The sequence below is a fragment of the Taudactylus pleione genome, unplaced genomic scaffold (assembly GCF_031769625.1).
Source record: "Taudactylus pleione unplaced genomic scaffold, aTauple2 ptg000021l, whole genome shotgun sequence".
NCBI lineage: Eukaryota > Metazoa > Chordata > Amphibia > Anura > Myobatrachidae > Taudactylus > Taudactylus pleione.
The window spans coordinates 18,198,204-18,270,292 of NW_028284423.1; the positions used below are offsets into that span (position 1 = coordinate 18,198,204).

At 41.3% G+C, this 72,089-nt stretch overlaps 1 protein-coding gene and 1 long non-coding RNA gene across 3 annotated transcripts; both read left to right on the plus strand.

The window, feature by feature from the left end:
* Positions 1 to 3,518: 3,518 nt before the first annotated feature.
* LOC148540262 (uncharacterized) lies at positions 3,519 to 40,103 on the plus strand. 2 transcript variants are annotated; one of them, XR_015869888.1, is made up of 4 exons: positions 3,519 to 3,659; positions 38,945 to 39,051; positions 39,197 to 39,315; positions 39,590 to 40,103. It is a non-coding gene; the product is annotated as an uncharacterized LOC148540262 (long non-coding RNA). The 2 variants fall into 2 exon arrangements; XR_015869887.1 differs by having other exon boundaries at positions 39,197 to 40,103.
* Positions 40,104 to 62,634: 22,531 nt separating this feature from the next.
* On the plus strand, positions 62,635 to 65,772 carry LOC148540263 (uncharacterized). The gene is made up of 2 exons (XM_088448188.1): positions 62,635 to 64,489; positions 64,710 to 65,772. Exons 1-2 carry the CDS (start codon positions 64,183 to 64,185, stop codon positions 64,877 to 64,879), a joined length of 477 nt encoding a protein of 158 aa, XP_088304314.1. The 5' UTR covers positions 62,635 to 64,182; the 3' UTR covers positions 64,880 to 65,772.
* Positions 65,773 to 72,089: the final 6,317 nt, after the last annotated feature.

The window sequence follows — 72,089 nt, forward strand, 5'->3', positions numbered from 1 at the left end:
ATCGGTAGCTGGCCGACCAAGGGGAGGAAGCTGTCAGAATTAAAAAAAATATGCCCCCTTCTCGAACGCATTGCACGTCATCTCCGGCCATATAAGGATTAATCAAGACCATCGGGAACCATCGGAACTGGTCGTAGAGCTTAAGGTTGACCATACCCTCTCTTAAGGACTACGATCATGTCATTGTAAAAACCTCCCATGTCACATGTGCCATGACGCTACTTTGTTAATTATGCACTCCCATAAAACATTATGCACTCCCATAAAATGCCGTTCGCATAATTAGGCACGCCTGCGTTCGGCTCTCCACTCCCCCATTTTCAAGCACCTTCCCCTGTTACCACCCACAAACGCCTCATTCTGTCACTCAAACTACCGACCTGGCTGTGTTCTAGGAGAGAGAAATTTCTGATCGTAGCGGCTAGTTGGCGCACGCGCATTGCGAACTTTACGCATGCGCAGTATAGCGAACATCGGTGGCGTACGACCGTGTGGCCGCAACGACCGACTCTGAATGAGGTCCTCAGTCCTCAGGACCCCACACAGGTTATGTTTTGCAGGTCACTCAGCAGGTGCACAGGTGCACTCATTACTCACTGACACATTTTAAAAGATCCACAGATGGAGCAAATTTTTTCACTTGTGATTATGTGAGGAGACCTGGGAAAAAAGGCACTGTTTGGGGTCCTGAGGACCGAGTTTGAGAACCTGTGAACTAACCAATCCATGATACCTTCTACCCTGTACATGAAGCAGATACAGATACCCTTTCTAGCGAAACATCCCCAAACCATGACATAGCACCCTCCATATTTCACACGTGGGTACTTGGTACATTGGGTCTGATTCAGTATGGATCGCAATTGCGATAACAGCTGCAAAATCGCAGGCAACACAATTGCGAAAATATGCTAATGCTTGCCAAAGCAGCACCGACACCTACTGCTGTTTTCTCACATCCATCCACTTTTGCTCTTCTGTGTAGACATGGGTGCTATCGACGCACATCGACCACTCACCTGCCATAGACACTGCAAGTCTCTACGCAGGCAGTGGGTTCTCAAGCTGCGTATGCAATCGCAATGGCTAATTTATGCATGTCCAAGCAAAGGTGTTCAAAAGAACAGGCATGCTGGCGTTATTCCGACCACTCCCCCGTCACCACCCGCAAATGCTCACAGCCCGTCACTCTGCAATGGATTCCTCCATGTGTTTGTAATCGCAGTGCGATCACAGTGCATGTGCAGTGAGGTTTATATGCATGCTCAGTGGCTAACAATCGCTCGATCTGTGAACGTAGCTGCATATGTTATTACTGCTGAATCGGGCCCATTGTATTGTATCTTTGATCCTTACGGTGATGGACATACTTTATTCCATCAGAGGACACCAGATTAAATTTGGTCTTGTCACTCCATAACACCTTGGACCAGTCAGTTGCCATCTAGTTGAAGTGCTCTTTGGCAAAATCAACCCTTGCTTTGCTTTTTCTTGGCACTAATGGAGGACTTTAAGCAACCTTTCCAAAATAGCAAAAATCACGTTTCTCTATGAAGGTGTTCACAAAATAATCTGTACTTGAAAATGATAATGCTTTTTTATTTTTGATAGTTTTCTATGTCTTAAACATATAAAATGTAAAGGAATAATATGTATAGGAATAATATGGTTGTCCAGGCCCAAGGTTTTTTAGTTTGAAAATGTCACTTAGCAACAATTTCACTTCAGCCTTCTGGCACTCTGTCCAGCCAGCAATAAGTCATCCACATACACAACTATGATAAATAAGTTTTTTTCCTTCCACTTGTAGTATAAGCAGTGATCAGTTTTCGAACATACATAGTCAATTTCTAACACTACACTTTCAATTATGATGAACCAGCAGAGCCCACTTTGCGTTAGCTCATACAATGATTTTTTTGTTCTATAACTGTAACACGACAGGAGACATCTACTGCATAATCTGCACCTGTAGATAGAAATATGTAGGCATGTCCACTAGAGCTCTTAAGGTGAGGGTATTAGAGCATGTTAACAATATTAAAAATGCGAGGTCGGATACTGCCAAAATGAAAAAACTAACCTCAGTATCTAGACACTTTCTACTTAAGCATAATTGTGTCCCGGATGAGTTACGAGTAACCTGCTTAGAAAGAGTTAAAATGGGCATTAGAGGAGGGGATTTGAGCTCAGCCCTACTTCAGAAAGAAACAGAATGGATTTTTAATTTGGATACATTAACACCAAGAGGCATGAATGAGTAAAATAGTTACAGTCCCTTTCTGTAAGCTTTCTGTGGCTTTGGAGGACTTGTTCGATCCTAATTCTGATGTGGCACAATTAATAGTTGATCTATTATCCTGGCACTCTTATATTCACCTTTTTACATTCACTTTTTTTTCACTTTGGAGATTCAGGGGTCACTCATTTGTTGGCATGATCGCCAACAACTTTTGGCACGCCTAATATACATTCATAGTATTATTAACGTGCCCTTCAGCACGTACTTACACCCCAACAGGTGTATGTACAATGATAGGTGTGCACGGCACTTATTTACTGGATCACCACCTTCGCTGCGTGTTTTTGCATTCAAATTTTGCATAGGTGTGTGTTTATATTTTTTTACACTATACATACACCTTTCTTTTATAGTTTTGTTACTCACCTTTATACACCATTTACGCCATTATATTTTTTGTCATCTATTTTTTATCATCTATTTTACTTTTCACTACACCTTGAGGACCAGGTATATTTAATTATTACAATCAATCTTTTTACACATACACAGTATTCTTAACAGTATCAATTTATCACTTATTCAACATAGCTATGTGTTTTTAATTTATTATCCGTGTCCCCCTTTTCTTTAAATATTAAAAATTTTAAAAAAAAATTAATTAATTTTATTTTTATATATATAATTATAACACTTATGATATGGCATCTCTCACTTCCTTCACTATATATTCATCACCATTTATGAATTTTTTTAACGAAAATAGTAATTAGTTGAAACCGACATCTAGAGTATGATGTATTTGTATGTTATTAATAAGTGGGTTAATAACTAAGTAGTGGGATTGCAAATTATCATCTTTACGGATAGGTGCTATATATCTATAAATAATTTATAAAGAGCATCGTAAGAAATCTAAATATAGAATAGATATGGTTAACAAGTAAGAAAGGAATATTCTTTGTTTATCAGTTTAAAGCATTTAATTATGGGATTAAACCAATGTCAGTTTCTATGTGTGGCAGGTTGTTTTGTCACACATTGGAGATTTAGCATCTATGTTTACCCTTGAGAACACAGTGATAATGGAGGCTATTTATCCATTGGTCTGATACGCTGGCAATCAAACATAACAATGATGTTATTGGCCACCTGCCGATTGGCTAGAGGCCATGTCAATCACGAGGCATAGAGATGCGATTGGACAGTGCAGAGCATAACTATGCTAACTTACCTGGGACTGCCATGCAGTAGCTGCTTCCTCCGTGAACAAGCCTTTCCGGCGAAATGCGCGTCGGCGGGAGGGTGTCTGCGCTGGCGCCTCGCAGGACACCCCATCTACCAGTCAGTATACTTGCTGCATTTTTGTTTGCTGCTGCTCCTTGTTGGTGACTCATATCCCATGTGCATTGACATGGTGAGTCGCTGTGCGGCGATCGCCCCGTTCAGATATGGGGGATGTTAGTGATTGCCACAGGTGGAGCATTCACGTTTAACAACTTGGACCATTTATACCTATAGGCAACGTGTCTTTGTATAATATTGTTAGGCATGCAGAATGTAAGATCATTTTGTAGTGGGTGAGGATCAGGACACTGTTCCATATATGATGTTACCATTTTTTACAGGTAGTATGTTTATTACACTCTGTGTGCATACATATATATACTGGAATAACAATACCCTTTATAATTAGGATATCACTCTCCATTTTTCTGCTGCAATTAATGCCACACTCCTTTAGTACGCTGGTAACACAATTCAGCTGGTTACTATGTGTCAGGGAACCTAAATACAGAGAAACTGCTCTATTTTATGCATTATCTTTATATATATTGTATTCTATGTTGCATCATCATTATTATTATGACTTGGTTAACCTTATGAAGGTAAAACGTTGCTTCAAATTACCAAGCCTTTAATTAAAAGGCAGTTAATGCTATTCCTTTGAAAAATTGGATATGTGTATATTATACATGATTAACACCAGTATATAAAAAAGATCCTTTTTATCATTTTCATTAGTCCAAGTTCACTAGAAGCAAACAATTTTGCATATCTAAGTGTCAGCAATTTTCTGCATCAAGCTATCCTTATTTATGAATTATCAGTCCGGGTCTACTATTAATAACAAGGCATTTCATATTGATTTTTATCCATGCTTCCAATATACTCTGCTTGTGAAAGGCCTTGTTATTAAAGAATTCAATTTACCAATTTATCACCCTTGAATTAACTCGAGACCTTTTTTGCACATATTTCAGGACGAGACCTTTTTTTTGTATTACCATCATAGCAACCGTGGTCATGGTTCAATAGTATTTAAATCTATGACAGGTTACTCACCTGTTTGACTATCTACTCTATTAACTGATGACAATCTCATTTAGAGTAACTCTCTCATTAAGGGTCCAATGCATTTTGTAAGACCCTTAACAGCAGAAGTGAAATAGTGAGTAACGTTGCGGTTACACTGTTAATTCTAAGGGTAATACTACCACCAGATGATCTCTCACCCCGCATTGATGGCCTCTGCTAAGTGAGGGGAAGTAGAATTATAGGTGGATTAATCTTCACCCTGACCGTCCTATTGCTTTATTCTTATTAGGTAGCATGTTATACGGACTGGTGTGATTTCTAAAGGACCAATGAGGTATTATGTGTCTATTATGCTGCTTTAGATGTTCGCCGCTTGTTTGATGAACAATATCTTTAAAGTATGTGATTATACTTTCTATTTACCACCCGTTGTATCAAATGTCGATTTAAGGGGTCGTTTATGAGACAGGACGCTTTACTAATTAGCATATATCCTTAGACCACCTTACTGACTAATTTTCGGGTGTATATATGTTCTATGTTTTTTGTCTAGTCTTTTGTTATAGATTTATTAGTCAGTATTATTAAAGGTTATGTTTTAATTATTTCATTTTTCAATAAGAGTGCTCACAAAATAGAGTTTCTTTTCTTCTTCTTCTTCTTTCTACCAAGTTTTTACTCTAGTGAGCACCTCCACTACCCGATATGCTATATTCCAAATATGAATAGGGAACAGTGGTTATATGTCTGAATAACTACATTTTCATTAATATTGGTCAGTGCATCGATTTTCCCTTTCCCCTTTCCCTTTCTTTTGACTCTGTCCAGCCAGCAATAAGTCATCCACATACACAACTATGATAAATAAGCTTTTTTCCTTCCACTTGTAGTATAAGCAGTGATCAGTTTTCGAACATACATAGTCAATTTCTAACACTACACTTTCAATTATGATGAACCAGCAGAGCCCACTTTGCGTTAGCTCATACAATGATTTTTCTTGAAATTTAAGAACATTATAGTGTTCTTTTAGCTCCATGTAAATTTCTTCAGCTAGCTCAAGACTGAATCAAAGTTAGAATCAAAGTCTAGTTGTTATAGAAGTATATCAGCAGATATACCAATGACCATACGTAAAGTACTGTACCTTGCAACAGGCGAGTAGATCTCCTCATAGTCAATATCTTGATTTCTGTGTAAAACCTTTGGCAACAAGTCAGGCTTTGTTAATTTCTTGTAGAAGACCCATGTTTTTACTGTTTTGTGGTTGCTCACTCTGTCCATAATGGTTCATGTGCCATTGTTGTCCAAAGCTGTAAGCTCTTTATCTATGGCTGATTTCCACCTGTACTAGTCACTGATTGACTTTCTTCTTCTATAGATTGAGGTTCACAGCAGACAAAGTTAGCAAATTCCTTGCTGTATCTTCTAGGTGGTTTTCCTTTGTTGCTCCTCATAGAGCTCCTGCTCTGTAGATGATCACTTGTGACTGTGGTTTAAATTTTTGGCATGCTTCCATCTGCTGGAATATCCAGTATCACAAGTTTTGGTGGTGTTGTAGTGTTTCATGAAACAGCTTCAAATAAAGACATCTCGACTTCACAGGCTTTTGATTGTCAATGTCGCATAATCTGTAGCCTTTCTTGAAAATATCCAGGCATAATACATGAGATGGACAGCAGATCTAAGTTTGTGTTTATTCTCCTTAGGGATACAGGCATATGCTTTGCATCCAAAAGCAGAGATGATTGATACTCTTTATAGGACCGTGTATCCAATGTGGTTTTATCTTTAACTGCCAATCTTGAAGTACACTGCAGTTAGGACTGCCTCTGACCAGATTCTCTCATTCTGACCTGCATCACTTAGCATAGTCCATGCTCTTTAAAAAATTGTTCTCACTGTCATGTCATTCTGCTCAGGTGTATAGGCAATTGTCAGTTGGTGTTGTATGACAATGCTCTTCAGAGAGATAGAAATATCTCATATTGCCTACTGTTGTCAGACCTAATCACTTTTATTTTTAGGTCTGTTTGAGTTTTTTTAGTGCTGTAATGACTGCTTTCAGTCAAGGCTATAAAAGGCCTAGCTGGGTGTGACTCACAAGTCAACCCTTATCTAAAAGTTGCCATCTGTACCTGAGAGGGGAGTGCATTTAACTGCAATTTAATGGTATGTTGTGCGTACTATTATTGACTTGCAGAGCATTGGAGGTCCCTTGACAGTGGGCTGCAAGATTAAATGTTTTGATCAAAACATGAACAAAATCACCATACTTTTATTCACTAGGTTCACACAGATTTGCAGTATATTATATTTAGCACCGATAACAAAATACTTTCTGTTTTGTATACATATATGGCAATAATACTTCCACACAGCTGGTACTATGTACAATATGGGTAAATCAAAGCATGGGAATATTTATTTTTCTGTTCTGATTTTCTACTAAATTCATTATATTCTGCAATCTTACTTGTTAAGTCATTCTTGGCTTTTCGGAAGTAGGCAGTTCGTGTGTCATTCTTGAAGCATCACGTACTGTATGAGCATCATCAAGTTGCGGTTACGAATTATTGACTCCACCTCCATCTGTACAAACATGTGGTATTCTTGCTCTGGACACTGACTCTGGAAAGGGGGAACTTGTTTCTTTACCCTTCACACAAGTTTCACAATCTGGTCTTTTTGGGGTTTTCACTGACATCCCTGTCACCATCTTGAAGTTTATGTAAGTATCCTAGGTCACCCAGTCTCTTATGCCACAGCACCATAGACTGCTTGGAATCTCTAGCCACTATTGTACAACACTCTTCAATGTCTAGGATATACAGTTGTTGGCATCCGGTTGCCATTGCAATTATTTTTCCCTAATGTACACAGATGCGTCCCTCTGCACATTGGACCTTATATTTTTTCTTTTACAGTACACTGATGGTATTCAGATTTGTTCTTAGAAACACTACATCTGCTATATATGTGACAACTGTTTCACACTTGATCCTCTAACATTTACAGGATCACATGACTATAATGACTTGAATAAACTTTCATTACAGCTGAAGTGCTACATTTAATGCTGACTCACTCTTTCTGTAACACTTGCATGATGAAGTACCACTTGACTCACTTGCTCTACATTCTAAGGCCTTATGCCCTTTTTTGAAACACTTGTAATAGGGCTTCTTGGGTTCTGTGCCTATTGACAGTAGAATAGAATTCTCAGCATTGGTATGCACTCTTGTAATTGCAGTAGTTTGGTCTGTACAATCTCCATTGATAGCTTTGCAATGGATGACTCTAAACTCAATACTAGAATACTATTATACTATTATATACTTGCATAAAGTTTTGCAGCATCACCATTGGAACCTCCTCCTTCATCTACTTGGAAGCCTACTGATGTTATTTGGTGAGATATAAACAACATCCTATCTATATATTCATTCATATTCTTGCACCCACTTAGCTTAGTGCAACACAGAGTGAGCCTAAGGTTGATTTGTCTAATTAAGCCTTTGTCTTTATAGGATATCTGTGATGCAACCCACATTTGTGTGCCGTCACCTTCCCATAAATAATGGTATACATGTGCTGCACCATAGCTAGACTTATAGTTCCCATGGCCTTTTCCATATCATCAGGGTTGGGGTTTTCACTGGGATTACTAGCAGTGGCCCGTGAGTAGACTCAGTGCTGGCCCCCTCCTTTCTCTTGTGGTGCCACCATGGGTTGTGCGGCAGTCGATTCTAGCTTAGTGCCAGAATCTACTGTGCATGCGTGGGTCCTTGGGAACATGTGACCGCACAGTTTTCCTGGGGACAGCAGTACTGCGCATGTGCGAGTCACAGGGAAATGGCTGCCGCCATTTTCCCAGTGGCTTTTGCTGCTCTGCAGCACCGGTCTGGCACTGCAGAGCAGCACTACTGGAGACAACAGACAGGTAAGTATAAAGAGTTAATGGGTGCAGGGTGTGCAGTGTGCTCCCCCCCTGGACCCAGGGGCCCATATGCACCACACACTCTGCACCCATTATAGATATGCCCCAGATTACTTTCCACATCTGCATTTTGAATTTCCCTGTAGTGTAATTCTCTGAACCCAGTAGCTTGGAGAACCAATACTTGCATTTGTACTCTACAATTTCACCCATAGTATGGATATTCTGTACTCACTCAGATCCTTATTTTCCATGTTGTTAAAGCTGCATTATTGGCATCATCCTGCTCATGCTGGTAGCCTGGGACCGCAACCTATTGGTAGAACCTATGATGATGGGTGTCAGTGGTGTGTGATGGAGATCATTACACAAGATGAATAGCTTAAACAGGGATTGGTTTATTAACCAGGTAGAACAGCAGGATGTGAGACAACACAGGGTTTATGAAGCACTATGCAGGAACATGCAATATGAGACCAATTCTGCTGGAGCGGTATAATGCAGTGTTTGTAGTGTGCAACTGCAGATGAATGCAGTGCTGTCAGAGGGACTTGTAGTGCAGCCAGCAGTGTGACACTGTGGTGTGTGGTGCACCACGTCCTTACTGTCTGGAAGACGGAGGAGGAAGTTGCTTGGTAATGGTGTGCATGGCTAGTAGGAGCATTGTGTGAGGTCGCACAGTAGCGCACCTCCATTGCTATGGGGTCACTTTCACACCAAGGAGACAGCACAGAGTGCATTCCTCAACATAGACTACCTATAAATACAAAGTAATATTTTGAAATGGATTCAAAATAAAAAAAGACAAATCTTACTTTCCTACTGCCTTTTGTTATTCTACGTCTGTGCATAACACTATGACAGTCGCCTGGAAAAATTAAATTCCAATTTTACTCTTGAGATGTAGTCTTATATAGAAAAACTGAATTGAAATTTTGTTACTTTGTAGTAAATATTTATTTGTTTAAATAATTTATGATATGGTGGCTCATTTGTGTTACATACTGCCTATTTAGGAATGAAAGTAAGCAAACAATGAGACATGTTCCTAGCCTGACTCTATGGGATTCATTTACCATGCAGCGCTTTTCAAAGCTGACACATTTTCGGTGGTTTCGGAGCTGGATTCAATGTGACAATCATTTTACATTCAAAATCAGGTGAATTTTGTGTATAAAATTTTTGCCCCAGCGGCCAAAGATGTAGCAGCTTTAAAAACCACTGCATAGTAAATGTACTCCTATTTGTGCTGATAATGATACTAAGATATATGTGCTTTTACATTATACTGCTTAACTGTGTGCTCCTTCCTGGCACTGAATACATTTCGTTATTTTAATCCCTATGCTGAAGACATTACATTAAGGCCACATACTGTAAACTCCAGAGGGAAAACATCAAATTATAGCAGAAAGCTTTAAAGAATTGTTATGATCAGTTAAGGCATGAAAGCTGGATACAAACACCACTCATTCCTAGGAATCCATTTATTGCTAAAGAAAAGTGTGTTATAATCCAGGGATTTTCACTTACTGCCATCTGATTCTGTAAAGTTCCCTGTACTCATGTTGTATTGCAGCTTAAGCACCGCTGTCCTTCTCATGTACTGTATATGCTGCATCTGATTGCTTATTGCACCCAGGTTTTTTATTGAGTGTTCTTTCTACCTACAATATTTTTATAGTTCATGCAGCAATCATTAGTGTAGGTAAGGCTCGATTGAGTCCTCCACTGTATATGAGACAATATACTCCCTACATTAAGTTATATGAAAACTAAAAGTCACAGAAGAGTGTCTGTGGCCATACAAAAGCATGAGACTGGGTCAAATGTAATAGGGTGCAAGTTTTTTATGCGGGACAAACTTGGACCTTCTCGTACACTTGGAAGGTGCAAGTTTGTTTCGAAATACACAAATGTCATAAGGTGCAAGCTTCGGTGTCCCATATTGATTCGCATGTGAGAGCATGCAAGTTAAAACTGCAGATAAACTCACACCTTGCACCTTTCATTACAAGGTGCAAGTTACAAAGAGGTATGCACAGATCAGTGAGATCCATGCATGCTTCTGTGTTAAAATAAGCTATTAAAATGTTAAAATAAAAAAAATTATGTGGGGTCTCCACCTAACAGCACTACCAGCACAGGGCTTATGGAGAAAATTCTGGTTGTGAAAATATGGGGGAAATAAGATGTAGAGTTCCCCCATACTTTCATTAACCTGCACCAGGCTCAGTGAGCTAGTCCTGGTTGTGGAAATATGGGGGACAAGTAGCACCGGAAATTTTGCAGTGGAGTGTAATGCCACAGCCGTGGGACCTGGTTCACGGGGCACTCCCTGCAAAAGCATTATCACCCCACGCTAGTCAGCCCAGGGTCGGGATCTTAGTGTGCTCCATATTTTTGATACTTGAATATACTTCAATGATCATGGTTTATAAACTCACATGGTTTACATATTAGCAACTGCGTTCCTTGCTGAATCAGGCCCAATATTGCCAATTATGTTTGTGGTATTATTATTATTAGATCTGATTAGTGTCCTGTTTACTTTCTCAATAATAGTTAATAAAAGTTAAAACTTTTAAACATTTTAAAATATAAAATGGAGAGGAGCTTTAATTTTAATAAATTATATATTTTACTCAAATGCAATATTTTTGAAAGATGCGTGTCATAAAGCTGACCAAAAGACCCATAAAAAAATGACATATTACCACATTAATTGTATATATATATAGGGTAATTTGACTGAATTGTGCCATTGTCGCTGAGTCATTAAGCTGACATGGGAGACATTTAATTAGTGCACTGCAATTTAATAGTCATTTTTCACCGAAAACACATGTCATATTAGGGTCACAGATACTATGAGGCCATTTGAGGAAAACGTTGTTTCTATCTATGAACAGTGATCCAGTGCCTGGGATAGTTTACAGTCTACGCAATAAAAAGTAGTCAAACATTGTGTATCAGAAACCAGAGTACACCAGATCTTTACTATATTTCAGAAGTTACTTGATTCATGTGGTTCAAACGAAGGTCATTGGGTGAGCCAGTGTAAAAATAACTGTTCTGTGTAGTCAACATCAATGAGATCTTACAACTGTACATACAGATACTCTGAACTCCTTGGTTATTTGCCAATTTTATAATCAGATTATAGTTTTCATTATTAATGTACATTCAGTGCATTCATATAATTGTGACAAATATTCCATTTTACTATCTACAAAAGTACTCACTGATATAATTCTAAGCACAAAACATACAATCAAAAATGGAAAACTATTTTCTCATAAAGAAAACTTAAATCATTTTGGTATATTTTTTTAAAGGCATTTTAAGGGTAATTTACAAACCAAATGATAAGTGGATATGCAATTTGTTTGATGCACCGAGCTTAAGGATGGAGAGGTACATACTCATATAGACCAAATACAGTAAGGGCGTGTTCATGCAAATGCAGCACATGTACACCAGCAGTTTAGTGTATACAGTATATACCAGAACAGCTTCAGACCAGAGGCCAGTTTACAAGGAGGATGATAATTTTTTGTACTTTTATTTACACACACATTTGTGTATGCATGTGTTTCATTAGCAAAGTAAATGGTGCAATAATACTGCACGTATAAGAGTGACTATCATTTTTGGAGATCCTATTGGCACATATTTATTTATATAACACAGCACAGATTTACCATTGAAGTTTTGACTTTCGCATGTATGCCCCTTAATAGATTTCATAATTGTAATCATGTGATGTGATCTTATATTAACGGAGCATGCCTACTGGTCACATACGAACGAGACTGGGATGCGAGATGCAGAGGTTGCCAGCTTATGTCATCATGTACACTCTACAGATTGTACAGACTAACCAAGAGCCTATGATCAGCATTTGTCCAGCAATACCCCAGATGACCAAATTGTTAGCCATTTTAAAGTTTAGTTCATATGGGTCTTTCCAAGCTACAGTGGCTATGGTAGCAGGAATGTGCCAGGCTGCTATCAGATGGACTATGGACATACTTATCAAGCATCAACTAGTTTATTCAACAGCCATTCAATAAGGTATCACATCTGCCAATAACACAGCAATTTCAACAAATTCTTGTTTGTAGTACAAATGATAGGGGAATAAATGGTACTCCTGTTGCTCTGGTAATATAGGGAACAAATTAAGGAATAAATTATTCTCTTTTACGGATTAGAAAACATTTCCATTTGTTCAATGTCCAGGCCAATTATATGATTCATCTCTTTTCAACAGGAGCATTGTTAACAAACTCCCCGGAAGTGGCGATGAAGTGCAGAAATTCATTTTCTAGATGTTAAGATCAAATTTTTGGAAGAGCACACTGAGACAATAGTCTTTCCCAAACACGGCTGTAAGGACGGATGTGTAAATAATGCCGGAACCCTGGGAGGTATCATCACTGAACCAGTGGCAACCTGCAGACTGGGGAAGCTATCTGGCTGCTCACAACCCATCCCCTTCTGCATGACATTACATAATCACATGTTCACTCTTGCACGCAAAAGTTTGATTGGTCACACGTCACAAGCGATACACGTCACAGGGGCAGGTCCGTGCAACAAGCCCCCGTTTCTAGGCACTCTGAGGGCATACATATGTATAGAAAAGAAATCCATAATGATTAATATTATATATATTAGGGATGAGCGGGGTTCGGATTTCTGAGCCCCTCCCCCTATCCGAGTAGGGAACCGAGTCAGGCTCGGGTTTTCCCGCCTGACTCGGACCTGAAATCGAGGCAAAACATCATCATCCCGCTGTCGGATCTCGGGGGTTTTGGATTCTATAAAAGGTCCCCGCGTCGGCGCCATTTTTCTCTCCGGCTGTGGACAGTGAAGAGGGAAGGTGGGAGTTGTGCTGCTGTTGTCCATAGGGGCTGTGTCCACTCCAAAGTCCTTAGGGGCCGGCTGGGCTGTGTTGTGCAGTGTCCCATAAAGGCTGTAGTTCTAAAGGGGTGCTGTAGTGTTGTCCAAGGGGTGCTCTGTCCATCAGGGGTGCTCCCCCCAAGTGCAAAAAAACCCATTGTTTTTTTTATGTTTGTGTTCGCTGTAGCTGCACGTGCATCAGCAAAGTAGCAGCGCCAATCGTGCGCCTGTGTCATAAGTCAAGGGCCGGCTGGCTCGTCTGTTGAAGGGTGGTTGAACCCCAAAGTGCTCCAAAAATGAAAAATATTTTTCTTCTGTGTTTGTGACTTGTGTGCACATTAGCCGCACGTGCATCAAAAAAGTAGCAGCACCAAGAGTGCGCCTGTGTCATAAATCAAGGGCCGGCTGGCTCACCTGTTGAAGGGTGGTGTAACTCCCAAAGTGCCGGAAAAAAAAATAAAAAATATATTTTTTTCTGTGTTTGTGACTTGTGTGCAGTGTCCCATAAAGGCTGTAGTCCTAAAGAGGTGCTGTAGTGTTGTCCAGGGGGTGCTCTGTCCATCAGGGGTGCTCCCCCCTAAGTGCAAAAAAACATTTGGCTTGACCATTAAAGGGTGCTATAACCCCCAAAGTACACTCCAAACAAAATAAAAAATTATTTTCTGTGTTTGTGAATTGTGTGCACTGTGGCTGCACGTGCATCAACAAAGTAGCAGCGCCAAGCGTGCGCCTGTGTCCCACAAGTAAAGGGCCGGCTGGCTCACCTCTTAAAGGGTGGTGTAACCCCCAAATTGTACTCCAACAAAAATAAAAAAATATTTTCTGTGTTTGTGACTTGTGTGCACTGCAGTTGCATGTGCATCAGCAAAGTAGCAGCGCCAAGCGTGCTCCTGTATCATAAATCAAGGGCCGGCTGGATCGTCTGTTGAAGGGTGGTGTAACCCCCAAAGTTCCTGAAAAAAAAAAAAATCTCTTTCTGTGTTTGTGTGCACCATAGCCATTTGCGACACGGAGTGGCAAGGAACGGCTAAGATCCTCCCCTATGTTCATGACTAGTGCTTCAGCTTCACATGACAATGGAAGCCCTCCTCCCGCTACAAAAATCAAATAAGTTAAGCTGGCAAAAGCACAGCAAAGAACTGTGCTTTCTAATTCTAAGAAGATATCACAAATCCCCATGGAGAATCCAAGTGTGGCGACGGTTGTGATGCCTGCCCTTCCCAACACTGGAAGGGAAGAGGTGGCTTCTTCCACCATTTGCACGCCCTCTGCAAGTGCTGGAAGGAGCACCCACAGTCCACTTGCTTATATTCAAATTGAAGATGTCACTGTTGAAGTACAACAGGATGAGCATATTGGTGTAACTGGCGCTGAGCAGGAAGTTAACGAGGAGTATTCTGATGGTGAGGTGGTTTTTTTAAATCAGGCACCAGGGGAGACAGTTGAAGTCCGTGGGATGAAAAAGCCCATCATGGTCATGCCTGGGCAGAAGACCAAACATTCTACCTCTTTAGTCTGGAAATATTTCTATCCAAATCTGGACAACAACTGTCTTGCCATATGTACCATATGTAAAGGTGGAATAAGTAGGGGTAGGGACAGTGCATTTATAAAAGTTACTGTCAAGTTCAGAAACTGTGGCTGACCGTAAGCAGTCCAGGGACACCTAAATCCCTTTTTCCTGTTGTATCCAACCGCCTGCAAACCACACCGTCAACTCCCTCCTCGTCAATTTCCTCCTCAGTCAGGATCGGTAGTAGTCATGCAGGCCATGTCACTGGCATGAATGACTCTCCTATCCGGGATTCCACAGGAGGATCCTGCATTGCTACGCCAACTACTGCTGTTGCTGCTGGAAGTCGTTCATCATCCCAGATAGGAAGTAGGAACACCACTAGTTATTTTACTAAGCAATTGACCCCCCAACAGTCCTTAGCAAGGAGGATGAAGTACGACAGCAGTCATCCTGAAGCAAAGTGGGTAACTGAGGCCTTGACTGCTATGTTGGTGTTAGACGCGCATCTGGTATCCGCCATTAGTGCAGTGGGATTTAGACAATTGATGGAGGTAGTGTGTCACGGGTACCAAGTCCCATCTAGATTCCACTTCACTAGGTAGGCGATACCGAGAATGTACAGAGACGTCAGAAAAAGTGTCCTATTAAATGCAGTTGTACCCAATGTCCACTTAACCACGGACATGTGAACAAGTGGAACAGGGCAGACTAAGGACTATATGACTGTAACAGCCCACTGGGTAGATGTATCGCCTTATGCAGCAGCAACAGCAGCATCACCAGTAGCAGCATCTCAGAAATTCCAGCTCGTTCCAAGGCCGGCTACACTGTGTATCACTGGTTTCAGTAAGAGGCACACCACTGACAACCTCTTAGAGAAACTGAGGGAAATCATCACCCAATGGCTTACCCCACTTAGACTCTCCTGGGGATTTGTGATATCTGACAATGCCACCAATATTGTGCGGGCATTTCATCTGGGCAAATTCCAGCACATCCCATGTTTTGCTCAAATAAATAAATTTGGTGGTGCAGAATTTTCTGAAAAACGACAGGGGCATGCAGGAGATGCTTTGGGTGGCCCGAAAAATTTCTGTCCACTTGCCATTCAGCGACTGCATGCCGAGGACTGGAGCACCAGCAAGCACTCTTGAACCTACCCTGCCATCACCTGAAGCAAGAGGTTGTGACACGGTGGAACTCCTATATATGCTTCAGAGGATGGAAGAGCAGCAAAAGGCTATTCAAGCCTATACATCCACCTATGACATAGGCAAAGGAGGGGGTATGCACCTGAATCAAGCACAGTGGAGATTGATTTCTGAGTTGTGCAAGGTTCTCCAGCCCTTTGAACTTGCCACACATGAAGTCAGTTCAGACACAGCCAGCTTGAGTCAGGTCATTCCCCTCATCAGGCTTTTACAAAAGCAGCTGGAGAAAGTGAAGGAGGAGCTAAGATGGAGCGATTCTGCTCAGCATGTGGGACTTGCGGATGAAGCCCTTCATTCGCTTTGCCAGGATTCCAGGGTGGTCAATCAGTTGAAATCAGACCACAACATTTTGGCCACCGTGCTCGATCCTAGGTTTAAAGCCTATGTTGTGTCTCTCTTTCAGGCTGACACAAGCCTGCAGAGGTGCAAAGACCTGCCGGTGAAAACACTGTCAGTTGAAGTGGAATGTGACACATCAACAGCTCCTTCTTCATTTTCTCCCGCAACTGGGGCTGCCAGGAAACAACTTAGGTACCCGCTGGCAGTGATGCAGGGCAGGCAGGACCAAGTTTGGACATATGGTCTGGACTGAAGGACCTGGCAACAATTTCTGACATGTCTACTGTCACTGCATATGATATTGTCACCATTGACAGAATGGTGGAGGATTACATCGGTGACAGCATCCAAGTAGGCATGTCAGACAGTCCGTACCTATGCTGGCAGGAAAAAGAGGCAATTTGGAGGCCCCTGTACAAACTGACTCTATTTTACCTGAGTTGCCCCCTCTCCAGTGTGTACTCCAAAAGAGTGTTTAGTGCAGCCGGGAACCTTGTCAGCAAAAGGCTTAGGAGGTTGCTTCCACAAAATGTGGAGAAGATGATGTTCATAAAAATTAATTATCAACTCTTCCAGGTAGACCAGCCTCCGGAACGTACAGAGGGACCTGTGGTGGTGGATTCCAGTGGGGATGAATTAATACTCTGTGAGGATGAGGATGTACACAACACTGAAGAGGGTGAAGGAATCGGTGGATGAGGAGGATGAGGACGACATCTTGACTCCGTAGAGCCAGTTTGTGCAGGGACAGATTAATTGCCAGCTTGCTTTGTGGGGGCCCAAACGAACCAATCATTTCAGCCACAGTCGTGTGGCAGACCCTGGCGCTGAAATGATTGGTTTGTTAAAGTGTGCATGTCCTGTTTATATAACATAAGGGTGGGTGGGAGGGCCCAAGGACAATTCCATCTTGCACCTCTTTTTTTTCTTTGCATTATGTACTGTTTGGGGCCTAGTTTTTCAAACTGCCTTCCTGTCTGCCACTGCAGTGTCACTCCTAGATGGGCCAAGTGTTTGTGCCGCCCACTCATGTCGCTTAGCATAGTCATCCAGCTACCTCGGTGCAACCTTTTGGACATAAAAACACTATTGTGAGGTATTCAGAATAGACTGGAAATGAGTGGAAATTAAGGTTAATGAGGTTAATAATAGCATAGGAGCAGAAAAATCCACAAATACTGTGATGTTAGCTGTTTTAATGCTTTTTTTAAAAAAAAATACAGATCCAAAACACAGAACCCAAAACACGGAAGGGTGGTTTTGGCAAAACCAATCAAGATCCAAAACACAAAGAAAGATCCAGATCCAAAATACAAAAACACAAAAAGTGGCCAGTGCACACCCCTAATATATATATATATGTATGTGTATATATATATATATATATATATATATATATATATATATACAGTCAGGTCCATAAATATTGGGACATTGACAGAATTTTCAGATTTTGGCCTCTATTCACCACCACAATGGTTTTGAAATGAAACAAACAAGATGTGCTTTAACTGCAGACTTTCAGATTTAATTTGAGGGTAATTACATCCAAATCGGGTGAACGGTGTAGGAATTACAACAGTTTCAATATGTGCCTCCCACTTTTTAAGGGGCCAAAAGTAATAGGACTATCAACTCAAAAGCTATTTCATGGACAGGTGTGGGCTATTCCCTCGTTATTTAATTATCAATTAAGCAGGTAAAAGGTCTGGAGATGATTCTAGGTGTGACATTTGCATTTGGAATCAGTTGCTGTTGACTCTCAATAAGAGATCCAAAGAGCTGTCACTATCAGTGAAGCAAGCCATCATTAGGCTGAAAAATCAAAACAAACCCATCAGAGAGATAGCAAAAACATTAGGTGTGGCCAAATCAACTGTTTGGAACATTCTTAAAAAAGAATGCACCGGAGAGCTCAGCAACACCAAAAGACCCAGAAGACCATGGAAAACAACTGTGGTGGATGACAAAAGAATTATTTCTCTGGTGAAGAAAAACCCCTTCACGACAGTTGGCCAAATCAAGAACACTCTCCAGGAGGTAGATGTATATGTGTCAAGGTCAACAATGAAGAGAAGAGTTCACAAGAATGAATATAGAGAGTTCACCACGAGATGCAAACCATTGGTGAGCCACAAAAGCAGGAAGACCAGATTAGAGTTTGCCAAACAACATCTAAAAAAGCCATTACAGTTCTGGAACAACATCCTATGGACAGAAGAGACAAAGATCAACTTGTACAAGAGTGATGGGAAGAGAAGAGAAGGAAAGGAACTGCTCATGATCCAAAACATACCACCTCATCAGTGAAGCATGGTGGTGGTAGTGTCATGGCGTGGGCATGTATGGCTGCCAATGGAAGTGGTTCCCTTGTATTTATTGATGATGTGACTGCTGACAAAAGCAGCAGAATGAATTCTGAAGTGTTTTGGGCAATATTATATGCTCATATTCAGTCAAATGCTTCAGAACTCATTGGACGGCGCTTCACAGTGCAGATGGACAATGACCCGAAGGATACTGCAAAAGCAACCAAAGAGTTTTTTAAGGCTAAAAAGTGGAATGTTATGCAATGGCCAAGTCAATCCCCTGACCTGAATCCGATTGAGCATGCATTTCACTTGATGAAGACAAAACTGAAGGGAAAATGCCCCAAGAACAAGCAGGAACTGAAGACATTTGCAGCAGAGGCCTGGCAGAGCATCACCAGGGATGAAACCCAGCGTCTGGTGATGTCTATGCGTTCCAGACTTCAGGCTGTAATTGCCTGCAAAGGATTTGCAACAAAGTATTAAAAAGTGAATGTTAGATTTAGGATTGTTTAGTTTGTCCCATTACTTTTGGCCCCTTAAAAAGTGGGAGGCACATATAGAAACCGTTGTAAGTCCTACACCGTTCACCTGATTTGGAATTACCCTCAAATTAAATCTGAAAGTCTGCAGTTAAATCACATCTTGTTTCATTTCAAAGCCATTGTGGTGGTGAATAGAGGCCAAAATCTGAAAATTCTGTCAATGTCCCAATATTTATGGACCTGACTGTGTGTGTATATATATATATATATATATATATATATATATATATATATATATATATATATATATATATATATTAGGGATGTGCAGGCTCGGATAGGTTCGAATTTGCACGCCGAGTTCGGATTTTTCCCTCCAAAAATTGGGTCTCAGAAAGAGGCAAAACGTCATCTTTCATGGACAAACATCATCTTCTATAGACTTTTGGCAAGTTTTGCCTCTTTCTGAGACCCGATTTTTGGAGGGAAAAATCCGAACTCTGTGTGCAAATTCGAACCTATCCAAGCCTGCACATCCCTGATATATATAATGTAAAATAGCCCGGCACTCACCTGATAACATCAATAGTGGACTCAGGTGCCTCCTGAGGGAATGATAAGTACAGCTGTAAATAAACAGTGGCACTCCGAGAATTTAGCAGTAGTTAAGGTGATATATTTAGTCTATTGTCAAATAAACACAGGCCAAAGTTACGTGGCATGCACGCCCCTTTGTCAAGGTGAGTAACAAAGAAAGAATGTATAAGCTTACCTTAAATAAGAGGAGAAACCCGCAAGCTGTTATTTGTTGTTATGTAGCGGGAACAGCGGATAAGAATGGTCTTTTAAGTTGGAATACTGGATGTTAACATTTGAGAACAGGAAATCTGGTTTTGGCCATCTTGGATTCAATGTATAATTGAATAATTGGGAGTGCTATATAAACCTGCTTTATATGTGAGAGGTTATTCATTACCCCTGAGGAAGTCCAGGAGATGGGACATAACCCCATCCTGATGAAACGCGTTGGATACTTCTAGATGATCTCATTCAGATAAGCCTTTTTTTCTATTTTGGATGTACTTTATTTTATATACTGTATGTACATTTGTGTTTTTGTGTACAAACCATCTAGCACTATATGTGTTTTTGTTTTTGTTTTTATCCCATGTATGTTTTTGGAGTTCCATTAAATTATATGAAAAACCTAACGGTGGAGACATTCGTGTGTACCTGTGGGAAACATTGAGATAAGCCTATTTATCTTTTTATTTGGTACAAGTCCACTTATTAGTCATATTGAGCTCACATTGGTGGCATTTGCACTTTATTGCACTAGGAGGCGCCTTTTGTCATTTATTTTATTTCAGATCAGAGGAGATGGTGTGGATCCAGACAAGGAGCTTTTGCCGTCCTTTATATGGATTTTCCTATGCACGTACTAGAATAATTGATGTAATTTTAATTCCATTGGACTGAGTTGGACTTTTAATATATATTGAATACACCTGTCAGTGCTAAGTGTTTTCTTTTCACATTATAAATATAAACAAGCAATACTGTCCAGAGTTGTAAAGGTTTTAGTATGCAAAGATGATATAAAGAGTCCAAGAAGCATCCATGAATGTTTGCAGCATTCCTTTTTGGCCTTTTCCACATAAAAATATAATACACAAATAAACATGTGATATATAAGAATACTGGAAGGGCTTTCCTGCCCTTCTATGATAAACGGCACCAATGGCATCCGAACAGGTCTGTTCCAAGGCACTGCCAAATACCACACAAGAGAAAGCAGCTGGTTACATGTACCTTGGCTAGGTAATGTGTATAAATGTAAAATACTCTCAGGTGTACATTCTGGATCCTATTCCCACTGGGTGGATGAAACGTGTAAAGTGCAGCCAAAGCATTTAGCTGTGCTCTGGTATCATCATCATTATATGGCCTTCAATTGGATTATCCATGCATGGTATGATGGTCACTTGGCAGATTTTTCTATTTATGGAACTCAATAGAATGCTCTCTGTATTGTATGGTGGTCACCAGTGTGCTCTTTGTAGTATATCTCAGTCATTAGAATGCTATTTGTATAGTAGGAGAATGCGTAATGTATTGGTTACAGGAAGACAGAATCAATATGGTTAGCTCTTTACATTTACTTATGTTTGGAAAAGTGTATTAGCATCACCTACTTTTTTTGATGGCCCTGTCTAACTTCATATGGTCCAAAATATTTGAGGCCACTTTCATAAATTTCTCCAGGGCCATCTTAAGTTCACAATCTTCCCCAGGTAATACATCTCTAGCCAGTAGTTATTAGCGAGAGAGAGATTATGAATGTCGACATGATGACTGTCAAGCTAATATACTGAACCCGTTCAGTCAAATTTAATCGTATCAGCATTATAGCTTTAACATGAAGCTTTACACCATCATGTTTAAAGCTATAATGCTTTCATTTGCGTTAGTACCACCCCAGCATTATGCCGTCGGTATTACACTGTCTACATACTAATTGTTGACATTGTAACCATCAACAACGTACCTACTTCCCCAAAACTGAAACTGATAAACCAATAAGGAAATAAAAAAAAACAAAGGACTAAAAGGACTGCTTCCGATATGCAGCTGACACACTATGAGCTAAGATATAGGGCTTACACTTACAGTCACAGGCAAAGTTACTATAATTGAGTGCATCGGCAGAAGCAGTGAATTTGGTTAACAGAGGGCCTGATTGAGAACTCTACACTAATGCCGCCACAGCTGAAAATTTGTGCGCAGTAGATGTGTGCAAAATATACAAATATTGCAGCTGCCGGGATGGGATGGCATCCAAATCCCGACAAGGGACTTAAGATAGGAGTCGAACTACCGACACCTATCTTAAGCCCGACACCGGAATGCCGAAGGACGCTAATCCAAACGAGGTAAGTCCGTGGAGCCCTTAGCGTTAGCTGCAGGGGGGTTAGGGTTAGGTTTTGGGGGGGTGTTAGGGTTAGTCACCCCTAGGTGGGAGGGTTAGGATTAGGTACTACTGGGGGGGTTAGGCACAAAGATCGAGGGTTAGGTTTAGGAACGAAGAGGGGGGAGGGTGGTAGGTTTAGGCACTAACAAGGAGAATTAGGGTTAGGCTACAAGAAGGGAGGGTTAGGGGGGAAGGGAAGTATACTTACCGACCCCTGCCGGGATACCAACCATCGGGATGCTGCTGTTGGTATTCTGACAGGAGGCATCTTGACAGCCATTACATACCCATTCCACCGGGATATGTATTAAGACTCCAACTGGCGGCTTTGCAAATTCAAGCAACTGCTTACAAAGAAGCAGCATCAATCACAGATCAGTCGATTATAACCCTTTGGTCGCGTAGAATGCCTGCGGGAACTGAGACGCCAGAGCCATTTTCATTGCAGGCAGAGACACAGTTGTGTTTGAATTGCCAACTCCCAGTTGCTGCCTTCAAATGGTCACTTCTGCGACAACTAAAATGAAACTTGATGCATGCACAGTGCGACTCATACGTATGCGCAGATTACCGATGAACACTCAAACTGCGTAAACATCGGAATTGCGTCCATCTCTGAATCAGGCCCAAAATTTGCAATTTTATTGAATGTCATGTTTTGTTGCTGATTATTTGTAAAGACACCTTCTTATTTTATCAACTTAGATTTAAAACAAATGATATAAGAGCCAAAGATGGATGCATTAATGTCTCTACTACAATGTAATTAGAATTTAACACATTTTATGAAGCATACAGTTCCTTTTTTTATGAGGCTACGTATTTACTACATTTGACTGCTATTCAGGAACCCGCTGTGCAATAAATACATTTAATTATAGAATCATACTTTTTCCCTCTGTACCATATGGCATCTTTGCATTTGCTGTGCATGGCTAGCTCAGTGACATAATGTCAGTCATTGTATTCTGATAGCTGAGCTCTCACATTGTACACATAAAGCAATGGCCCCATGTGATATAACCTGACTTACAAAGATATTTACAGAGTGTCTACAAGGCAAATACAGTGCTGAAGCTCTTAACACAAAGTGTTACCAAATGTTTTAATAATGTTTTCCAACTCATTTCCTATGTTTCTGCCGGAGACTTGTTGAAACTCCCTAAATCCTTTTTTGATGGGTAGTAAAAGAAAAAAACCATGTGCTGAACATCTGATTCATATATTTGTTGAAAATTAGCAGGTAGGATATATATGAACAAATTCTAAATGGACACTTTTTGCACATCAGATACTTACCCAGAACTCTTGTTTCTAATATTAGCAATCCTCCTACCAGCACACCAGGGAAGAAATTCTGACATATGTCAAGAAACAGAAACTTTCCCCGGTTACGCTGGATCTCACCAGGATTGTCATTTGTAATATAAATCTCTTTTTCTGCTTATCTGCCTTCTGGGCGCTGTAAACTTTTTTTCTTAAGTAAAATAAATGGTCACCAGGAAAGAATGAAACAGCACAAAAAAAAAAAGAAAATTGATTACTGGCGTTTAAAATGACAAAATACATTTAAACTGTGCACATAGCTAGTAAAGAGGATAGCTAATATTTATATTTGAAGGTTAACACCACTATTGTGTATAAACAAGGGATTTTGGTATGAAAAAAAAGTACCAGTACTCACCAGCTTCCTGAAGGACCTGTTTACTAGGTATGTGTTTTCCCAGTCAATAAAGTCGCTGTAACGTATGAGCCTGGTGATATCAGTTACAGGCATTGGTGTTAAAATATTTTAAAAAATTATGTTAGAAAATTATACTGGTACTGGTAGTGGCAATGGCAGAGCACCCTGTTGCCCGATGCTCTGTGCCAGCCCCACCCCCCAAACCTATGACATCATGGGATGGGGCAGAGCCACCCTGTTGCTCTGTGCCAGCCCCACCCCCAAACCTATGACATCATGGGAGGGGCTAGGGCCGCAGGCAGGAAATCGTGTAGAGCTGCCCAGACACACTTGACTCTATTACCCTAAAGCGTAACTATAAATTTTGCTCCCCCCTGCCAAAAAAAGTTCTGGCACTCCCCCAATGGCATTTTGTTAAATGTAACACAGGGCTGTTTCTAGGCAATTTGGCTCCCAGTGCAAACAGTTAAAAAAGTGCCCCCACCCTCCATAGACAGTTTACATTATTTGTAATTTTTCCTCCTTATAGGAATGCCCCTTACACATTATGCCACACACCGTAATGCCCATTACACATTATTCCACACACCATAATCCCCATTGCACATTACGCCGCACACCGTAATGCCCATTACACAATATGCCACACACCGTAATGCCCATTATACATTATGCCACACACAGTATTGTCCATTACAAAATATGCCACACACGGTAATGGCCATTACACATTATGCCACACACCTTAATGCCATTTGCACATTATGCCACACACTCTAATGCCCATTACACATTATGCCACATACATTTTTGCCTCTGACACCATGTTATGCCCCAAATAAAGCTTATAATTACTTTAAAATTATCTGCTCATTGTCAAGGGTTTCATGCCCATTGTCAAAGGTCTCATGCTCATTGTCAGAGGTCTCATGCTCTGGGTGTCCAGTCATTATGTTTACAGTAAAAAGGTAGACAATGTTTGGGTGGACAATAAAAGTTAGACAAGCAATATGTTGACAGGGTCTGAAGGTCGACACACTAAAGGTTGACTAGTAAGAAGGTCGACTGGGACAAAAGGCCAACATGGTCATTAGGTTGACACACAAATGGTCGACATGTTTTTTTTTGTTTTTAGGGTAAGGCACTTATCGGAGGATTAGGCACTTATCCCTATGGTTAGGGTTAGGTACCAGGAGAGAGCGTTAGGGTTAGGCACTTACCAGAGGTTTAGAATTAGGCATTAGAAGGAATGGTTAGGGTCAAGCATCTACCCTGACAGTTAGGGTTAGGCACCAGGAGGGAGGGTTAGGGTTAGGCACCAAGGGGAGGGTTAGGGTGAAGGTTAGGGCTAGAAAAAAAAACTTGTGTCAACCATGTCTGAGTCGACCATTTGTCTGTTGACCTAATGACCCTGTCCACCTTCTGTCCCTGTCGACCTTCTTACTAGCCGTCCTTTAGTGTGTCGACCTTCAGACCAGGTCGACCTATTGCCTGTCTAACTTGTATTGTCTACCTTTTTACTGTAGACCTAATGATCTACACCCCATGCTCTTGGTTCCATGCTTGTTGCCAGGGATTTTATGCTCGTTGTCAGGGGTTTTAAACTCACTGTAAGGGGTTCCATTCTCATTGCCAGAGCGTTTCATGCTCAATGTCAAGGGTCTCATGCTCATTGTCAGGGATCTCATGCTCATTGTCAGGGGTTTCACTGGAGAAGAGTCAGCTTTCTGCATCAGAATTCCTGGCACTTCCGGTGGCGCCAGAATTCCTGGCACTTCCGGGTAATGCTATGCAGACAGATGCTAGAGATACAGTAGGACCTCTAGCATCTGTCTCCTCGTAGGCAGTGGCCATTTTTGGAGGGACATATTTTGACAGATTCCATGCGGATGTCTAGTCTGCATGGAATCTGCAGCCCCCAAGGCACCATGCCCCCCCAAGCAAACGCAGCCCCAAGCCAACGCACCCCCAAGCCACCGCGGGGTCTGTGGGGGCTATTGTAATGCCCCTGACTGGACCTCTCTACATACTGCAGGCTATAAAGCAGCACTACTGGCCGCAGGATGCCATTCCAAGCACCCTCCTAGCCAGATGCAGGGGCTGTGGGGCAGTGACAGTGCCACCCCCAGGGCCCTAGGTGACAGCACCGCTCGCACACCTCTCTCTACGGCCTTGGGCACTGGGTACAATTGACTGCCATTAGAAAAAAGCGTTGTGTATAAAATGGATAAAACGTAAGGGATATATTTACTAAAGAGATGTCCGTCAAAACCGCCAATAATCAGCGGCTATGAACAATAGTTTTAAAAATGCAACAGAAATAAATCCTAAACCAGGCTTGTTTAAAACTATTGATGGGGTTGACAAACTGCTCCTTAGTAAATCTACCCCAAGGCTATTTTGTATAAAGAAAAAAAAAACATTTCTACTTGTCCCTTTTGCGTTCCTAGTTATCTGTTTTATATGAGAGTACCTAACATCTGTGTCTTCACTGAATTTCAGGTTGCCAGGTGTAATTATTGTCAGTGGAATATTGAAGATGAGAACATCTGAGCCAGGATACAGTATCATGAAATCAAGGGCTACAGAGACATATTAAGTGCCTAAGTGCTTGAGGGGGGCATGGCCACATCCACTTGGGAAAATAAGAGTGCCGAGGGGGCACTTCCTCCTCCTTATGGCTGAGCTGGTGCCAGGTAATTGGTGCCCAGTACACTACTCTCACAGTGCCCCTGTAGAAAGCTACAGTATGCTACTGAGACTTTAAGCCCTGTGATATCAGGGAAAATACACGCTGGTTTAGGTGGTTATGCAACCATGTACAGAATGTAGGCAAAAGTTTTCTTTGGTATGGTACAAAATAAAGAAGGCAAGAAGTGAATGTTATCACATAACACTAACCAATTTATAACTATATTGATTGACAGAAGTAGAATTTACCTCTGAGATCATTATAAAAAAAACAAATACTGTATTCTGGAGTCTAGGCAGGTTCCCCGTTACTTGTGAGCACTGGAAGTGAAATTAGCAAAGTATTGCTGCAGTAAAGTTAGATATTGCTGGTGATATTGGCCAATTGGCCTGATATGTACTGTACTTTAGTGTTGCCCAAAACAGACATGATAGCTGATCATAATCCAATCAAAATTGATCAGGTTACTATCAGGCATAATGATGGTTAATGTGGTTTAAATTAACCACAGACGACCTCTATCAGCCTGTATAACTTTCTGATCATACTTTTAGGACCCAGTGACGCTGCTTGCGTGGGCCAAAAGGTTGCCGATAATCCTGCCTCTTGGTGCTTGAGTCAAGTATGCCAGCCGAACTGTTCAGGGTCCCCTTAATGTTTCCAGGTTAAAACAGGTTTAAATAAAAGGCAATGAAAGTTGTTTGGAAAAATATATATACAAATATGAAGTGAAAAATTGATAAAGATAAATAATTGGGATTCAAAAGGGGAAGGTATTACAACTCATGGATGAATAGTGGATGCTAACCCATACTTAGGGATTGATGAGACCCAGAACTGAAGTGTGGAGTCTAACGTGCAGTCTGTATTCACCAGGGACCCCCGCAAAAAAGTTTGAACTTAGCTGCGTCCGACACGCAAATCACGGCCCTCAGACTTGGATCTCTTGCACAGGTGCTGATGTTCTTGGATCAAGCAGAATACAATTCAGGCATAAATGTAGTCAACAAGCCGGGTCAGATCCAAACGAACAAGATGGTGTCAAGAAGCAGATGAAGTCAGGTCACGGGGGATAGCCAAGGTCAAAACAGAAATAGAAGTGCAGTACCAGGGAGAAGACAGAATCAGGTCACAACCAAACAGAGGTCGGAAATGAGTAGGCTGTAATAACTGGGGCCACTGGAGTACGGTTTGGGAGCCTAAACTCTGGCACCAGAGTGTCCTCAGGAACCTCCTTATATAGGAGGAGTCTAGAGTATGGCATCCAAGTGATGTCACCCCCAGCCTGTCAGGCCCTTTAAAAGTATTACTGAGTGGCCCGCGTGGCCATATGGGAGCCTCAGCTGCTCACTGGAAGGAGAGGAAACAAGCCATCAGGACTGCACACAGTGTGTCCCGGGTGGCTGTAGAACAGGGGAGCTGGACATTGAAACAGTGGGTGCCAGGAACCACCCACCCACTGCCCCATGGACCACCACCGCTGCCGGTCCCAGGAGGTAGATGCCGGGGACCAGCACAATGATGTGACAGAAGGCAGGTGATGTGAGAAAATGCATGGTACAGTTTGTGAAGAGAGGTAATGGGAAAGAAGAAGTTATAATGTGATAGAGGACACAGAATTCTACTGACATTGAACCAAAAAGATTATTTATCTCTAAATCTATGGGGTTTTGATTGATTTACTTTTGCTTGGATTTTTCTAGAAAGCATTATATATTGTGTTACCCAGAACTCTCTGAGCATTGAATTTTAATATAGTTTAAAGAAAAACTATGATATTGCACCTGACCCTTTGGATGCTGCATTCTTTAACATACAAGGCATAGTCTCTTGTCATCAAAGTAGGGGTTTGAGAAAAAACTCAAACAATGATTTAAAGCACTTAGAATATCTGGTTAAGTCATCTACTAGCTGCATACAGAAGGGAAGTCTGTTATGGTGAGAATATAGAAGGCATACAGACAGCAGTGTCACTAACATTATGTATGAGGCAATCCTATTATTACTTTTGACTGAGGTTTAATAAATATCCACCACATGTGCTATTCTGTAGAATTTAGTATTCTAAAAATATGACAGTATGTAGTAGGTGAAGTTTTAAGAGGCTGCTGGACCAAGAGCTGCTCATTCAGACAATATTTCTAAAGGGAATAGCTGCGTATAAATAACAATTGTCTTGTTATTTTTCCTTCCCTAAGGCTTCCCATGCTTTCATTGCTCCCCAGAAGTGCCTGTCTTGTTCCTAAATTCAGCATACATTATGTAATTTCTTTGTCATTTCTAGCACAGTGTCTTATGGTATTTCTGGATTAAAACATTAAAAGTAACAACAGTTCCTACCCAGTAGGGTAAGGATAAAAACTAAGTGATACTAAGCGCTCTGCATTTATTAAATTATCTAAAATTCACACTAAAAAGTAAGCCCTTTGTGCAGGCCAAGATCATAAAAATTCATCATAAATAAAAGAACAAACAAATAAAATTGTAAGGTGCAAATGCAGCTATATATGTATGCAATTGAGCTCCCTAGTTACTTATGCTGGAGTTAGGATTCCCTATGTGTCCAAAGGATTAAATTAAGCAGCAATGAATTACCAGTTTATGGAGTGAATTCTCAGAAATGCGTATCACCCTGGGTATGGTCTCCCACACCTCTTACACTCCTGAAGAAGTAGGGGGACCATCCCCCAGTGAAAGGCAATGAGCACTTTATTTGAAAATACCAAGACTTACTGAATGTACTTTGGACTGTTTTCAACTCCTCTTGGATGGACTGCGGCGTTGGAGAAGCTTGGGTGATTAACATCTCAGCCTAAGTACAGCACGGTGGTAGACTGGTAGCTGTCACGACCAGAGTAGTTGTACCTGACGGGTCGCAGTCTCTGCCTGTGTGGGTGCTTTGGTGCTGTCCCACCAGTGGGGGTGCTGGTGTCTGGAGGTTGGCACGAGGTGTCCGTGGATGTCCGAAGGGTACAGGCCATGTGGTGACAGGTGAGACTGGCAGTGCTGCCATGGTGGGGATTGCTGGGCGCGCCATCTTACTTTTGGACATGTGACCTGAATGGGCCAATCAGGTTGGAGCATCTTGCATGTACTCTCAGCAGCCTATCATGCACTTTCCCATGGTACTTAAGGGTGTTCAGCATGCCCTCTAGTTACCAGTGCAACGTATACACAGTGCAAGCTGTGTGAGTGTTCTCTTTGCTCCTTAGCTCAGTGTGATAATTGCAGTCCCAGCAGTGCTCCGTTTCCTGCTCTGCCTCCATCACAGGCTGTTCCCAGATACCTGCATCTACCCTGCTTAACGCCGTTACTCTCCCCATGGTTTATGAACCCTCCAGCTCTCCAGACTCAGAACCCATTCCAGTACTTCAGACCTCTGTTCCTCAGTCACACCTCCATTAGACTTTGTTTTCTCTGCCTGACACCAGTTCCCAGCCTCATTAATTGGACTTTTGTTTGTGCCTGACACTTGTTCCCAGCCTCATTAATTGGACTTTGTTTTCCTGTTAGACATTTGTTTTCAGCCACACATCACTTGGATTTGTTTATTTTTGCCAGTTTATATATCTATCACCGTTTCATGAATTATAATACTCCTATTAAACCTGCTGCATTTCAATACTGCAAACCCGTTCCAGTTTCTTATCCTGCATCCACCCCTTGTTCAAAAAATAATCCAGACCTGACAGTAACTCATTGCTGCTCAATATAATCCTTTGGACACAGAGAATGGAGTCCTAACTCCATCATAAGTAACTCAGGAGCTAAATTGCATACATATATAGCTGCATTTGCACCTTACAATTATATTTGTTTGTTCTTTTATTTATGATGAACTTTTATGATCTTGGTCTGCAAACAGTGCATACTTTTTAGTGTGAATTTTAGATATACAGTAAGTGATAATCTCTATTTATAAAGTCTATATTTTTAGATATATAGGCCACCAACAGTCTTTCAGAGTCGATTTATTTAATTTCTTAAAGGTATTTTCACAAATAATTTAAATATATTTGCCCTATTTATTTTGTGGACGGAAGCATTTCATGGTAGAGAAACTGTTATTGCTATTTTATGTTGCCATGTTATGACTATTTTACTTTGCCATGGAATGTATTTTCAATGTAATAATTAGTTTAAACTGAAGTTTTTATTATTGTTTACATTGTTCTATTAATTTAGCTACTGTAAGTTGATATTTAATTTGAGAAACAAATGAAAACATATGAAATATTCTGTTATTGAACAATTGTGTAGACAATTCCAGACTTCTTTTCTGCAAGTAAATAAAAGATGAATATGATGTTTACTACTGAAATAAATTGGTATAATTTTAGAATGTTTCATAATCTGTAATGTCTATAACTACACAATTAAGAAATCAAATAATTTACTGCAGTAGCAAATACTGTGATTAATGGCCACAAAATAATTTATTAGTCTTGTTTAAGCAACAATGGAAGCATTTCCGCTAGAAGTTCAGCTCACAGTTGTGAAACATCAAGTCTCAATATAAACACAAACTAGGCTGCTTAGGCGTAGAGAGGAGAGCAGTGTTCACAGATCACCTATTAAAAGTCCAATAAAAGTGATTTTTAGACCAAACAGATCAGACAGATGATTTTCATCTTCCCAGTAAGCAGACATGAGGACTAGCCTTTTAGTCAGGTGATGACAACATGGATTAGAAGAATCAGATTTAAAAACTTTGGCCGAGATGATTCAGTTTTTCCTATGGTGACAGCAGATTCTGGGAATTCCACTTTCTCAGTAATACAGCTTTTTAAATCAACTTCAACCTCATCCATCCAAATTTTGGTAAGCCAACATAAAAATAGTATAGTAGATGAAAGAAAAAATAATCAACATACATTAAGCACTAAAATCAACATGCAAAATGCCAGTATTCATTATCATGCAAATATCTTAAAAACATATTAGGCAGCACACAGAAAGTCTAAAGGCTCATACACACTAGACGATGTGTGTAAGAGCTGACCTCATCAGTGACGGACCCGTCGGGGTTACAGGCATCGGCAAGTGCATACACACTTGCCGATGCCGGCAACGACGTGTGGTGGCAGGGCGGGGGGGATGATGCACTGAGGCCATGCTGCATTCGGCATACCCAGATTGAGCTGGGGATATCGTTAACGACCAACGGGAACGAGCATCATTGGTCGTTCAGACCATACACACTAGACAATATGAATGATTTATTGTTGAACGATATCGTTCACTTTTATAATCTAGTTTGTACGTGGCATAAGACTGGGCACTTTACAAGCTGAAAATTTAATAAAAATAGTATATTATATATTTATACTGTATGTTTGGTAATGTCATGTGTGTGTCAAATGCATAATATATTGCATATCATATATACTATATAAACCTTAAGTTCTGTCCATAGCATTGAAGCAAGATCTGGAAGTTGCACGGAACTAGTCACAAGAAGAAAAATAACTTTATATTTCACTTTAGTTATATAGGAGTACCGTATATAGTGAATTAGTACCAATGTTTTACACTTATGGAAGTAACACAAAATGGTCATGCACAATGTGTATATGCCAGAATTGCATATTTTGCAATATGATTTTTAACAGCTGATGATTCATTCTGTTCCACATCAGATGTTAACTATAGCACCACAATAGCTCGATTGCACGGTATAACAGTCCAACATGAAGCATAATGGCCCTAGTGACTGGCATAGTAGCCAAAATGTACATCATGGAAGCCATGGGCATGATTAGAACTGTATAGACCTACATATCAACATTTTAAAGTGCTCCTAAATGCTTTTAGAGAGGTGCCTCTCCACAGAAGTTGTTAATTTTTTGCCCTATAGTAGTGCCCTAGTTAATTTTAGTTCACACTATGTGCCCACTGTTCATGTTATGCCACACTGTAGTGGCAACCGTTCACATTATGTCACATTCTAGAGCCCCATGTTCACATTATCCCACAGAGTGCTGCCAATTAATATTATGCTACATTGTACTGTCTTAGCACATGTTATGCCATATTGGGGTACCCAAAGTTCATATTATGCCTCATTGTAATGCCCCCAGTTCACATTATGGCACATTATAGTTCCCCAAGCAAAGATTATGCTACATTGTATTGCCCTCAGTTCATATTGTAGTGCCCCGAGTTCACATTATGCCCCATTGTAGTGATCTAAGTACACATTATGCCCCATTGTAGTACACCAGTTCACATTATGCCACATTTTAGTGCCAGGTTCTTATTGTGACACTGTAGTGCTCCCAGTTCATACAAAGCCAAATTGTAGTTCCTCAGTTAATATTATGTCACATTGTAATGCCCCAGTTCACAATATACCACTTTATAGTGCACCAGTACATATTATACCACAATGTTGTGTCTCCAGATCATATTTTGTTATATTGCTGTGTTCCCAATTTAAGATATGACACAATTTATTATCCCAGTTTATATTGTTCCATATTGTAGTGCTCCCAGTTTAAGATATGACACAATTTAGTGCCCCAGTTTATATTCTATGTTGTAGTGCCTCCAGTTCACATTATGCCACACAGTGCTCCCAGGACACAGTATGCGGTTAGTGTACTGCTACACACCTCACATTGGTCCACTATAGAGCCTCTCTCCTCAGTGTGTTTGGCAGGTTCCTTCCTAGCTCCTTGACCTTGTGTATGCTGCAGCTGCACAAGATCTACTGCAAGGTTAGTCTACAAATTACTCTCCATGATTTAATGTATTCAAACAGCTTCCAGCAAAGTGCAGGGTAGACGAATCCCAAAGGTGGGGATATCCGGACCCTATAGCAGCAGCACCCCTTGCACCAACAGAACTTACTCTCTTGTTAAAAGCCCTAGGGAAGATGTAATAGCCTATGACTTGCAGGTATCAGCAAGTTCCTGGTGAGTCTGCCCAATGTTTTAAAGGGCAATCATTTAAAGGCAAAACCAACCTGGTTTTGCTTTTTAATGATTGACCCCTTAAAACTTCAGGCAGACTTGTCCGGAACTTGCCAATGCCTGCAACTCGCTGGCTGTTACATTTCCCTCCTAATGTTCAGTTTGTTGTCTTCAAAATAAAACTGATAATCTCATAATGCAGCATGGTGGTCCAACAATATAGCCCCAGTGTCAAATATAAAAGCTTCAATGAACTGCATAGTAGCATCAAATAACAGCATAAAAGTCTTAAAATATGTAAAGCATAGTAGTCCCAAAAGGAGTACAGTAGCCTCAAAAATTAGCATTGTATCTCCATATGCATGCAGCAAACTAACCTCAAGACAGCAGTAACCCCTTCAATTTCCAGTTCCACTGTCAAAGTAATAAACAGAATTTTTGCTCTTATTTGGAAGCAGCCACTACGCATATAGCCAGAGCTACTGCCAGTACTCATTTGAAAGCACAGATGCCCATGCAAATTATAGTTTATGGCATTTATAACATTGCTTATTATTATTATTATTATTATTATTATTATTATTATTATTATTATTATTTTAACTCAACCTGCCTTCTGTTGTGCTGTTCATCTGAAAACACATCATTGTGATGCAATAGTCAGCTGGATTAATTGATAAGAAGGATATTTTTGTTGGAAATAGCATTCCCATGCTCTTCATGGAGAAACATATTAAACAAGCATTGCAGCAGTGCATGTAACACCAAAATATTTGATCTCAGAATGAAATAACAGAATAAATAGTTTAAAAAAAAAACATTATGGAACTAAAACATTTAAGAAATCTGTAAGGTTTCTAAATATCGCAAGTGCTGTTTGTTAGAAAACAGAAGCAGGAATGGTGTGTACAGTACATGTTGTAGGCCTGGAGCAGCAAGGATATAGAGCAGTCAGCAAACAAATGCACTTTAGCGAACTATAGATCTGATTCATTACGGATCGCAACTGCAACAGCGTATGTAGATTGGTAGATGGTGTGTACAGTGCATGCGTATACAACAAAGTGCATGTGCGTTAGTTGGCATTGGTTGGCATTGCATTTGTACTGTGATCACCTACGCAGACACAAAGAATGCATAAATTAGCCACTGCGACGGCATATGCAGCTTGAGTACTGCGTGCGACGAGGCTAGCAATTTCTGAGTAAGGTCAGACCTGTTGTAATTATGTGTGAGGGGTCGATGTTACTCAATGTTCTCAATGTATACGCAGGACTGCAAGGTATTACGGATGTGCGAAAGCGGTAGTGGGTGCCTCTATGCTGGCTTTGTGATTGCAGACATTAGCATATTTTTGCAGCAGAACTGCATGTGTAATCGCAGCTGTGATCGCAATAGCGATCCGTAATGAATCAGGCCCTATACCAACAAGTATAGTAACAAATTGTAAAGTAACCAGGTGAGACCTAGTTATTTAGTAACAATAGAATAACAATAGTACATAGATTAGGGGATGCAATCAGGAAGCCAAAGGTCGAAATGCCGACCGCCGGCTTCCCGACTATCTAATCCCAGCAGGGGTCTAATGATAGGCATTGAAATCCCGATGTCTATCATTATCCCTATGCCGGGAGACTGATGACCAGTATACCGAACAAAGGAATCCCGGGCACGGACAGCCATGGGGGGGGGGGGGGGTAGGGTTAGGCTAGGGACTCCTGGGGAAGACTTAGGGTTAGGCACCCCCCCAGGAGGGTCATGGTTAGGCTAGGGGAAGGAGGGGTTTGGGTTAGGCACCCCCAGGGGAAGGTTAGGGTTAGGCGCCACTCCCTAGGAGACTTAGGTTTAGGCTGTGAAAAAGGGGGGGTTTGGTTTAGGTACTTAGGGGGGGTTAGGATTAGGCACTAGAGGGAGGTTAGGGTTAGTCACCCCTATGGGAGGGTTAGGGTTAGGGGCGGGACAGGGTTAGTTGATCTTCACTCCCAATGCCGGTCTTCCGGTGTCGGGATTTGAACCGCCATGCGGCCGGCGGTCATTCATACTTGTTCCATAGATTAATATTGTATTTCTTTCTAACTAAGCCAGATGTTGCCCCTAAATAAGCATTTTGCATTATAGACACAAGAGTGCCCAGAAGAAGTTGCCAACCCAATGTTCCATGTGGATCAATGGTTTGTTGGTCAGTAATTTTTGTCAGTTGTGGAGCTGAGCTCACGGTGTTAGCACGAGTGTTAATAAAGAAATTTTATAGATCCAGTTACCAGTCTGTGCGATAAAGTGGTCGATGTACTAACAGATCTATGTACTAAACCTTGGAGAGAGATCAAATGAATGGAGATAAAGTACCAACTAATCAGCTCCTAACTGTCATTTTTCAAACACAGCCTATAAAGTTATAGAAGTTGATTGGTTGGTACTTTATTTCTGTCCACTTTTTCGCTTTCCAAGGCTTAGTACATGGACTCCAAAGTACCCACATTACCTCACACAAATTAATACATGCTAAAGTTCTGTTATACGAACATGTTTTTTAACTTCATAACTAAAATATTATATTATATTTAGACAAATAGATAGGAAAAATAAAATAGGGTTAGTGTACATTTTGCATTCTTAAAACTTGCCTCAGCCAATAGCTTATTGCAATGGACAAAAGCTACAAGTGTCAGACAGCTTCTTCTTCCTCTACCTTACATTTACATTAGTGAATACATGGCAATAAAGGTTAGTGGAAAATACAAATGCTATTGAGTCAGAATTATTTAAACTTCTGCGACTATTTCAACTTCATTTTTATTTCCATTACAACTTAATCATGTTCATAATTTCCAGTCAATAATTGTACAGAACTCATTAGTAAGATATATTCCATAAATCCCTGTTGCACTTATGTATAGATGTTTCAAAGACGTTGGATTTACACTTGACACAAATCATGCCAAAGAAGGACAAACTATGCCTGGCATCTTTACTGCATGGATTATTATCAATTGAGTACATAGTTGACATTGCCAAATTAATTTCACTTAAGGCAGTAAAGTGGTCTTGAACTCTAATACTGTAGGTGAAAAGCTGACATTTTATCAGCTAAAGTATTCATGCCCACTGTAACTGTTGCAATCCTTCATAGCAGCTTCTTCTAAGAAATGTGTCACTTAAATACATAACTTCTCAGGTTTGCAATGTTGTTTTTGCAGACAATAAATCTGTAGTTAAAGGTAAATAGTATACACCCAAATGGATATAGGATTTGAAATAAATATAAAATATATCCGAGCTGGATCACACATTAAATTGGTGTATTTTACTAATTTCAATAATTTGTTGTGTTTCATGCCTATGCAGTAGGTTGCCATGTTAGGAGGCAGGTGGTTCAAGTCAGGGCCTTAGCTAGGGTAGTGCGGCCGGTGCCATTGCACAGGGCACCACAGGTCAGGGGGTGCTGTTTGGGCCTGTCAAATTTCTGTTTATTCTTGCTTGTAGCTTCCTCTTATTTCATCCCCAGCATCTCCTGGCCTCTCCTATCTCTTCCATGTCCCTTACCCATGAAGCCATGGCCCTTTTTTGGGTGTATTATGTCCCTTTGAAAAATGAGGTGGGCGCCAATGCTCTTTCTGGCACAGGGCACCAAAAAGTCTAGTGACAGCTCTGGTTCAAGTACTGGCTGCGTGGCAGACATGCTTTGTGTGGATTAGTAGATTCATACACAGGGGCGGGGCCAATGATGTTACAGAAGCCCGGATGACTGTATTGTCAGGTTTTTGACTAATATGCCATCAGGACAAAGTACCAAAGCTCACCTATCATCTTCAAAGTGTAATGATGGTCATTTCATTACCGCCATTGAATAATGGCAGCAATTCCTCCCTCACATTATGCCCTGTGATGACATGCAGCCATTGCATGGCAACCAGCCAATGGTTTGCCATTGATGGAATTGTGTTGCGCTTATGTAGTAGGGAGCTAAAGTTCTGCATAGTAAATGGATCTCTAATGTGGACACACTAGATTTTCCTGTCTGCAGTAGTGAAAAAGTATTTCCATCGGTGTCCAATGACCATCCCTACCGGGAATCAGGACATGAGATCAGAGCAGTAAAAACAAATGTTGGCACCTGGGGTTTCAGATGTCTGTATTGGAGTGGGTTGGTAATACTTTACTGTGTAACAGAGGTGCATTGAAATGACATCTTAATATTAAACACTGCATTTTACCCCATGGTTCATATCTGAAATGTAACTGTTTAACAATGTATGCTTTATTGAACCTGCATATTGGAATATATCAGGCTTCTACGAAACAAACTCATACTGTAATTTTTTTCAAACATTAATAAATGTTACAGAACTGTGAACTGCACAATTAGTTTGTTTCTTTCCATTTGTAACTTTACTGAAACTTTTACAAAGCGATATTTTACCTGAGTGTAATTGTATTATAATAGAAGATACTTAAAGAGGCATAAACAAATGTAAAATATAGGAAACAAGTAAAAAATAAACAGAGTTCCTCTTATAGTCTAATAATCCACTGAAGTTTCACTACAACATATAGAAAATAATTTCCAAATATATCTCTCTCACTGAAGTGACAGAACTGTCACATGCAGTGATGTATCTATAATAGGTGCAGAATGCAGTGCACATGGGCCCAGCTCCACACACCCTGCATCACAGACCAATACGCTAATGTGCCCATGTGCTGGCCCCTTCCTGTACTTGCGACCTGCTGTGCCCTATTTCTGGTGGTATCTTCAGAAAGATGATGCCTGCATAGGAGCTACCAAACAATCTAGCACTGTGACAAACAGAAACAGAAATGAGCCAATATATATTAGTATCTATCAAAATATTATTAAAACAATATTAAAGCTAACCACAATGAGCCACACTCTGCTGAGATCTGTAGCAAATGATGTGTGAATGTGCAAAAAGAAACAAAATAAACAGCGCTAATTGTGACTTAGGGCCGTATTCAATTACAGACGAAAACCCATTTAAAAAAAAATAACCTGCACCCCTGGGAATGTCCCCTAAAATTAATGTGTGTTAAAATAAGTTTTACATTTTTTTTTTTAACATTTTGGGGTTAAAAAAAATAAAATAAGGAACACACTTCTAAAATAGCTAAATATAATCCAGAGGAGTTCCAAAGTATGCGGCAGGTGTTTTCTCCAAGGGCTATATTTATTTACTAAAGTTTCTAAATATGAAAAGTGTTCATGTTGCCTATAGCAACCAATCAGATCCTGTCTATCATTTTGTAGAATGCAATAGAGAAATAACTACAATCTGATTGGTTGCTATGGGCAACATGAACACTTCATTTTTAGAAACTTTAGTAAAACTAAAATTACCCCCAAATTGAATCTTTTTCCTGCCAGTAGTTATTTACATGTATCTCTTTCTCTTCAGATCTGTGTCCGTTGGGAAGAAAAAACAATGTCTTCATTCCTTCTGGGATGAAAATCCACTCCCAGCAAGCAGGCATGGTGCTCAAGAATTCCCAAGAAAGACACAATGTAAAACTTGAACCTTAAACTGAAAAGTTGCATTTAATGCTCTATTCCGCTTGTTCACATATCCAAGTAATATGGTTAAGTGGAAAGTGGGAACAACGGCAGTTTGAAGGCCACTAACACTGTTTTTTTAAATGTCCCTGTACAGGTTGGGAAATGCCTTTACAGAAGGCTTGCAAAGGTTAAGTCAATTGTTTATTAGTTTTTGCAAAGCACTCTTCCTGGTCCCCTTCTGGGATGAAAATCCACTCCTAGTCATAGAAGCAGGTACAGGATTCTCAAGAAAGACACAACGTAAGGTCTAAATCAGGGGTAGCCAACCTCGGTCCTTGAGAGCTACTAACAGTTCATGTTTTCCAGACCACCTAGCTGGTACTCACCAATACATTTGGAAAGATCCACAGGTGGAGTTAATTATTACAGTTATTATTCTGTGAGGAGACCTGGAAAACATGAACTGTTGGTAGCTCTCAGGGTTGGCTACCCCAGATTTTATGCTTGAGGCCACTAACTAACTCTTTTTTTTAATGTCCCTGTACAGGTTGGGAAATGCTTTTTCATGTGGAAAGCACTACTAATAGTCTTCCTGGTCACCTTCTGGGATGAGAAAATCCATTCCCAGCAGCAGCAGCCATTCTCAAGGATTATTACATGGCAAGGACTGATGCGAATGTAGAACATTTTTTTTGTAAATGCCTCCTCCCTCATAAATTTTCTTTGGTAGTAAATTTAATTTCATTTTTTGATTCCAATCAACCCTTCCTTTTCCTGCCATGCCTTCAACTGCATACATACTCCAACTCCCTCAGGCCTCTCTTGGATAATAAAAGTGTTTCCGGATGTGACATGTTTGAAGTTGAACTGCCATGTGTTTGTGCCACCCACTGCTGCCACTTAGCTTAGTCAGCCAGCTAGCTTGGTGCAAATTTTGGACCTAAACTGGATGAACAATATAGTGAACTGTGAGGTGGTCAAAAATTACTAGAAAGGAGTGGAAATAAATGTTAATAAGGTTAATAATACTGCAGGAACAATAAAAGGTAAATTTTATGTGATTTTTAGCTGTTTTTATGATTTTTTAAGAAAAAAACCAGATCCAAAACTGAAAAACAAAACTTGGAGGTGAGGTTTTAGCAAAAGCAATCCAGATCCAAAACCAGGGGAGATTCAGATCCAAAACCAAAACACGGGGGTCAGTGCACATCTCTAGTTTCAGGATTCAGATGTCTAACAATGTATATATAATATCATTCAAAATAGGCATATAATGAAACATAAAAGCATATATTTTATATATATATATATCTCCATAGATAAAAAACCTTATGGTTTCACATGTCCCATTAAGGTTTCTTAGACATGATCTGAAATTTCACAAAAAACCTACTGAATTTGTGCCACTCAAACTAAAATAAGCATTGAAATTACGATCATTAATCGCCTTAATGGACATGTTCCTTGCACAATACAGATATGGTATGCCATCAAACCCTGTGGTTAACTGCAGATTCAGCACTCTCACAGAGTGAGATTGCTGTCACTCACAAAATGGTGGAGCTGCTAATTCACAGAATTGTTTGCTCTTTGCAGTTATGTGGCACACACATCCCACTGAGTGCCCACAATCTTCCCATTCATTCACCACAACAATCCCACTGGGCTCCAAACATACTTCTTACTCCATACATCCATCTCATTCAGTACTTTTTGACCACTTCGCTGTTTTTCAATGTGGAAAAGTATCGCGCGCGTGCCCACTTTTCACCGTATTCAATTAGAATCGGCGAAAACGGGAGCTGGCGAAACTGTACAGTAACATGCGAAAAGTCCTGTCAGATTTGGGGAAAACAGCCTGAGAAACACCAAAAGATGCACTGACATTGGTGATAACTGTAGATGCCGCCGAATAGCTCTGCTGAAGGTATTTGGGGTACTTAAATGTTCACAATAGCTGCTATTTGGCGTCTTTGCTTAAGTGGTGAAGAATAGCATTTAGCAGTTTATTTTGGTGAGAATAAGTAGTCCAAGAAAATTTTGGGTACCTGAAAATGTGTGATGGCATATCTTTCCTTTGCTAAAGTGAAGATTTAAAAATATAAAAAATACACCTGCCGCAAGAACCTGCAAACTTAAAAATACCTGGGGCATACTTGGGGACCCCCTTGGAGTCGATTTCACTAGTTTTTAAGTTTGTCCCCCAACTTTGGACTTTTTCGCCCCCAAAATGAAAGTACTTTTCTGGGGTGTTCTAAAGTATTTTTTAATTTTTATTGACACGGTTTACCTTTTGGGGGACTGTCCCAAGGGTGCAGGGGGTTTTCCAAAGTTTGCACCCCAAAACCCCAATTTTGCATTTCTTTCCGACTGCTATTCATAGGCGAATCTTTTCCACCGATTGCAATGCATTGAGTTTCCGCACTGGCGAAAAACACTTTGGAATTGATTATGGAGGATACTTTTCGCATGGCAAAATGACGTCACTTGTGATACTTTTCCACGGAAATGGAATTATCGCGGCTAATTGAATATGTGCCTAAGTCTATGCGTGTACACTATCTATGCCTCCATGCTGCTATAACTTCCCCAATGCCTACAGCTGTGTGGTCTCCTAACTGTGCTAGTTCTTTATTCCCTCATCCACACCAATTTATCTGTCCCTATCCATGCTGCCCTGTCTTACTGCTTTCGTGCCACTCTGTTTCTTTCATCTGCACCACCACCTTCACCCTAGTCACACCACATTGTCTTCCCCTCATCTGTGCCATTTTTTATTCTGGTATCTGCATCACGCTGCCCCCCCTCCAACCTTGGGAATCTGTCTTCCCCCCTATCCACACCAATCTGTCTTCCCCAATCTCTACTGATGTGTGTTCTACCATTATGCTAGTCTGTATTCCCTCATCCATACCAATCTGTCTTTACCCACCTGTGCTGCTCTGTCTTCCATCATCCATGCCACTCTGTACCCCCATCCACGTCGCTGTATTTTCCCAAACTGTGCCACTCTGTCCCCTGCATTCACACCACTGTTGTCCACGCATCTACATCACTTTGTACCCCCCATCCACACCACTGTTTTTCACCCATCTGCATCACTCTTTTCCATCAGTGCTGCTTAATCTTCACACCTTTTTCACACCTATATGTCCCCATCCACACCGCTCTGTCTCTTCCCCCATCCACTCCACTCTTATCCCATCTGTGCAGCTCTATCTTCTCCTCAGAACTCAGTTGCATAGACTACATGTGTGCATTTCAATGAGCACACAATTCTATTAATGAGCAGCTCCACCATTTTGTGAGTGACAGCAATCTCACCCTGTGAGAGTGCTGAATCTGCAGTTAACCACAGGGTTTGATGGCATACCATATCTGTACTGCGCAAGGAACATGTACATTAAGGTATCAGCCTAAAGCTGGCCACACACAAGACCTACTTACATCCAACCATCCAACTAGTTGATTGGTTGGAATGAAAATCTGGTAAGGGATGAAAGCAAATGACAATCAGCAATTTGCTCCCAAACGCTGGAAAAGGGACTAAAAACTGTTGTTTGAACAAATTGTTTTGATCAAACATTTAACAAACTTGTCTGCATGACCATTTTCATCTGTTTTCTGGCATTTAGGAGCAAATTACTGATCATCAGTTGTTCCCATATGTTACCAGATTTTCATTCCAGCCAATCAAATAGTTGGCTGGTTGGATCAAAGTTGGTCTAGTGCGTGGCCAGCTTTAATGATCATAATTTCATTGCTTTTTTTAGTTTGAGTGGCACAAATTCAGTAGGTTTTGTGAAATTTCAGATCAAGTCTAAGAAGCCTTAATGGGACATGTGAAACCGTAAGGTTTTTTTGTCTATGGAATTTGTTGCTTTTTTATAATTTATTAACCATCAGGGTTTTGACAAGCAAACCAGACTACCTGCAGGGCAGAAGGACAGCGAATAGATACACTAACATGGGTGGAGGAGCTGAGAGCACACAGGAGGTGTTTTAAGGGTGCAGAGGGAGAGACGGCTATGGGGGTAGGCTGCAGGTGTGTGGAGCAGTGGCAGCAGTTGGGGTTTGGAGCAGTGGCAGCAACAGGGCTGTGCACAGAAGCATCAGCAGGCAACTGAGGGACTCTCTTATCCTGGGCATGCACCTGAGAAAATCAAATCAATAAGACACAGATGCATGGACGTATCAGTGAGATCCATCCAGGCATTGTTTTAGAAAATGAATGTGTAATATAAAAAAAAAATTACATGCCCACACAGTACAACCAGCATTGAGCTTTGGAGTCCCAGTGCTGTTTGTGCTAAACACAGGGGACAAATGATGTAGGAGTTCCCTGTATAAAGCACAACCAGCACCAGGCTAATCAGAGCCAGTCATGGTTACCAAAATACAGGGGACAAATGACGTAGGGGTCCCCTAAAAAAATGGAATTTTCCCCTAGAGAAATCCAGAGGGGGGTCATGGTGTTTAAGGGGCTACACCTCAAAAGCAATTGGAGGTACAGAGCTGTAATTTGGCATGGACTGGTAGAACTGCCGCTCGGTGCTGCATGACAAATTTCAGGGCAAAACCATAAAAAATGAGGACTTGGGAGTAATCTAAATTTCCAACTGTCAGTTTTTTCTTACACTCAATTAGGACCACTTTTCTGCTGTTCTCTATGGGGGATATTTGGGAAGGCATAACTCAGGGTAGGGGGCGAATTTAGACTTGGGGTTTGTTTTACTAGGTAGTTATTGTTCAACGGTAGGTGCTTTTGGGGTTTAGGTAATTGAGAAAGCGACAGTTTTTAAACTATTACCTCATGAATCCACCTTTATAGAGATAGGAATTTTAAACTTGATGCACAGCCTCAGTAGGAGCATCCATCAGGAGTACTTACTGTGGCTTCACTTGGATACACCAAGATGGCAGGTCAGTGCGGGCAGTAGCGGCGGTGGGCTCGGTGGGAAGGAAGCAGCCATAAGCTATGGCCAGAACCCGGGGGGTGCAACAGGCGTTAGCTGTCGTGGTGGTGCAGGCAGAAGGACCCGGGGGAGGTAGCAGCAGACAGGTGCAAGCTCAGATTGGAAATATCCATGATACCTGCATCTGTGTATAAATAAACACACAAGCACGGACAGGATCAGTGAGATCCATCTATGCTTCTGTGTTTTAAAAAAAACCCTGTGTAAAAGAAAAAAATGGCGTGGCCCCCCCCACAAAGGACAACCAGCACCGGGCTTTAGAGACCCAGTACTGGTTGTGATAAATACAGGGGACAAACGACATAGAGGTCCCCCATATTAAGCAGAACAAGCACCAGGCTTTTTAGAACCAGACTGGTTGGCAAAATACAGAGGACATATGATGTAGGGGTTCCCCATATTCAGCGCAACCAGCACTGGGCTCTGAGCCAGTCCTGGGGGAAAAAAAGGCGTAAGGTCCCTCTGTATTTACCAGAATCAGCACCGGACCCTTTCTAGCAGGGGGGTTGATGCCACAGCCAAGGGAGCCCTTTCACTGGGCCCCCCAACCAAAGCATCATCCCTGATTGCTAATCAGCCCAGGCCAGGGATCCCTGGGGAGTTGGGGACCCCCCAATATCTCCCCCTCTCTCTGTACATTTGGTATACAGGGGATTGAATCTGTGAAACACACAGAGAGAGGGGGAGATAGGTTTCTTTTTGCACAGGAGATTAAACCTATTGGAGCCACTCCCTGGGAACACTTGCACTGCAAGGATTAAATGAATAGATAGAGCTTAATAACATCTAAATAATATTGTATCCATCTAAGTTATTTCTTGTTTCTGTTTTTTTTCACCTTATATGTATCAATTCGGCATGCTACTTTCTATCTTCTGGGTATGCTACTATGCAATAGTGGGGAATGTATAGAGATCTGAAGATGCCTTAATACTGAAATATAGGTAAAAAATATTTTTTAAATAAAGAAAAAATTTATATTCCTATATATCTAAATTTTTCATAATAAGAATAAAATGAAATATTAATTAAAATAACAGATGCCTTCCCAATGGGGATTAGAACGCATGACATTTTGCATACAGATCTGTTGCATTAGATGGATGAGCTATCCGAGCTGATGTTAATTGAAGCGATATTTATAATATATTTCAAATATTGATTCACACATACTAAAAACATTGTATCAAATTTCTCAATGATGCCTTTTTATTAACTTATATATTGTATGTAGAAATAAATTACTTTTGAATTGTTTTAAGTTATCTGATGACTGATGACAAACAAAACCTGTTTCCATTTAATTACTTGCTGATGTACAGCTGGACAATTTACTCCAGACCTGTGATTGGATGAAAGACATTTAAATAGAGAGCACGGACTCAATGGAAACTATGCTTCTTTTTTCCTTCTGAAGAAACTGCCACCCTACACGGTGGAGAAAGCATAAAGGACCAGGTACTATTCCAACAATGTGCAGCTGCTCCATATTATATTCACATCTGCTGCTTGTCCACCAGCCGGAGAACTCCAGTACCCTGCATGCTGCTATACCAGCCAGAGGTCTGTATAAATGGATATAATTCCTCTCTCAGTGGAGTGACAGTGCCATGTCCTATCGGTACCTGTCACCCAGAGATCAAAGCCTGAGCACCGGGAGCAGTAAGAGCAGATTTCAAAAGACATTGGGGGTCATTCAGACACACTCGCAAGCGGCAGTACGCTCGCAAGTGGGTCGATGTTCCCCACTGCGCATGCGCACAACGGAGGGAGCTCCGTTGTGCGCATGCGCGAGACCCGGACTGCGACATCCAAGCTGTCGCTCTGGGTCTCGCACCAAAGGGGGCGTGCTGTCGATGGTGACTGACAGCACGCCCCCTTTGGTGGGCGTGCCGGGGGCTGCCTGCCAGACGGAGGCATTCCCATGGGAACGCCTACCGTCTGAAGCCGGCCCCACTGACATCACTAGTGATGTCAGTGGGAGTGATTTTGGCTCTGATAGAGTGAAAATGACTCCAGGGCTTGTGGCTGGGAAACCCTATCGCAGGGTTTCCGTCGCAAGTCCGATGGTCTCGATGGTCAAGACCATCGCGACCATCTTTTTGGACGCTCGTATATGCTGTGGGTGGTGACCCACAGCTATACAAGCGTCCAGGAGAATGCTCCATTTTAATGGAGGAGGGCCCTGATTCAGAGCGAGCGCTCTGGTCAGAGCGTCCGGCTCTGAATCAGGCCCATTGTTCTTGGACTGAAATTAACATATACCACACAAACCGGGTGAGCTTAAAACTGAGATTTTGGGCTTTACATGTAAAAGTAAAACCGGAGACAAAAGAACTAACCTGGCAATAAGTATTGTGGAGACAAAAGGCTAAAGTGATGGAGATGTTGCAATAATTATATCAGCTACATAATAATTTATCCGAAAAGGTGGATTTTTATCAGAATTTTTTTTTGTGTTTTTTCATTGTTGTTTTTTATGTTTTGTACTAATATTAAGTGCACTTTTATAGTAACAAATTGAGTGTATATGTGTATATATAGAAATTAAAATACTGAAAACAATATATATATATATATATATATATATATATATATATACGCTCCTTGTTGATATAATCAGCTGGTGAATATTTAAGGGAGTAAAACAAGATTACTCAGTAGAAGCTGCAGTTACACTCATTGTATACATTTATGTGTAGATACAAACTTTTAGAAATAATTTTAAATTGTCAAAGCGCCTGAATATTGATAATTAACTGGTTCTGAAAAGCTTGGTGCTAGTTGTGCTTAATATGGGGGACCCCTACGTAGTTTGTCCCCTGTATTTAGCACAACCAGTACTGGGTCTCCAAAGCCCGATGTTGGTTGTTTTTTGGGGGGCGGGGCCACACCATACATTTTTTTTAAACAGAATTTTTTTTAAACACAAAAGCAGGTATCATGGATCTTCCAGATCTGAGCCTGCAGCTGTGTGCTACTACCTCCCCTGAGTCCACTGCTGCCCGCACTGCCGCCCGCACCACCGCAGCTAAGTCCCACTACCGTCCCTGGGTCCCAGCTACAGCTAACGCTCACTACCCGCCCACACCTTTCCGCTGCAGTTAACGCCCGCTTCCTTCCCCTGAGACCACCGCCACTAAAGCCTGCAAAGAAAAGACATCTTTGTGGACCCAAGTGAAGCCACAGAGAGTACACCTGCTGGAGGCTCCTACTGAGGCTGTGCAACAAGTTGAAATTTCCTATCTTTTCAATGGCGCATTCTTGAGGTAGCAGTTTAAAAACTGTAACTTTCTAATTTACCTGAACCCCAAAACCAGGTACCCTGGAACAATAGTTTTCTAGTAAAACAAACCCCAAGTCTAAATTTGCCCCCTACCCTGAGTTATACCTTTCAAAAAAAAACCATAGAGAACAGCAGAAAAGTGGTCCTAATTGAGAATATCAGAAAAACTGACAGTTGGAACTTTAGATTACTCCCAAATCCGCATCTTTTATGTTTATGCCCTGCCACATTTCAGCTTGGTACCTCCAATAGCTTATGAGGTGTAGCCCCTTAAACACCATGCCCCCTCCCCTTTTTTAGATGCAGCCTAATATAAGGGCACGACTGTGCCCTTATAATATAGAATATATATATTTTGACAAAAAACACTGCGGAAGTTGTTAAAGGGATATACATATGTCCCAGGTTCCTAGTTTCTCTGTGGTAGTCAGTTGATTGGCAGCCTTGATTGCCAGATCACCAGTGAGAGGCTGATAAAAAGTGTGTCAGTGTCTCTAGTCAGTCGCTCACTAACTGCAATGGCTTTATGTAAGTGCTGTATTTAAATGCTGTTTTGTGTGAATTGGACATTAGGTCATCTAGCCCTTAGAGAGGGTGTCTTCTGTTTAGTTAAAGCTGGACAGGCTAGGGTTTATTTTTAAGATTTTATTTTGCTACACAAATAAAACTAGCTGGATAACCAAAGACCTGGACTGGTATGATACGGTTTGGCTGCTGTATACAGAGTGCAGCTGTTTACCCCAGGAAACAACACTCCTTTACCCGATCTGGTGACACATAGTGGAGTATGCAAGCATTGCACCTAAATTGCAGCCATAAAAATCTATTTGAAAACTGCAAAGTAACAGACACCCAATTTTTTTCTGCAGGGAAAAGACTGTTATTTTTCAATTCCTTTTACTGTCATTATCAGATGCTTAGGGGAGCCTGATTTTGCTTTCCACCTACACCATGAGATAACATGGAAAAAATCATTTAGGCTACAGCAGCTCAGCAGAAAGATACCAGGGTGCACCAAATGGCTATTGAGGAGGCCCGCAGGCAACAGCAATTGGATGTTGAGGAGATCTGAAGGCAACAACAATTGGCCATTGATGAACTCCGGAGAAAACAACAAATGGATGTTGAGGAAAACCGGAGGCAGCAGCACCAAGACTGCAAAAAACCTTAAAAGTGGTGGTGCAGCATCTGGCAGCACTGGCTGGAAATGCTTCCATGCCCATAACAACTAGCTTCAGCTATATATGATCTAGTCTTTTTTGCAAAAGAGGACCAAGAATGATGATTTTCAAGCCCATTTAACAACTGTTGAAAGAACAACTGAGAGGGAAAGTTGGCCAAAATATCAGTGGGCAGGCTTTTTGAACCCTTCCTGTCAGGGTAACCACAAAAGGCATATTTTGACATGAGCCTTACTGATGCCAAGGAACTTGCTTGGGTGTCACAATTTTGGTTTGAGCACAATGAGTTAATTGCTTGGGATACCAAGTGGATAAGCTTCTCAAAAGCATGACCACATCCTTCTCACCAAGTGCCTACAACCAGAGACTCTAACAGGGCCGGAGATCATTGAAAGAGTTGTTATGGACCAATACCTATGGTCACTGCCTGCCTGTTATTTTATATGTATGCCCCATTACCATCTTCTATATATTTTTATATTTTTTTTATATATTTTATATGTTATTGTTGATTATTATTTTAAATGCTGTATATTCAGGATATCTGAGATAGTATTTTCCTCACTTTAGGGACTATTTTTGGTTCAGTGATAACTGGATTATATTACTAGTAATAATCCAGTTGAACGTTACTCATTAGCAGACTATTATGGTGGTTTTAGCTAATGGACTTCACAATGTTACCAGCTGGAACGCAATAATGAAAAGGGGCAGACTCTGTGTTCGTGGAAAGAAAACAACTGAGCAAAATGGCCACTGGAACGCACAAGTGATTTCATGTGGAATGCAGAACAGGAAGTAGCCTAACAAAATGGCTGCTGGAACGCACAAGTGACTTCACGTGGAATGCAAAAAACAGAAGGGGCGGGGCTTAAGCCTGCGATCTACACAGTGAACACAGATGCTCCAGTTTAATCACTTAGCATTCAATTAAGGACCTTTAAAAGAACCCTATGAATGGAAATAAAGTTATTATGTCTGAGGAAGCCGCCGAGGTATACCTAAAAGTGGGGAAACGCGTTACAGGCTCCACACCACTATTCATCAAACAGGGCGCTCTGTTGGATCAGCTTCACTGTGAGTAACCACATCAAGATAATTCTCAGTGAGCAATATTACCTGGGCAGTAACAAGATCTCTGCCAAACATCTCTGTGTTTACAAGGCTGGTGCAAGGATAGCTGAGATTTTTTGTACCTGGCTGAGCACGCATATCCCATTTAAAGGAGAGGGGAAGATGTTTACTGTATCTCTCCATGAGAAATTTCTCAACTATTAAGTGGACTTAAATATTTAATACCGTGCACCCACACGTATTTACGATCAAGTCCTTTCCAACCTTTAAGAAATGAAAGAACTGTTATACTAACTGGTTCTTGAAAAAATAGAATGGTATGGATTAAAAAATACACTTGGAATTTTGAAGTGTTCTTTGTGACATAATCCAGAGAGTCGTCCAGAGAAGTGTGGAGCAATTTATTTATATATTATTAATTTTTATTTTTTACTTCTACAGTACATCACAGCAACCTCTGAGGAGGTGTTGGTGGCTTGCAAATATTTTCTGCTGTTTCAGAACTATATGCTCAGACAATACCTGATAATATAGAAGTATATTTTTATATTGATATTTATGTATTTTTTCTTGTGTCTTATTTTTGTATGTTTTTTATATGGCCATTTGAATGTAAAATTAAACTGTATTTAAAATGATTGAGGTAGATGGTTTAAAATCAGCAGTGCTTTTTATTATTCTTTTCTCTTGGCTTTTACTGGCAAGAGGTGTGGCAATTACCTCTAGAAGCTGCAGCATAGATTATTTAGTAAGATTGATATCTCCATATTCTGATCAGGCACCAAAGGTGTGCATGTTTTGGTGTTTGTTCTAACTGTGAATTGCACCAGGAGCCGGGTTTCCCAATTAGGGTCTGCAGAGCCAGAGGGGATTGCCTCTTACAGTGCACTGCATAGCGCTTACTATCCGGCAGCTACAGTGATCCTTCAGTCACCTAGCAAAGAATTTTTGGACCTAACAAGGCACATGTTACTATGGTGTCCTTTGGCACCAGTTGGATTCACCAGTAGAACAGAGGAACTGTTGATCAAGGGAACAGACTCTTAGGAGTTTATGTTCTAATCCTTGGAGTGGGATAAAGTGGACAGAGATAAAGTACCAATACAAAAAAGTGGTTGCTCATACCACCCTTTTTCACAGGTTCTTGTAAAGGGAGGGGTTTACTCTGGACTACAGAAAAAAAGTTCCCTCCAGCACACTGCACAAAAAAACATAAAAAAGGCTTGAATAATACAGGATAATAGAAATCCAGAGGTCTTTGTTGCATATATTTGCAAATACATGGTTAAGCGCCGGGCCGCGTCAAGGCTCCTCTGTACTGGCATCTCTAATGCTACATAATAATAGCACCCACTCTGGGCCATATAATTGCATATTGTTGTGCCACATGATAACAGCACTTACATAAATATATTTAGGTTGAGAGTCAACTCACCCAGGAGGTACCCCAGAAATAAGTAATAAATGGGTCTGTGTAGTAAGCCTTAGAGAATCATAAAGAGGATAGAGATAAAGTACCAATCAATTAGTTCCTAACTGTCATGTTTCAAACATAGCCTGTAAAGTGACAATTAGGTGCTAATTGATTGTTACTTTATCTCCACCCTGTTTATCTCTCTCTATAAGGCTTAGTACACAGCCCCATTAATTACTTATTGCGGTACTGCATTTTCCAGCCACTTAACCTGCTTGTATCCAATTGAGTCTATTTCCTATTCAACTCTCCAGGAGTCTCCTAACTGTGGACCACCTGGTCTTACCTTTGTTGGCTGTGATGATACTGGATCAGAACCTCTATACACACCTTCCTATACCTTCTAAGGATGACGCTAATTTGCATACGCAGTCATACAGTAAATAAAGACTTAGACCTGGAATCTGTGGTTCCAAAGCACAAGTATTATTCAAGTAAAAGTACAGTCAGTTACATGCTATTGATCCATACACAATTAGACGCAAAGGAATTATACAGACCCCAAGTACAGTATAAATATACGCATGCGCTCTGGACCAGATCCCTGCATTCAGAAAGAAAACCTCCGTCAATCAGGATTCAGCAAGAAGACTAAAGACCCAGTGTTTGAGCACACATGTTTATACCCCCCCAGAATAGACAGGACAATAGAGAAGTTTGTTGCTGATATCATTGGTTCCCAGGTGAGAAGCATCTGTTACAGAGCATTTAACAGGCTGGTTCAAATAGACTCACCCAGCCTCTAACAGCTGGTGATCTCTGCCCACCCGCCCCCTGCAACATCATAACAGTTAATACATTTTGTTGCTTGAAGTCACTGCGGTCCATAACTCGAGAATGCATGATGCGATCTCCCCACCGATATCACCGGAATACTGTAGAAAGAGTACGCATCAGCACAAAACCAAACGCGGCTTTCTTAGCATGTATAAAACCTTAGTTATCAAATATCTTTATTTTAAAGCATTTATACTAACTGAACCAACTTAAATCTTATACCTTAATACTAATGGAACCTTGTAAGTGAATATGTAATGTGTGAGTGTACGGCGTTTGATATGAAGATGCTAGTTAACTGGGGACAGATGTGTGTACATTTAGCTACTAAACAGTGTTTTTCTTATGCATTCGCTAATGGGCGTCATGTTAGCAGCTCAATTGTGCGTAATGTGCAGTGTTTATGCATGAGATTCAATCTATGATGGACTTTTATCATATTTATAGATATATATATATGTACATACATACACACACACATATCATTCCTCACTCACAGTTTCAGACTGCAATGCAAATGTGTTACCTCCAGCTGTGAAGCTGGGGCCATTCTGTCTGGGTGTAGGGCTAAAACCTGTTTAGGATTCAGACAAATCCAATTGTGTAGATCAATGCCTGGATTATATTAAGATTGCCACAACTATACTTATCTGCATACAGGGATTCCCAATTTGTATGTAAAGCACTCACAGTTTCTGGTGCATTGTCTATTCTATTTACTTTTTCTCAAGAGGCTGTTCTTCTAGTTGCCCTTGGTAGATTATCAAAAACATTGCCATCTGTTCTTAGCTCGTGAGTTGTAACTTAAAGTGACGCTGGTCGCAAAATGGCGTCTTGCAGACTCTTGTTTCTAAAATGGAGTCTAGCTGCCATTCACAAGATGGCATCGTGCACGCTTCAATTTTAAACTGATATTGTCTCAGCCAATTATCCAGCTTTGACAGCTGGGATTTGGATATTAAAATATTGAACATATATATATATATATATATATATATATATGTGTCAATTTTGAATGATATTAAATATTCATTGTTTGACATCATACTCCTGGTAGTAATTATATAATTGTCTGATCACATTTAGGGTTCCATTAATAATCCCTTAATGTCCCTTTACACATGCTGGTTTCCTTATGGGCCATTCATCATCAGGTGTCAAATAGGGCCACCTGATATTCAACAATCTCTGAAAAGTTAAAGTATTCAGAGCTCACCTGCGAGAACAAACAATGGTGCTTGTTGTCGGAGCCCCACTGCTTTCTATGGGAAGGAGTTGCGGGGATGTGAAGAGGGATTCGTGCGGATGCCTCCACCGCCTCCTCAATGCCTCCCCAGTAGCATTACACATGCATGACCTCAGGTCACACATGCACAGAAGCCGACAACAGGACAGATAAGTAACTCTGCTGCAAAGGTAGCAGTGTTACTGACAGCGGGGACAGCTGCTTTTCAGAGCAGCTGTCTCTGCTGTCGGTAACACTGCTCGCCGATGATGAATAGACCCCCACAATTAGTGCTGTCTGTTATGTTTCTTTTTTATAAATCTGGCACTGTGTCAGAGTGTTTACTGTTTTATGCACATGTGCCATATTTTAAAATATATACAGTATCACCGGAAAGATGTTGCCACTGTGAACAGGTATGGTGGGAATGCTTCATAGTGGGGAGGCAGTCCACTACACTCTCTTAAAATTCCCCTGCATGGACTCCCCAGTTACTCATGCATCCCTGGCCAAAAATCGGGAAATGTGAGTGGGAAGACCAAACAAAATCTGCAATAAAAAGAATGCAGTTTGTGATTGGTCCTCCTGCTCTCCGCCACTTTCTATAATGGTATGTAGTTAAAGAGCCAGTGGATTCCCAACTGCTGGCAAAATGCTGATGCTGCTATCCCGAATTAAATCAGGATATCGACGACAGTATCCCAACCGCCATAATCCCGAACCTCCAGGCCCTGGGTAGGTATCACTATCCCCGGGGATAGGGCGGTTAGGATAAGGCACCCCAGGGAGGCGATTAGGGTTAGGCATCCCCCCGGAAGGGTTAGAGTTAGGCTACAGGGAGGAGGGTTAGGGTTAGGCACCCCCTCTGGGAAGGTTAGGTTTAGGATGCAGGAAGGGGGGGTTAGGGTTAAGCACCACCAGTGGGAGGTTAGGGTTAGACACTAGGGGGAGGTTAGAGTTAGGCACCACTAAGGGAGGGTTAGGGTTGGGGGGAGGGGGGGAGGGTTACGGTACTTATCGCCCCTGTCAGGATCTTCAGTCATCGGGATGCCGCTGTTGGGATTTGAACCGGTGGCTATTGAGCCGCCGTAATTTCATACCAAACCTTCTGTAACACTCAACAAGAAAGATGAGCCAACAACTAGATAAGTGTACTTTGGTGTTGAGATTAATATGCTGGCCTGTTGTAAATAGTCAGAGAATTAAATTTAATAATTTAATTGCCAAATATAAGATACTCTCAAAAAAATCCTCCATGTAGTCTGAGCTCTAAATTTGTTAATTAAAAAAGCATCCTGCCCCTATGAAAAAGACATTAATTGTTACTCATTGGGGGTCTACCAGAAAATAAAATTGTTTCTACAGTATGTTTCTGATTATTTAGACAGCGAAAGATGGGCAATAATATAGTACCTAAGTACAGTTCCAGTAAGTCAGGTCTCAGATGAAAATTTATTTTTACGAACCATCTCCTGATCAAAATTGAGGGATGAACTTAACAAAAGTGCTTTTTTTAGGTACTGTAGCACACATTCTAATTCCAATCACCACTGAAAATCAGTTGGCTACATAGACCACAAAAGATGATACTCTTGCATCATCCATCATCTTGTCATAATCCACTGGTGCTGCTTTCCACTAGAGATGTGCACTGACCCGCATGTTTTGTTTTAGATCTGGATCTCCCCTGGTTTTGGATCTGGATTGGTTTTGGAAAAACCTCACCTCCGTATTTTGTTTTTCGGTTTTGGTTTTGGATCTGGATTTTTTCTTAAAAAATCAAAAAAACAGCTACAATCACATAAAATGGGCCTTTTTTTGTTCCTACAGTATTATTAACATCAATAACATTTCTTTCCACTCCTTTCCAGTCAATTTTGACCACCTCATAATATAGATTTTTTTTATCTAGTTTAGGCCCAAAATTTGCACCAAGATAGCTGACTGACTAAGCTAAGCTGCAGCAGTGGGCGGCACAATCACATAGCAGTTCAACTTCAAACATGGCACATCAGGAAACACTTTTCTTATTCAAGAGAGGCCTGAAGGAGTTGGAGTATGTATGTAGTTGGCAGGGCAGGGCAGGGACTGGAAGGGTTGATTGGTAGTAAATTTAATTTCATTTTTTGATTCCAAAGAAAATTTATGAGGGGAAGGGGAGGGGAGGAGGCATTTACAAAAAAAAATTGATACATTTGCATCAGTCCTTGCCACAGAAGAATCCTTGAGAATGGCTGCTGCTGCTGGGAGTTGATTTTCTCATCCCAGAAGGGGACCAGGAAGAGTGCTTTCCAAAAAAAAATAACAATTGACTTAAATAATCCTTTGCAAACCTTCTATAAAGGCATTTCCCATCCTGTACAGGGACATAAAAAAAGCATAGTTAGTGGCCTCAAAGTGCTACTCAACCAGCACAGATATGTGGACAAGCATAAGATCGATGATTTAAGGCAGGGGTAGCCAACCCTGGTCCTCGAGAGCTACCAACAGTGCATATTTTCCAGGTCTTCTCACAAAATCACAACTATAATAATTAACTCCACCTGTGGATCTTTCTAAATGTTTTGGTGAGTAATGTACACACCTATGCACCAGCTAGGTCATCTTGAAAACATGAGCTCTCGAAGACCAAGGTTGGCTACCCCTGATTTAAGGCCTTATGTTGTGTCTTTCTTGAGAATCCTGCACCTGCTTCTGCGGGTAGGAGTGGATTTTCATTCCAGAAGGGGACTATGAAGAGTGCTTCCAACAAACAATTGACTTAAATAATCCTTTGTAAACCTTCTGTAAAGGCATTTTCCAACCTGTACAGGGACATTAAAAAAACAGATTTAGTTAGTGGCCTTCAAACTGCCATTGTTCCCACTGTCCACTTAACCATATCAGATATGTAAACAAGTGGAACAGAGCATTAAGTGCAACATTTCAGATTTAAGGTTTAAGTCTTATGTTGTGTCTTTCTTGGAAATTCTTTCTTGAGCACAATGCCTGCTTGCTGGGAGTGGATTTTTTCTTATCACAGAAGGGGACCAGGAACAGGAAGTGTGCTTTTCAAAAATAGAAAAACAATTGCCTTAAATAATCCTTAACAAACCTTCTATTCTGTAAAGGAATTTCCCAATCTGTACAGGGACATTAAAAAAGAAGAGTCCGTTAGTGGCCTTCAAATTGCCATTGTTCTCACTGTCCACTTCTTAGATATGTGAACAAGCAGAACAGAGCATTAAATGCAACATTTCAGTTTAAGGTTTAAGTTTTAAGTTGTGTCTGGAGATCATTTAGAAAGCAGAAAAAGAGCTCCACCACAAGCGGCAGATGACTAAACTCACACACAAAGGTTTAATAGAAATAGATACAACACCAGATCAGATGTTTACCCTGGAGGATCTGTCTGATTCATCATGGTGCCCCCAAGACAAAGATTGTGCAAATTCTGCCAAAAGAGAGACCCGCACAACGGCTAAACATTAGAGTCACTTTCTGGATGTGAATTGTCTAATTTGCATGGGAAAAACACAACCCTCAGATGAGATGATTCTCAGCCTCTGGACAACATTGAAATCACCATTAAAATGTCACAATGGAAGACTACAGTGTGGAGTATCTTTCTTCACAATCAGGAGAGGCCTCAGAGAACATGAAAAAAGATGCTCTAGGTGCTGAACTTCAAGGGATTTCTCCATCATGTTCTGCAGTGTGGAAAGGTTTCATTCACATGTTTTCTATAAAGCAGTTTGAAGTTACAGCCTTCAAAGTGTTTGGCTATAACATCCACCTTTGCCAGGAATTACCAAAGATTATCACAAGCAAAGGATTTATCTGTTCGGAATTCATGGATCGTATCTGGCCTGAATGCACTAAGACATCCACTGATTCTGTGTTCTGTAGCCATCTTTATTCTTACCTGAATCGCAAACTGAAATACGGAATAGTGGGCACAGACAACATGGAGGCCTTTGTTATTCCGCTGCCTGCATGCCAACCAATACCTCCCATACTACACCCACTGGGAGGACCAGGTCTTGATAATGACCATCCCCATCTGTTGCTAGGCCTTCTTCTTCCAAACCATCCATCCTGCACTTCCTGTTAGCTAGATGTCCCCAATGACATTTTTTTTTCATCTATAATAGATGATGTGGAGAGAAAAGAGCTTCAGATGTTGGAACAGGGGCTCCCACCTATTGGCTTCCCTCCAGAGAACAGAGCTCTGTTCCTCAGGAAGTGTCTATGCCTGAGCTGATAGGTAGATAGTCTCTGTCTGTTGGTAAACACCCTTCAGGAGATGGCAACCCAAAATAACAACAACTATAATAAATAATGTGTCCACTGATAACCAGCCTGATCCCTTAACAGCAACATACCCCATATGGAAAACTCATAACATGACACCCAGTTTGCAGCCTCCTCTTCCTTATGAAACTAATCCAGTCGCCATGGTTGATCAATCAGCCATGTTTGATCCACCCAATTTTTGGCCTTCTACATTCTAACATCATAATAACACACTATAACACACTAGACTTACTGTATAATATTTGCTTTTGTTTGCATTTTTGAATAGAACAGTTTTGGAATTAAGGATGTCCACTCTATATAGGTTTGTAAATAAATATAGGCTTTACTTTTTTTAGAGCATATAACTTTATAAGCTGTTAGGATCACATTTCTACTATGTTTAAGATTAAAAAAAAACCCTTTGTAACCCAATAACTTAAAAAAAGTTTTAATTGCAATATTCATGCAGCCCCTTGACAGACAGGAGCAGAGCACCCCTGCGCAGCTACGCCGATGACAGTGACAGCCAGGTGTGGCTAACACACACAAAAAAAAAGTTTATTTTCTTTTGGCAGCAGCCCCTCGACAGAAATGTGCACGGCACTCCTGCGCACCTACGCCAATGACAGGTGTGGCTAACACACCACACAAAAAAATGTGTTATTTTTATTTTTTTTTACCCTGGGTGAACCCCTGAAAGAGGCAGCAGCCCCTTAACAGACATCAGCACAGCACCCCTGCACTGATGACAAGTGTGGCTAAGCTAACACTATTTTTTTTATTTTTTTCACACTGGGGGTAGGTGAAGAGCACCCCTGAAGGACAGAGCACCCCCTGGACAACACAGCACTACAGCTAGCCAGCTCCTATGGACAGGACAAGTACAACAGCTAGCCCCTATTGACAGGACAATGACAGCCAGCCCCTACGGACACGACAACAGCCAGTAACAAGTATTAAGTATTGACAATAACAACAGCACAGCACAGCTTCCAGCTCCCTCTCTCTTCACTCTCCACAGCCGGAATGAAAAATGGCGGCAAATCGCGGAACCTTTATAGAATCCAAAACCCACGAGAATCTGACAGCTGGATGATAACATTTTGCCTCGTTTTCAGATCTGAGTCAGGCGGGAAAACACGAGCCGACTCGTATTTGCCTCGGATCCTCGAAGTTTGGGTGGGTCCGGTTCTCAGGGAACCGGACCCGCTAATCTCTACTTTCCACTGGATGTCCCTTTCTGTTCTACATATGTGGCTTTGCTCTCTTAGTGGAAATAATATTTGTAGTTGCTAGACACATACAGTAATTGCACTTACTTCCAGCTCATGGGAGTTGGAAGTATAACCACACAATGCAGTTGGTTGGTCCTGGCCATTGCCTGCACCTTACTGTTGCATGATGATGCTCAGAGTAAGATGATCTATTGAAGTTAAGGACCAATATGCAGGAGAGGAACTATGACATTCATATAGTTCTATACAAAATTTGACTGCAATAATACATAATGAAGAGTAGCAAGAAACTACTTGGTTAATATAATTGAAGATGAAATCTTTTAGCATTAATTGTGCAGTTATATGAAGAGTAGAGTTGATGAGGTGTTTGAGTGTGACCATTATTAGAACAATTGTCCTAGTGTGATGTAACATTACTAGATAACAAAACATGAAGGTTAGGAACACACTGCAGGCTCTGTGGCAGGTGACAGAGTGATGAGATTGCAAGAGTAACATTTAGACACATGTTGTGTGATACAGATAAAGGCAAGCTTAAGTGCTTCTGAATTACATTTTTCTTTGCACACAGGCTACTGTAACTTACCAACAAATGCTTAATATTAAACTCCGGGCAAAGTCATTCTAAGACTAAGGATGTAAATGAAATACTATAAGGCAAACTAGCTTTATCGTTCAAGTGTTTGCAAACAAATACTATGCGCAAAGTAGTTGTAAATGCCATTAATTTAATGCAACAATGAATAATTAAGATTTTTTTTTAAAAGCAGCAATCCCATAAGGATATTAAGGGGCACATTTATATCGGGTTCTAGACCCAATAATAATAATTTCTTATGACCACTATTGGTGGCAATAAAAAAATGTAAGTTTGCCTGGATATATTAAAAACACGTGCAGGGACAGGGACTCTGAAAGGAGCCCATCCCTGCTGTGTGTTAGAAGTGTAGTGATCACTAATGCGCTAACTTCACTTCTTCAGGACCCCAATGCCGAGCTGCAAATGGCTGTCTGCTGACCATGCATTTAAGAGTGGAGATTGCCAGGGGGAAATCCTATGGATCCCTCTCCAGTATCTATTTCGGAAAGTAGCCCATAGGGTACAGTTGATAAGGGCATCTGGAGATTCAGCAAATAAATCCACATAGGGGGTGTTTTTGTGATCAAATATGGGGGATCGGAGATATCTGCTGCAATCCCCCATTTCGGGGTATGCTTATTGTTTGTGGGTACCTCTCAAAAACATTGTTTTCGAGGGACATTCCACAAATATTAATAGATAATAAAGCATATCATGATTCAGAGCAGGGGCAGAACTATGGGAGACAATGGAGGCGCCTGCCACTGGGCGCCAGCACTGAAGGGGCACCTCCTCCATTGCCCACAATATATTCATCCCACTTAGGGCTGTATCTATGTACCCGGAGGTACCGTCACGACCACGCAATACATGGCACCTCTTCCAGGCACCTGAGAAGCCACCTTACACTAGTGGAGAACTCCCTGTAAGACCATCAGCTGCTGTCTCCACCTATCTATAGCCTGTCCCTATTCATTGGTGTCGCTGCTCCTCAGCAGATTCTTATGTCAGTGTGCCACTTCCAGTGCCCCCCTCACCCACAGCTCTCCATCTCACTCCTCCCTGGTGGCAGCTCTAGCCTCAGACTCGTGCAGCAGTTCTGGTGCACCCACTCATTTCCTGTTCCACTCTATACATCTATCCTCCATGCGCTACAAGTCGTGTTACACATAACGTGTGAGCGCAGAGTGACTCCGTAGCGCCGAGCATCTGAATAGGATGCAAAAGTAGCTTCTGCTGATTAAAATATGTGGCACGCCTATATTCTATGTGCGACTATGGGTGTATCTGCATGTGAAATGCTACATTACGTCAGCATCTGTGTCGGGGGGGGTCACCAAATTGTAACTTGCCTCTGGGTGTCTGGGATGAACTTATGCCACTGATTCAGAGGCATACATATAGTAAGACACCCCCCTACCCAAAGTGATATAAGCAACCAGGGTGGAGATAGATCAGCCTGGGACTGTCTCAGTTCTAACATGTTCAGTTCTTAGTCCTGGGCAAAACCTCATTGCGACTCCTAATGACCCAGTTGTCTTAAAAGTGTGTTATATGATATAAAACATCCATACAGTGGCTTTAATAATAAAAAACAGTAACAGTCCAATTCAGTGTCTATGTAACACATGAGACTTCATTAAAATATCCTGTTTACCTGATAACACCAAAATGGAATGCAGTCCCAAAACACCAGTATGGGGACTTACTCATTTTCTAATTCAACAAGCTCTGAAAATGCAAAATTTCAGATATTGTCACAGTAGTTAAACGGCATCTCAGGAAGGCTAATTATCTCTGATCTTCTTATAAATCACATTTCCAGCAGTCAAATGAAATGAAAGTGAATGGAATACATTGCTGTAAGCTGTTTTGGTCTGGTTAGGAAGTGTACCACATTGGCTCTATTATGAAGATGGGACTAGCTGTCAGGAGTTTGGTAAATCAGACAACCTACAGTAGCAGCCTCCAGAGAAACCTATGGGGGCTGCTTATGCTGTCAGTTGTGAAGGGGCTTCAGCATATATATGGTATCTCCATGTTACATTCAGGGGATTCTTAACATTTGTAGGTACACCCCCAAAACACCTGTAAATACTAATGATGTGTGGGTCCGGTTCTCAGAGAACCAACAACAACCAAATTTAGGGGTTCCAAGTCTAGTGTCCGAGTTCGGACTCAATTTGGGGTAAAGAGTTGAACCGAGTCCCAGTTCAGATCTTCCCATGGTTCGGAATTTGGATTTAAAAACCGAACTTGGGTTTTGGACTGCATGCTAACAGGTCATAATTATGTAATTCTAGCTGGTTTTAGTACAAATCCAAAACACGAGAGGGTGGCTCTGCAAAACCAAAACCAAACCCAAAACACGAAGATGAATCCGGATACAAAACCAGAACAAGGGGGTCAGCGCACATCTTTAGTAAATACTCATACATAGACTCATTACCGTCTAATAGAGCTTCATTGAATTGTTAAATTAATGCTAATCTTTTCTTTCACTTTCATGGGTCATATCTAAACATTTTAATTGTGAGTTTAATTATATTTTAATGACTTGCATTATGATAAATTCACAGAAATGCAGAAATATAATGTGTGGGCATGGTGAATATGTTATCTTTGTAGTAACCACTATTTCACCTGGCCACTCACCACAGAGGGAGCCATGTCATTAGCACTGATAGGAGACATGTCTCAGACTCGTATACAGCAATGAATGTTAGTGATTGGTGAGCAGTGATGGTCACCAATTGTTCAATTGTTCAACTGCTAAAGCTTGCAGGGTAAAAAGTATATGGAAAATAAATAAGAAAAAATATTATCCACAAGCCTAGTTTGGGGCGCACTTAGATGATCCCATATGGTGCAATGTGAATCAATCTAAATATTAGTGCAGAGGGGCAACCCGGTACTTCTGGTGACAATTTAGGACCTAGCACTAATGCCTATTAAAACTAGGGATGTGCAGGCTCGGATATTAGTTCAGATTTTCCCGCCAAATTCAGATTTTTTTTCCCGTCAATAATCGGATCTCAAAAAGAGGCAAAATGTCATCTTTCATGGACAAACATCATCATTCCTGGACAAATGTCCATGAAAGATGATGTTTGTCTATGTAAGATGATGTTTTGCCTCTTTCTGAGACCCAATTTTTGGCGTTAAAAATCCGAATTTTGCTGGAAAATCCAAACTAATCCGAGCCTGCACATCCTTAATTAAAACAATCCCCAAACACTGTGGAGGAAAGCAATAGTCTTCAGCCATGTACACTTTATTATAGGCCACATCCTGGTCCAGGTCTGAGAATCAGAACATTTAGGAAATAAGAATAATCTAATTGTAATACCATACCTCCCAACATGACCCTTTCCAGGAGGGACACAATGCTCTGGTCCTGGACTTCCCTGGTAATTTGTGATTGGTGGCGGCTCCAGAGGTGGAGCTGCAGTACAGTCCAAAATTCAAATAGGGGAGTCACACCAACTGCCAGTGAGTCCCAGCCAGTGATGTTTGGCAGCGTGTGAAATGACAATTGGTGTGGCTCCATTATTTGAATTTTGAACTGTGCTGCAGCCAGACCTCTTACCAGGGAAGACCAAGAGCATTGTATCCCTCCTGAAGCAGGTCATGTTGGGAGGTATGTAATACACCCAGGAGTGTACTGGTACCACAAAAATAAATACATTTTAAGAAATAAGTATATTATAAAATAAGCCTCTTGATATTAAAACTGTAGTTTTAATATATCAGTGTTCCTTCATTTCTTGTGGTACAGGAACTCGGATTTACACTGCTTGTTATGTGCATAACGGATAGACATTAATAGAGTGTCACTTTAGTGTTATCTAGTTGCGGGGTTAATGTGAAAAACAAGTTTATATTCAAAATGTTGGCATGTAATAAAATTTCGGGTTATGAAGATAGTTTGAACATAAATGTTTAGACAATATATACTGTAATATAAATGAATAACCCAGACAAAACAGAACATGTTGATGTATGACAAGGACAAAAACTTTTGTAAATAAAGTAGGTCATTTAAAAGCTATTGTGTCTGGAACCATCCCCTTTCCATCATTGTTTCAAACTACATCTGTAAGATTGTCAGGTCTTTAAATACATTTAAATATTCCCATTACAACATCAACAACAATTTCAAATCAAGTCCTCCACAAAACCTCTTAGCAGGAACACTCACCTACTTGTAGGACTGATAAATTAATTTTCTTTCGCAACCTCACTTAGCCTACTTAGTTTGGCTCCACTGTGGCTGGGAGCCTTAATCAGATGCTATACTAGCAAAAGCTGTATCAGTAATGATGTCAGATGAACGGAGGTCACATGACAATAGATTGCTTGAAGGGAAACACTGCAATGCTTGTACTCTTGTTATTTTATGAGTAGTCTGAAAAATGACTGTTTAGCAGCTAAATGTATGACCTGCTGCACCAGCTTTTTAGCACTTTGGAAATTCGCATATCAATCTTCAGCTACATTAATGTGTGAAAAGTGAAGCTCTTGTAAAGTTGAAGAAATTATGCAGCACTCTGAGCTTAGGTCAAGCTACAAAAATTTAGCAAATATGAATAACTCTTAAGTACCTACACCTGTCAGCGGAGTGCAATGAATGAATTGTGGCTCTATCTGGTAACAGAGAAAAGAACCCGGTAATTTTCCGGCTCTTGCCGGGTCGACACAGGTTTTTTTTCTGCCTGAAAGGGTCAACACGGGATCTAATTCCCGGTACTTCGACCCAGGTATTTACCTTGGTTTTTCCCTGGTCTTACACGGGTTTGTGGCTGACTGATAGGCGCCAACCCAGGTTTTTCAACTCCGGGCATAGTAAACAGCGTTTATTGGCTGAGATGGCAGTTCACAGGCTGATTGGCTGAGCGGCTGGGTCTCCCTGATTGGCTGAGCGGGCGGGGCAGTGGTGCAGGTGGGGCATTGTGTGGACCCAGCAGCAGGTAGTGAACAAACTGAAAGCTCTACGCAAATACTACAACAAAGTTCACGACCATAACAGGTAGAAAAGTGGTGCTGCCAGAATGGAATGGGGTTACTACGATCAGTGTAATGAAGTCTTTGGCAATTCTGCACTGGTTAATCCCATTGCCATATCATCATCTAGTTGTGTATCTTCACGAAGTGTTACCCCGGAGAACAGCCAGTCCTGCCCAATGACACCACCAATACTCTTTGATGACATCACAGAGATAAGTGACACAGATCCGATGGCTGCCATGGGGGTTCCAGACACCAACACACTTGAGGGTGTGGTTGAGGTGAGTGGAAGCAGTGCGAATGGGACACCAACTCCTGCACAGACTGAGACTCCGACATTGCGCAGGAACAGTAAGTTACTATACACCCACTATTTTTGGGAATGTTAACATTGTCCTGTACTGACTTGTCATTATAGTATGACTATGCTGATTTTACTATGCTGAAATCTAAACTCAATGTATCTGTTGCAATATGAAGCTAGTGTGCAGTAGGCCGCAAGCACATATATGTTTACAGTACTGCTTTGAATTCATTTGTAAATGTATTTTTACTTTTCTTCTATTCCTAGTCTTTGAAGTACCAGAGCGGAAGAAAAAAACTTCCAAGATGGAGCTAGCAACGCGCACAATGACCAGAATCCTGGTAAATCAGCTGCGAGATTCTGATGCTGAATTCCGGGCACAGGAGGATGCCCAACTCCAGCGCTTCTTTGACAATGAAAGAGAGTTACAAAATTAATTTGTCAGTGAGCTTGTTGGTCTACATGATTGAATTTAACGTGAAAACATAGAGGCACAGATGTCCTTCCTTAACGGTCTATTGTCTAGGTTACACACTCCACAACCTCAGTACTCTGAGGGTCCTGTTAGAAATTACCAACAGCAAACAGAGGGCTAGCATTTCTGCAAAGTAACCCCTCCAATCCACCTCATGCTACTCCACATGGCACAGTGCATAGTTATCCAGATGGCACAGGGAATAGTAATCCACATGTCACTGTACAGAGCAGTCCACATGCCAATACCAGTCCAGAGGGCACACTGCCTAGCACTCCACATGTCACTGTGCATAATAGTCCAGACAGCACAGGAAATACTAATCAATATGGCACTGTGCATACTTATGCAGATGGCACGGGGATTAATACACAGAATGGCAGAGTGCATAGTTATTCAGATGGCACTCATCATAACACTCCACTTAGCACTATTGTCAGCACTGCCTACAGACAGCTGTAGACTTGTATGATGTTTTACATGTTTGCTGTCTACTTTATATTTCTTTTTTGTTGAAGCTTGTTGTTTTTGACAATATTGTTTATCCTGCCATTAACAGGCCTGGCAAGAGCTTAGGGCAATGTGTGGGTGCCCTTTAAGTAAGCTACGTGTATATATGAGGGTGTACATAATTTAGAATGTACACACATTACCTCCATTTCTTTTGTATTTAAAAATTTGTATACTGCACTTAACAGGCCAGTCGTGAGCTTTCTCCCATGTGTGGCCGCTGTATTACCAAATGTATACTGTATATGTGTCGTTTCTAAGGCTGGTCCTGACACACAGTTCTAATAGTTGGGGTGCCTCCCCTATTATATTTTTCAGTTCAATCACAGCAAAACCTATTTTTATATTGTCTTTATATATATATATATATATATTTATATATATTTAAATTGTTGAATGCATTAAGGCATTAATGGCTAATGCATATTTGTTGAAAAATAAATGAAGCACTTTTAAAAATTTAATACAGAAGGTGTTACATGTGACATAACATGTACATCACATGAGCCTTTCAAATAAAAAGAAAATGATTGCAAAACAACACTTGTGTCCTCTATACTATGTCATTGTATGTATGCAGTGAGCAGACACCAACCACTTTTTATGACCTCATCTCTGTGTGCCATAAAAGCAGTCCATTTATTATGACACAATGTATATTGCAGGGATAATCTGGGTTCTGTGTGAAAGGGGTCTACCCAGGAATTTCACGGGAATTATGTACTGTGTGAAAGGGGGTTAGGAGCAAATTACCGGGTCCTTCCCGGGTTGAACGATACGGGAAAAACCCAGGTTTTTGGGATTTTTCTGTCTGAAAGTGGTATTAGGTGCCTATTTATTTATTTATTTATTAATAGTTTCCTACATAGCGCAGCAAATTCCATTGCACTTTACAATTTGAATCAACATTAACATTTTACTGGGTTGTAAAAGACATACATACATACATACATATAAGACATACGTAATAGACATACACAAAAGTAAGAGGGCCCTCCTCGCAAGCTTACAATCTATAGGGAAATAGGTGTTGATACACAAGGAAACATGCTACATATTGTAAATTGGTCCAGTCTGATGCAGATGTTCTTGGTGGGCTGTATAATTCAATTACACTGGAAAGTTGGCCTATGGTTAGGAGGATATTAAATTGAAGAAAGAGAAGTTGTGATAGGTGTTTACTATAAGAAGGGAGTTAGATAGGGAAGCTATAAAAGGTTATGTGGGTGGTCCTGGAATCTGATCACTTTGTCTGAAAAGATGAGTTTTCAGAGAACGCTTGAATGTTTGGAAACTAGTGGAAAGTCCTATTGCGCATGGGAGGGCATTCCACAGTGTGAGAGCAGCCCAAAAATGTCCTGTAACCATGCATAGGAACAAGTAATGCGTGGGGATGAAGGACGCAGATCTTGTGCAGAGTGGAGATGTCGGGTTGGAAGATATTTTGAGATAAGTGAAGAGATGTATGTTGGTGTGGTTTGGGTAATAGCTTTATGTGTGAGTGTAAGTATTTTAAATTGAATACAGTAGAAGACTGGCAGCCAAAGGAGGGACTGACAGAGTGGATCAGCAGACACTGAACTGAGAAAGATCAGCCTCGCAGCTGCATTCAAAATGGATTGTAGTGGGGAGAGCCTGTTTTTGGGAAGACCAATAAGGAGACTATTGCAATAGTCAATGCAGGAAATAATGAGTGCATGTATTAGAGTTTTTGCAGTGTCTTGTGTAAGATATGGTCAAATTTTGGCTATGTTTTTTAGATGTATGTAACAGGATTTAGACACAGATTGAATGTGGGGAACAAAAGACAGTTCAGAGTCAAGGATGACACATAGGCAGTGAGCATGTGAGGTGTGGTTGGTTGTCGAGTTGTAAACAGTAATAGAGATATCAGGTTGGTAACTACTATTGGCGGGTGGAAATATAATTAATTCTGTTTTGGATATATTAAGTTTGAGGTGGCAAGATGACATCCAAGATGAAATGGCAGAGAGACATTCAGTGACACGGACCAGCACAGATGGTGACAAGTCTGGGGAGGATAGGTAAATTTGAGTATCATCAGCGTACAGATGATACTGAAAACCAAAAGAGCTGATTAGTTTGCCAAGAAAGGTGGTATATATTGAGAAAAGCAGAGGACCTAAGACTGAGCCTTGTGGGACTCCAACTGACAGAGGTAGTGAAGTGGAGGTAGAATCAGAAAAGCAAACAGTGAAAGAGCAATTAGATAGGTAGGATGAGAACCAAGAAAGGACTGTGTCTTGAAGACCTAGTGATTGTAGTGTTTGTATGAGAAGAGAGTGATCAACAGTGTCAAAGGCAGCAGAGAGATCTAGATCTGGTCACTGCCAAGGCCTTTAGCCTTGGCAGTGACCAGATCATTTACTACCTTAATCAGTGCTGTCTCAGCGGAGTGTTGGGAAAGAAAGCCTGGGGGTCCAATAAGTTGTGGGTGTTAAGAAAGTGTGTGGGGTGAGTGTAGGCAAGTCTCTCCAGTAGCTTGGAGGGGCAAGGGAGCTGGGAGATAGGACAGTAATTTGAGAGAGAGTTATGGTCAGAATTTTGTCTTTTCAAAATAGGAGTGATCACTGCATGATTGAACAGTGATGGAAAGATACCAGTAGAGAAAGAGAGATTACAGATTTTAGTTAAGTGTGGGATAAGCAAAGGAGACAGAGCTTTACTGATTTGTGAGGGTATAGGATCAAGGGGAGAAGTAGTGGAGTAGGAGGATGAGAAGAGTGTAGACACTTCATCTTCATTAGTGGGATCAAATGATGGGAACATGCCACCGGGTTCAGGTAGGGAACTGAACAAGTCCCTGGCTGAGGAAGTGCATACCATTTCATTTCAGATATTATCAATCTTGTTCTTGAAATAGGAAGCAAGATCTTGTGCACTGATAGTAGCAGGTGGGTTGGGTGACAGTTGCTTGGGGTTAGAGGCTTGGGCAGAGATGACTGATTGGAAATATGTAGTCTCAGGAGAAGTGAAATTAGAAATAGGTAAGAGTGATTGTTGCAGAGAGGTGGATAGTTGTTCAAAATTAATAGCATTTATATCTCTAGAGGTTTGAGGAGGCTTGGTTGATTGATTGGCATTGAGGTTGACACAATGGAGGAGAGTGTGCAGGTGATAAGGTTATTATCTGAGAGAGGGAAAGGAGAATTAGTGAAATGAGAAACTGAGCATAGTCTGGTAAATACAAGATCAAGGCAGTGGTCATCTTGATGAGTAGAGGAGTCAGTCCATTGGGAGAGGCCAAGAGAGGATGTTAAGGAGAGAAGTTTGGAGGCATGAGGGGATTGTGGAATGTCAATGGGGATATTGAAATCACCCATGATGATGGTGGAAATGTCAGAAGATAGGAAGTGAGGGAGCCAGGCAGAAAAATGTTCCAGAAATTGATTGGGTGGTCCAGGTGGGCGATAGATAGCAGCAATGCACAGAGAGAAAGGGGTGAAAGTCCTAATAGAATGTACTTCAAATTATGTAAATGTAAGGGATGGTACCTATGGAATAACTGTGTATGTGAAAGATTGGGGCAGTAGTATTCCTACTCCACCTCCTTTACTATTACCAGGCCTGGAGATGTGTGTGAAGTGTAGGCCACCATGTAAGAGTGCTGCAGGGGAGGAAGTGTCCATTGGTATGAGCCATGTTTCTGTTATTGCCAGAAGATTGAGGTTATTTGAAATAATGAGGTCATGGATGGATGTTAGTTTGTTGCAGACAGAGCGTGCATTTCATAAGGTACATTTTAGTGTTTTGGAGGGTGATGGGAGGCATGTGATGTGTCTGAGGTTTGCTGGATTTATATTCCATTGTGAGTAGGACATGTGTGTAGGGCCTGGATTTGGTGATATGTCACCAGCTAATAGAAGTATAAGGAGAGAGATATAAATATAGTTGTGGGTTTGTCTGAAAGTTCTTTATGACAACAGGTTGTGGATGTTATTGTCAATTTATAAAGATAAGTAAATAGCTCATGTATGTTCACAAGAGGGTTGCAGATTATTGAGGCTGCAATGTGTACAGAGGGGTGAGCTGCAGGGAGCGTGAAAGATGTAAAAGCTCTAGAGAAGATGCCATGTAGTGAAATAAGAATGAATAATATTTGGTGCATGATGATTAAAGGTGCCTACACACTTGGCAATCTGCTCACAATCCGACACCGTGTACGATTTCCCTTGAACTCTCCCCGGAGCTCCCTGGGAGTCGTGGTCATGATTTGGTCTAAAAAGCTGCCAATTTGAATCATGATCTCACTATCTATCATGCAACGTGTCGGAAGTCCAAATCGTGAGATCGTGCACGATATATAGTGAGCTTACCAAACAACACACGAGAATCCTCATGATTGGTTGGGAATTTAAATAATGGGTGGGGCTAGCTAGGGGGTATAAAAAGCAGACGCCATTTTAACCCTGTGCACATTCTGCTCTGCTACTAGTGAGGTTAGGTGTATACCTGCTGAACCCTGTACATTGCTACTGTGCTCTGCTTTGTATTTGACTTCCTATTACAAAGTGTGTTCTACCTGCAAGTGTGTGCTACCTACATTCTATCCTTCTCCTGAATTCTGTGCTGATGGAGCCCTATCGACAGAGCTGTAACTAGACTTTTTGGTACCCTGTGCCAGAGAGAGCATTGCCCCCGATCCCATTTTTTAAAACGGGACATAAGATGCACATGAAAAAGGCCATGGCCTCATGGGGAAGGGCTAGGGAGGAGATATAGGGGCAGCCAGGAGATTCTTGGGATAAAAGAAGAGGAAGCTACAAGTGAGAATGATAATAGACAGGAAAATTGACAGGCCCAAACAGCACCCTCTGCCCTGTGGTGCCCTGTGCCATGGCACTGGTCGCACTACCCTAGTTATGGCCCTGCTTATCGGTATAGACTGATGGTCACCTATGGTGGGCTCAAGGTGATGAAGGAGAGGGCCCAGCAAAGGAGGAGAGCATGCTGGACCAAGGAGTGGCTGCTGCAGAGGGATACTCACTCTCACATGTCCCTGCTGATGGAGGTCAAGGAGAACAACCCAGATGACTACTGCAACTACCTGCGCATAGATGTTGCCACCTTCCAGGAGTTGCTGAGTATGGTGACTCTCCAAATCCAGAGGCAGGACACAAGGCTGCAGAGGGCTATCCCTGCTGAAGAGAGGCTGGTGGCTACCCTGAGGTACCTGGCTACAGGAAGGTCACTGGAAGACCTGAAGTTTGGGACTCTCATCTCCCCTCAGTCCTTGGGCGTCATCATCCCAGAGACCTGCAAGGCAATTCTTAAAGTGCTGCAGTACCAGTATTGCAAGGTAAGAAAAAAAAACACACTACACACTTTGGGCCTGATTCAGACCCACTCGCAAGCGGCTGTCCGCTCGCAAGTTGGTCGATGTTGTGCACTGCGCATGCGCATGACGGCGGGAGCTCCGTCGTGCGCATGCGCCAGACGCGACGAGCGAAGGACTTTCCTTCGCTCGTTGTGTCTGATCAAAGGGGGCATGCTGTCGATGTTGATTGACAGCACGCCCCCTTTGGTGGGCGTGCCGGGGGCGTGCCTCCCTGACGGGGGCATTCCCAAGGGAACGCCTACCGTCAGAAGCTGGCCCACTGACATCACTAGTGATGTCAGTGGGAGTGATTTTGGCTCTGATAGAGCCAAAATCACTCCGGGCCTTGCGGTTGAAAAACTCAACCGCAGGCTCTGGCTCGCAGTGGCGATGGTCGCGATGGTCAAGACCATCGCCGCCATCAAACTGCACGCTCGTATAGGCTGTGGGTGGTGACCCACAGCTATATGAGCGTCCAGGAGGACGCTCCATAATTATGGAGGGCGGCCCTCATTCAGATCGTGCGCTCTGCTCAGAGCGTACGGCTCTGAATGAGGGCCTTTGTTTCTTGGCAAAGACATTTTTTTTATAAAATGTTTCTTTTTTTTAACCCTTTATATAACAGTATTGTCAGTCAATACGGCTGCATTAACCACACTGTGCCAACAACACTGCACAGTAATAAATACCTTTTAATATATACTGTAAACATTTTTAAGTATGCATATAAAATGTAGAAAACAGCATTATCACCAAATGTTATCAGTCCCAATAAGTAGGCTGCTGTATGCTATATGGTGGATCAGATGCCAGATTGAAAAGGCCAATACACACATAGCACAAGTACAGATTGTGGCCCCGGTTTCCATCAATCTGTACTTGCGCCATGTGTGTAATGACCTTGTCCAATCAGCATCATCACTGATAAAATTTGGTGATAGTACAGGCAACAATAATACAAAAAATACATAACATTTTCTAATAATGGGGCAAATCATCCTCTGCCTCCAGCAGAGCAGTGTAAATAGCCTGGCTTGTGGATGGGGTACTGGGTGGGGGAGTAGCCTCCAACTGGGCTGGGGGGACTCACAGAGGCAGTTGGGTCAGGTGAGTACAGAAGAGGGTCTTCTATATATGTTGAACCATGTAAATTTTAATTTAGATACCTAATTTATAGCCCATAGACCAGCCTCTGGAACTCCTTCTTTGTTTGGTCATTCATTTTGTGCATACTGCTATTGATATGTGCCGTGAAGTCATCTATGATGTCCGGCTGTTTTTGGAGGATTCCTTCCGCCTGCTGCAGGAATATGTCCTCTGGCTC

Excerpts from the sequence above, each read along its gene's own strand:
- LOC148540263 (XM_088448188.1), top strand. The coding sequence starts at position 64,183 with ATGGAATGGGGTTACTACGATCAGTGTAATGAAGTCTTTGGCAATTCT. Across the intron at positions 64,490-64,709 it reads TCCGACATTGCGCAGGAACA|TCTTTGAAGTACCAGAGCGG; the intron begins GTAAGTTACTAT and ends TTCTATTCCTAG.